This window comes from Selaginella moellendorffii, unplaced genomic scaffold (genome assembly GCF_000143415.4).
Source record: "Selaginella moellendorffii unplaced genomic scaffold, v1.0 SELMOscaffold_2, whole genome shotgun sequence".
Lineage (NCBI taxonomy): Eukaryota > Viridiplantae > Streptophyta > Lycopodiopsida > Selaginellales > Selaginellaceae > Selaginella > Selaginella moellendorffii.
The window spans coordinates 2,642,944-2,709,036 of record NW_003314263.1 but is presented as its reverse complement, the minus strand read 5'-3'; the positions used below and the strand labels follow the sequence as shown (position 1 = coordinate 2,709,036).

Sequence of the window (66,093 nt, the reverse complement as noted above, 5' to 3'; positions counted from 1 at the left end):
GGTTTAGGGCTTTAGATGTTGAGGCGCGCATTGTGGAGCGCCTGGCGATGGCGCTCCGGCGGGCCGGCGTTTCCTCGCGATGCGGCAACGCGATCGATCGATTCACATCGGAATCCGCTCACGAGGTAATAGCTGAGCTCCTGCATTGTTCTTGGATCGAGTTTCACCCTCGCAGGAGCTTCGAAATATTTCAAGTCCGGGGCTTCGGCGTCGCCAATGTGTGGATCGATCGGGAGACGGCCGCTGCTCGAGCTGCGCAGCGGACGCTAAGGCCGAGAAGGCACAAGGTCAAGCCTGCCGAGGGCGAGGAGAAGCCAGCAGCACGACCGGCGCCACGGAAGAGCATCGGGCTTTCGAGGGAGTCTCGGCGATTGTTAAGGAAAGGTGAGCGCATGAGAACTTGGAAGGATGGAACTCCCCGTCCGCCTGGGCCGGAGGGATCGCTGCGAATGCTGGATTCTGGCAAGCTTCTCGGGAGAGACAGGAAAACCATGGTACAAAAGTATGGCACGCCCAAGAGAATTCCACGAAAGATCAGGCTGGAAAAGCTGGAGGAACGTCGTCAAAGGAAGGAGTTGAAGATGAAGCTAGCTCTAAATCCCGAGCTCAAGGAAGAGCTGTTAAAGAAGAGTCTTCCGACCGACTCGGGTGCTGTCCGAAGGCTTCGCGAAAAGTCAGAGAGTTTTTCAAGGATGAACAAGATGGAGAAGAGAAGGGACGTCGAGGAGAAAGAGGCCGCCGTGTACTTCTCTCAGCCTTTAAAGTGCGATCAAAAGAAGGTGGCGACGGTTTATGGGGATATAGACGTGACTGCTGCAGCGAAGTATAAGGAGTGGAAGGCTCAGAAGAAGGAACAAATTGCTTCGAAGACTTTGCAAATCGAAGCTGGCGATGGCTCTAGACCGGCTGGTGGTGATGATGCTCTTGCGAGGTTGCGTAAGAAGGCTCTTAAAGTTAAACGCGAGGCAGAGAACCAAAAACTTTTGCCCGCCAGAAACAAGGAAGACCTTGTGGAAGATGATGGCAATGCCCAGGAAATTCGAGAGAAGGCCAAGAAGATGATCGAGGAAGGAAAGGAGCTGTTGAAGCTAGTGGATGAAGAGTACCACGAGTCGAGCATCGTGTTGGAGGAGGAAGAGGTTGAAGGAGCAAAGAGAAAATTGACTCGCGGGCTTATTTTGGAGAACGAGGCGAATAGAAAAAGAAGTGATCGACATACAGCGACAGCCGGCACAAGCGGAAGTAAATCAGAGTCGTCCGAGAACCCAAAGGCCGAGACCGAAACCGAGAAATACTTGCGCAAGAGCAGCCAATTAAGTGAGGAAAGCAAGGCCAATATTTTGGACATTGGCAAGCCTGCAGCTTCCGCAGAGATCAAAGGTAGAAAGGCTCTCACTTCGTTCACATTTTACTTCTGAGTAATGTTTTGCAGTCGATCTGATGAGCGACGAGGAAACTTTCAGTGATGAAGAGAAGAAGGAAAAGCTGACGTGGGGCTTGGATTCGACCAGGCCAATGGATGGCACCGACGAAGGTATGCTATAAGTATTTTATTGTCGAGGTCTTCTTACAAGTTGTTACCAGGTCGTAAACTGTCGAGAGTTTTGGGTACCAACATGTTGCTAGGCTTTCCGAGACTTACGAAGGCAAAGAAAACTCGGCCAGCACGTACTACAACTCGTCCAGACGAGGAAGATATAGTCCTAAGTCCACAGGTGGATGAAACTCATAGTAATATTATCACTCCAACGCTTTATCAACCCGAAGAAAGGGGCCTGTCCCTGGAAAGGCAAATCATAGGTCTGGACGTTTGTCTACATTATCATTCTTTTTTCACGTCTTGTCGTTGCAGAGAAAACTCTGGAGGAGTACCACATGATACTTCAGTCTGAGCGGGCTACTCCCCGGAAAAAGCCATGGATCAGGAGAGTACTGAAGATCGACAAGGACGACATTACTGCTAAACGTTACGAAACCCCTGAGGAAAGGAAGGCGTCAGGTAGCCTCTCTAGTCTTCTCTCTGATTACTTATAAGACGCTGCGTTTCAGGTAAAGTAGAACCGAAAGAGCTCGGTACCAATGCAAGATTTCGAATGATACAACCGTCTCGGGAGCTCATGCGCTACATAGATTCACAAGTATGATCCTGTCCTTTATAATGTGAAACTGACACTTGGAATAGCTGCTGGGCAAGAGGAGACTCGACGAATGGCGGAAAGCTGGCTACAATGTTAAACTTTATTCTCCACTCGACAATGTGCCATTCTACAAAGGCGAAAAGAAATACAGAATCCATCAGAGTGTAGGTTCGTTTAACTCTAGACCTTAAGTTTCTTGTGAAAAGCATGTTGGTCTGACGGATGCGGTGCAGATTTTTAGAAACAAGCAAGTATTCGTGGCTGGAGCTAAAGTTTTATCGTCAATACCACCAGCCGAGCTGCCAGAAATCGCATTTGCAGGTTATCTCTGTCTGCTGCTTTACAGCTCACAGCTTTTTCTTTTCTTCTTTTTTATTCCAGGCAGAACAAATTCTGGGAAATCCAAGTTAATAAATGCATTGACTAGACAATATGGAAGAGCTCGAACTTCGCCAAAGCCTGGGAAAACGGATGTAAGTGTCCATCGCTTTCCTGTTCGATCCTCAAAACTTTGGTCCTTTTCGTTTGTAGTCCATCAATTTTTACGTTCTTGGTGAGAAGTTATGTCTGGTCGACATGCCTGGCTACAGCTTCATGTATGGCAAACAGGACCAAATCCAAGATCTTCGTCAACTGGTAAGCCCTTGGCTTAAGTTGATACGCTCGTGACAGATATTCTTCGTTTCCAGAATATGGATTACATTACTGTCAGGGATCATCTGAAGAGAGTCTGCCTTCTGATAGACGCGGAATGGGGGATAAGACAGAAGGACCAAGAGTTTATTGATTTTCTTGAATCGTAAGAACTTCACATCAGCTTCTTCAGCTTGTGCCTGACCAACTTCTTTCCAGGGTCAATCGGAAATACCAAATAGTACTGACTAAAACTGACAAAGTTTTGCCTCTGGATCTCGGCCGAAGAGTCACACAGATTGAGGAGGCACGCATTTTTTCTTTTCTCTCGGTAATGGCAATGGACTGATGCTTGTTTTCCAGGTTATCAAGGACTGCAAGTACCACGTTTCACCAGTGGTACGTATCCATCTTAACGGGGGTTGGATCACTGACTTACTCGCATTGCAGATGATGGTGAGCGCCAAGTCTGGAGCTGGAATAGGAAAATTCCGCATGGCTCTCGCCAGTCTACTCTAGGAGGTTAGCTAAGAACTTACCTCGTTTTGCCACTTCAAACAAACACGACTCTTTACATCACTCACTCAGTCCTCGTCTCGCTTATCAGTCTTGAGCTGCGCCGGCCTCCGTGGCCTCTTGAAGTTGAGCAATCTCTTCTTCTGGTCCTTGATGCTCTTGATCTTCCCGGCACCCCTGGTACGTTCCTCAAACGTGACAGCGCTAATCGTCACAGCTCCCTTACGCTTCTTCATTGCTATAGGCGGAGGCCCACAGTCGCTCTTCTTCCGGAAAGTCGGGATGCACTCGAAGGGATTGACGTTGTCGGCGGCCTTGCGGAGCTCCATTCGCTCCCTGGATTTGCCGCTCTCGTCGCCGCTCTTCCACGCAAACTGCTTGATGTCGAGGCGGCTGAGCACCTGCTTAAACTCCTCGTGCTTGCGCTCGTGGACGGTAAGCCGGCCCTCTCGCCTCACAAAGCTTGCGGGCTTTGTGTGGAGGCTGGGCGCTGGAACCAGCCTTCGCGGGCCAGCGGGCTTGGCCTTCTTCTTGCTTCTCTGGGTCCGGTAGCGCTTGGTGGTTCTCACCGCGGCAAAGAAGCGCTGCTGGGAGTAACTCCAGCTCCACGGCGTGGGCGGGGACGAGGGCGATCGTTGCGCAGCCGGGGTCACGTACCTCGGGGAATGTGAAGAGTGGGCGAGAGCTTTGGCGGTGGAGATTGAGCTTGCGAGGCGCCTCAGCGTGCTGCTGCTCCACATTGTTGTGTCGTTAGGGTTTAGGGCTTAGTCTATTCGGATATTCGTAGAATAAAGCAAACTTACCAAAAACTATGGTGATATAATTTATAAACGTGTTTAAAGTTTAAACTTCCATTAATCTATGATAAGTGATAAAAACATCGTAATTAAAATGAAAATTTAAATTCATGGTCTTAAGATGATTTGTAAAATTGACTCAAATTATATTTAACCAAACACAACTTTCAACGGTCAACACCACTAATTTAGAATTTAACCGTTAAACCAGCACCGACGTATTGTCCTCTTGCTTTGAGAAAATGTTTTGTTCGATTTTCCTGTACAATGCTGATTGGATTATGATTCGCCACAGGACAACCTGTTGTTACGCACTTCTGACACAAGCATGGCTATGGTGAAAATTTGACAAAGATTGAATAAACGAAATTAAAAAGCGGCATCGCTTCGTGGAAGGAAGCAACAGTAGTTATCGGATCCATCAAAGGGCTGGATCCATTCGAGGCCCCTCTCCAGAGGTAAATTAGCAAAGGATTCATCCTTTTTTCCTTTTTGGTCGCATTCGTTGTTGGTAGGCAAGTGATGAGTGTGCTCATTTGCTAGATTTCCTTTGACACTCTGGTAGGTCATTGTCTTTGCGACCGCTTCCATTGCGCATTGCCCACCGGTTCTCTTGGGGGCAGGGGTCTGGTGGGTTCTTGCCACTCGCAAAATCGACGAAATCGGGCAATGTGGGCTCCTAGATTCTGGCATTGGGTTCCTGGAACTGGTTCCAGACTCCAAAACACAGATTTGAGCTGCCCGGATCTGTGAATGACTGTCGAGTTTCGAGAGAGATGACCGTACAGAGGCTGGATCCCGGCTCGCCCGATTCGAGTGGATATGGCCACGATGGGATCTCTGCGCCAGTAAGCAATGCCAAGCTCCTCCATCACAAGAGGCTGGTTTTAGTCTGGGCTTTGATGGTTCTTCTTCCTCTGGCGCTCGTGAGGCTGTCACTCTTCCATGTCTACCCGGAGCGCATGGGAGGGGATCGAAATCTCTCGGCGGAGCTCCAGCAAATGATCCAGTCCGTGAATCTCAGCGCACTTCCTTCGCATCGATCAGGTAACTCGACTATACTTTACTTCTAAGTTAGAGCGTTTTTCCATCTTTTCTAGCGTGGTATCTAAGTTCTTTGATTTTAGGAGGCTGTGATCTCCTCCAGGGCGAATGGATCCCTGACGAGGTCGGGCCAACGTACTCGAACGAGACATGTAATCACATCCAAGGACACCAGAATTGTTTGAAGAATGGTCGGCCAGACAACGGGTATATGTTTTGGAGATGGAAGCCAGATGACTGCGAGTTGCCTCGATTCAACACTACGCTCTTCATCGAGCTCATGAGAGGGAAGCTCATGGCATTTGTCGGTGATTCCATCGCTCGAAACCATATGCAAGCACTGCTTTGCACGCTCTCTCAGGCAAGTCTTCCAAGCTAGTTCTTGTCCTAGAAGGCTCCATTCGTTAGCTTTAGTTTTCAGCATGTCCTGTGAAGTTGTTCTTGGTTCTTTCGGTTATTTCCTCTTTCATGATTTAAGTGATCCAAAAACTTAGCCATTTTCGTTGTTTGGCATAAGTCCTCATTGTGTGTTCCTTTGTTGTTGAGTACTATGCTTCTTGGTTTGATGGAGAACTTGGGCATCTTCATCCCCAGCTTGCCTAGTCCCGTTTTCACTATATCATCTTTTCTTTGTATTGTAGTGGTCTACAAACTACCTAAGTTCCTTCTTGGACATCGTTTATATTTTATTCGTATCACTAGCTTTCTTTATGTTTTTATAACTTGTTCATGTTTTCCTGGAAACGCCAAGTTTTCATCATAAGTTTCATGCCGGATCGAAGTTTGCTAACTTTCCTTTTCCACCTCTCAGATCGAGAAGCCGATCAAGACATACACCGATGAGGGAGATAGGCACGTAAGATGGTGGTTCCCATCAAACAATTTCACCGTGTCCACATTCTGGTCGCCATACCTCGCCTTCCAGACCGACGACGAATCCCACGGCATCGAAAAGGGCCACAGCAAGCTCTTCCTGGACAAGCTCGACCCCGTCTGGCTCGCAAACATCACCCAATTCGACGTCCTCATCCTCTCCTCGGGGCAGTGGTTCTTCAAGAACAACCTCTTCTTCCAAAACAACACGCTCATCGGCTGCCACCACTGCCCCGGATTCAACATCACAAATCTGGGCTTCTACTTCGCGTATCGCGAGATCCTCAAACACGTCCTGGTCGAGCTCCCAAAACTCCAGGGATTCAAAGGCCTGGCCATCCTCCGGAGCTTCTCCCCCGACCACTTCGAGGATGGACGGTGGGATAACGGCGGGAGCTGCAAGAGGACTGTGCCGTTCCATCCCAACCGCACGATCCCAACGGACAGTTTGACGTTCGAGATGCACAGGATCCAACGGGAGGTGTATGACTGTCTGGAGCGGCCCGACCGGGTGGCCATGGTGGACGTAACACAGATATCGTACCTCCGACCGGATGGCCACCCCGGGCCGTACAGGAACTTCCAGCCTTTCTCCAAGGAGTTTGTGGGCCACGTCCAGAACGACTGCCTGCATTGGTGTATCCCTGGGCCGGTGGATACTTGGAACGATATGGTGCTAGAAACCATGCGACAACGGTTAATTTGAAGTAATGGAGAAAAGAGAGAGCTGTGTTTGTTGAGATGGTAAAGTACTGAGTAGCGAATATGCCTAGAATATTTAAGAATTTTAAGTATATTCTCTAATTCAAGAATCTTGTTTATTGCTAATACAAACCAAAGTTAAATCTCTAGTGTGCAAACTGGATAAGGATATATTGGTAGAGATTAACATCCTTTCTCAATGCCATCCCATTTTAAATGCCTCTACAACCCATTTAAAGTATTTGTTCATTTGAGGAACTTCATGTTGTCCAAGGTATTTTTCCTCATCTTTTGATACAATTTCTTAGTCTTGCTTTGCTGACTCAAAAGCTCATAACTTCATGATTGGCAGCATGTGGAGAGAGTTCTCTTTATCTTGAACTTTATCCTCTAAATTTTTCAACATACATGATAACAAGGAAGTGGTGGCAGCAAACTAGGAAAAGAGGTGGTAAGAGAACCTTGAGTAGTTGATTGTGCTCTTTCATACAAGCTCTAATAATATAGTAAATTCCACTACTAGAAGGTAGAGGAAAAGCCCCTTGATGAAGAAAAGCTGGCTAGAACCTATGAAAGTGAAGATCATGTCAGCCTCTCCAACACAAGCTCAAAGTGTTAAGCATTAGCTTTGACCATGTAGTCAATATGGGTCAAAGGTCAAAGTAAGGTGTGGTGGAGAGGAGCATCAAACATCAAACAGTCACACTTAAGCTCTTGAATTTAAACTTTTCAAAAAGTCACATAACCCAATTTACTTAAACTTAAAGATATTTACCCTAAATATTTTAATACCTTTAACTAATTGGAAAAAGCTTATTCAATTTTCTTTGATATTTCAATTTTAATTAATCATCTTTCAAATTGTTCTTCTTAGTTATTTACAAAGATGCATAGCACATTTACTACAATATGTGGACATGTCAAACCATCTAAGGCTATAGGTGGTAGTGTTTTAGACAAGGCTTCCTTGGTGGATTAATTTAAGATTCTAATTTTTTCTAATAATAGTGGTGTGAATGAGTATTTGGCTTAATTAGTCAATATAAAGAAGTTTTTTGTTGTTTGGCTTTTGATGGTAGAATTGGTTTATGTTGCACATAAAACCATAGTATATGTGATCATGAGATGAGATTTCCATACCCACCGTAAATTTTTAAAACCTTAAAGGATATATAAGGATTAAAAAACTTATCTCATTAAGTAATTACCTATTATCTAATTGACAATAGGCATTATGATGGTGCATAAGGGATAAGATGGATTACAGCCTACCATAGATAAATGTGAGATTGCTTTTCATTTATATTTTACTTTGCACTATAATATAGAGAATGCTTATATAGAACTTTGACACTTCTAATAGGGAAAATGATGCTTAAAGACTACAATGAAAAGTTTACTCGCTTAATTAGCCATGTTACAATAAAAGATCCAAATCAAAATAAATATTATTTTATTGATGAGGCAACATATACATCATTCCTAGCTTATAAAGAGTTTATCGATGATATACACATATCTTACAAGTGTTTCAAGAGTCTTTTGATCAAGAATAATTATAATGATAATCATGGACACAAGAATGATAACAAATATGACAAGTTTTCATAATGGTTATTTCAGTATGAAAAGTTTTCTGGGAAGAACTATAACAAGGTTATCATTATTGCACCAATATAAAGTTGATTATCCACGTCTTAAAAATAAGCACCAAAGCAAGAAGAATAATTAATCTTCTAACAATGATAAATAAAATATTAAAAAGTTGTAGGATTTGAAGATGAAGATGATAAAAAGGAGTGTTCTAATAAGAGGAAACAGCTCTTAATCATTGCTTATCAACTCAATTGTATATGCAACAAAGAGGAATATAAAAACACTTATGTGAGGGTGTGCTTTGTGATAGTCTATGATATTTTATATTGAATAGAATTTCCACATTTTATAAACTTCTAAATACTTAAAAATAAAAAATATGAACAAATATTTTTAATTCTTAGTCAAATCTGCCAAAAGTTCATGAGAGTTCATGAGAGATTGGATATGAATACCCTATTTCTAGGGTTCTTTGCATGGTCAAATCCATCCATTAAGATAAACCCTCACACTTGATATGAAAGTTTATTTTGCAAATTCTAAAAATTTAGAGCCAAATTTTTTTATCCTCTTTTTCTTGGGGAAATATCTAGCAACAATGTAGTAGTGCTGTTTTTGACAATTATTATGTAGTATTATCTATTTCTTTGATTAGGTTTATGGATTTTCTTCTTACTCCTAGGTGAACAAAGGCACTAGCAAGGACTTTAGAGTCCAATGGCACTGCTGCACAATTGATCTCCTTGGTTGGCCAACTATGAAAGAATCAGAGCTTTTTCTGTGGCAACAAATCCCACAAAATTTATGGTTCAATCATATTCATCCACTTCCTACCTAAAATTACCAAAATCAATCAAATGTTGACTTCAAATTTGTTACAATTTATTACCACATGTTATTTTGCTGCCTCTAAAAAAGTCTAATTCCAGCAATAGTCATGGAATTCTTGATGTTATCAGTAAGAATAATCATCAAATTTTTACTTCTTTATAATTATTCTCAATATAAAAGCTTTATACATTTCTTTGTGACGAATTTAAGGACATAGAGTTCAATTTTGGGGAGAAAGTATAATTGAACACCAAGAACCTTACTTGCAAGCATGAGAAATTTGAGCTTTTTCATATTGTTATCATTAATACATTAACCTCTCAATCTTTATATAGTATTTATGAATTACTTGGTAAGCTTTAAAGAATCTTAACAAGAGAATAATATCAACAAAGGGATTCTCTAGTGATCCCATTGTTGTTTACAATGTTTAATAGAAGTGAAAAGTTATATTTTAATTAATACTCCTCCTTTAGTCTTAGGAGCAAGATCTTGTTCATTAGGAGGTGAATGCTACATTTGTTACGTGATTTATGATATTTCATATGAACACATATGTATTTTACAAATTTGTAAAGATCAAAATAGTGAAAGTTCTCAATGTATTTCAACCTATACAAAATTCGTATGTTACAGCAGCAGCAACAGCAGTCTAACCAAGCCCTGAAGCTGCACAACAGCCGAAGCTTAGCCATGGCCCTCTTTTTGGGGTTCTTCGCGAAAGTGTCATCCGATCCGTCCATTGAACTAAGCTGTCGATCTCTACCGTCCAATTTGAAAAATGTGACTGGATCACTTGGGCTCTACTTTGCTTGAGATGTGATAGCCGCCGCTATATTCGAACGCTCCGGCGGATGATAGAGCCACAGAATCGTCATCGTAGAGGCTGATAGCGTGAAATTCCCCTCCACCGACGCTGCTACCTCTGAATCCGCCAGATGATCCCAGCAGCGATTCCAGCTCCTTGACAATGTCGTTCATGCTGGGCCTTTGCGCCGCTGCTTCCTCCACGCACGCCATCGCCAAGCTCAAGTATCTCTTCAAATCTCTCGCCGAGTAGCCCTCGAGCGAGGAATCCAGCAAAGGGATTACCTCCTCGAGGCCTCCTCGCGCCAAAGCGGTCCGGATCTCTCGAACCACGTATTTTCCATTCTCGATCGGAGGCCGTGCTGTTAGAAGCTCCAAAAGAACCACTCCAAAGCTATAGACGTCGCTCTTGTCTGTAAGTTGGTTCGTCATGTAGTACTCGGGATCCAAGTATCCCTGCGAAAGAAAAGCGATGGTGGTCAGCTAGATCTCTGGAGAAAACTTCAAGGGAGGATGGATCCATCGAAGGACAAGAAGAAAAAAGAGATTTTGAGGATGGACAGGAAGGAAAACGAGATTTTTGGTCGAGGAAGAACACGAAACTTTGAGGAAAAGGTGAGAGTTCTTTACCAGCGTTCCTTTGACTTGAGTGGAGACGTGAGTTTTCCCTTCGTCGGCCATGGAAACTTTAGACAATCCCAGATCCGCGACCTTGGCGACGAACATCTCGTCCAGAAGAATGTTGCTCGACTTGATGTCTCTGTGGATAATGGGAGGATTTGCGAGCTCGTGAAGATATGAGAGTCCGCGAGCCGAGCCAATGGCAATCTCGAGTCTCTTGTTCCAGCTGAAAACTTTGGATTGATCTGGAATAACCACCAAAATGCCAACTTAGATAAAATAAAAAAAACTCGCCAAGAACTTACCCATGAGATGATCATGAATGCTTCCACCCGCCATGTACTCGTAGACGAGCATTTGCTCGCCATGCTCGAAACAAAACCCGACTAGCTCGACCAAGTTCTTGTGGTGGAGACGAGAAAGCAGCTCAATCTCGGTCTTAAACTCGTGAGCTCCTTGCATCGATCCGGCCTGAGCTCGCTTGATCGCCACAACCTCACCGGTGAGAAGAAATCCTTTGTAGACTTTGCCGTATCCTCCGACTCCAATCTCGTGGCTGCTGCTAAAGTTGCTCGTAGCTTTCTTGAGATCCGCGAAAGAGAAGGACCTCACTCCCTTGATCACTGGCGCCTCCCCGTTGTCTTTTCCACCACCTCCCCAGGAAGCTGGAAGATCACCACACGAAAGTTAGTATAAGTCTATCGAGTTCGTCCGAGAACTATTGAGTTCTTCTCGAGTCCTTGCGAAAACTATCGGACTTTGTAACGTACCAAAAGGATTTGTAGCTTGTTTGGCTTTGTCTGCTCGGAACTTTTGCCTGATCGCATAGCCAGCGACTAGAAGCACGACCAAAACCGCACCAATAGAGATACCAGCGATGGCTCCAGCCGAGAGTCCTCCATTACCATTTCTTATAGTTACTGAAACAAAGCAAAAGCTTAGAACTCCGTTAGAAAAAAAGGAAGATCGCGGAGCACTTACCGTCGCCAAGATCGATTGGAAAGACGTGGTATGGATCAAACCCGATCAGGTCGATAGTGTGAAGAACGTAGCGCCGGAGAATATCAGTCTTCACTTGGTCCGACAACTCGCGAACGCCGACGGGAGGAAAGAATGCCACGGTCGCGTTGAATCGAAAGTTGTCCGTGAAGACGAAGTTATCGACCCACACTTGGTCGATGAAAATTCCGGTTCCTCGAGCGATCTCGGACCGAAGAGCCTCGTTACGGTCGCTTGTCATGGCCGAGAAAGTTGGCGCGTTGAATTGGAACCGCAAAATGTATGGAATGCCGCAGGTGCACGAAGCCTCGTTGAAGATCTCCTCTCTCGGACAAATCCTGTTTGTGGAGCTGCAGTTTTGCCGTGGTCTCCAGGCCTCGTTACCCAAGGCATTTGAAGAACAGTTGATGTAGCTCGGAAGGTTTGGCGTGTTGCAAGCCGGATTTCCACCGAGTCTGCGAAAAATTAAGATAATTGGCTTTATCCAAGAACTTTTGGAAATGAGGATGTGCGAGCTTACGTTACTGAGTAAGAAGATGAAGGTGGAGCTCGAGATACTTCAGGAATTCTGTTGTTGGCGAGATCGATGCTTGTTAAAGATGGTGATGTGTTTCCCAGATCCAGAGTCGAGTTTAGATTGTTGGAGGCGAGTGATCTGCAAAGGAAACTTAGGCTTTGGACTGGAGGTTCTTTTGTTTGAACTTACAAGGTTTCGAGGGTGGAAATCAATAACAAGGCGCTGGGATCTCCAGAGAGGTTTGATCCATCGAGCTCCCTGATGGAAAAAGGAAAAAAACGCGAAAATGTTAGCAACCAGAGAGGTTTTACGTCTTTGTTCTTACAGGGATTGCAAGTTCCGGAGTGTTGAAAACGAAGGCAAGGCTTGAGGAGGGAATCTGTTAAGTCCCATGCTCCTGTAATATCCATAGTACAGGAAACGAAGAAGAAAAAAGAAAAAAAGAAGTAAGAAAATAGCTGTTTTTACGAATTTGAAGCTTTACTCACACAAAGAGAAGTTGGCTCAGAGAAGAAATGTCCGGAAAGCTTGTAAAGCTGTTGTTTCGTATGTGTCTGCAGGAGAGAACTTCCATGAGGAAAGGAAGAAGAAAAAGAAGGAAAAAAGGTGAAGACTCACATTTCATGTAAAGTTCCGCTGAGTCTGGTAATGTTTGGAAATGGGCCACTAAAATTGTTGTTGTCAAGCCTCCTGCAATGTTTCACGTCGTTAACCACGTAAGAACTCGCAATAGAACAACTTACAAGATTTCAAGAGAAGGCAAATTTGCCAGTGCTGCTGGAATTTCTCCACTCATTGAGTTACTATCCACCAAGCTGAATTGTTCCAAAGCTTTTAGCAGTGGGAGATCAAAAGCAAAACTTAAAAGCTTACAAGTGGATGAGGTTTGGCAAAACAGAGATTTCTTCTGGGACTCTTCCTACGAACGAATTGTTGTTTAAATGGCTATGTATCACAAGGAAAAAGAAAAAGAAACGAGAAAAATGAATGTTAGTCTTGATCTAGCTTTACGAGAAACTTACAAGTGAATAGCGGATGTTAGATTGTTTAGGCCGACTCCTGCTATACCGCTCGAAACCGGAAGTTCACCAGAGAGATTGTTCTCTGAGAGATCAAACCAAGTGCAATTCGTGAGTAGACCAAGCTCTGGTGGAATGCTTCCATCTAGCCTGTTTGAATTCAATCCTCTGTGACATAAAAGAGAAACCAAGGGTTTTTTAGATCCAGTTCTTCGCAAACTTTTACAGAAGCAACTCACAGGAATCGAAGTCTTCTCAATCGACCAAGCTCGGCTGGTATTCTTCCAGAGAAAGAACACGATTGCAAACTCCTGCCTCATAGAAAATTTGGTACGTTAGTTTTCCTCGTGATAAAGCTTTTTTCGAGAGTGAACTTACAAGAACTCTAAGTTGCTCAATCTGCCAAGTTCACTCGGGATTAAACCGGTGATTAGAGGATTGAATGCAAGAATGCTGGAAACGAACAAACAAAAAAATAAAAAAACAAAAAGAGCGACAGAGAGAAGTCTCATGTGAGCACGATCATCATCAATGTTTTTAAAAAAAAAGAACTTACAGTGTTCTAAGGTTGACGAGATCCCCTATTGCGGGGAGTAGCCGTCCACCGAGCCGGAAATCCCCCAAATCCCTGGACGGAAGAAAAGTGTGTAAGAACTTTGTGATCTAGAGAGATTAGAGAACTCACAAGCTTGTAACGTTCTGGCCACCGTTCTCGCACCCTATTCCTTGCCATCCTCCGCAAGGATCATCACCGTTCCAGTTAAGGTTAGAGGATGTCCATCCAGCTCTCACAGCACGTAGAGCAGCGGCTATATAATTTTTGTAAGATCACCCCCAAAAAGAGAAAGAGGGAGAGAGAACAAGAACAAGAAGAAAAACCGAGAAAAAGAAATAGACCAAGGGATGTTGGAGCAAGTACTAGAGTGAAGAGTAGATTTACAAAGAAAAAAATGGCCAGATGGAAGAGTAGAGACAGTGAAGGAGAGAGAGAGAGAGAGAAATCTAGCTCTATGAGCAAGGATAAGAACTTACTATCAGCTGGGTTTGTGACTGCCAGGGCCACCGAGGCCAAGAACATCCACAGGAGAATTATCTGAATCGCCCATCTCGCCAATCCCATGTCCCTGATCAATCTTCCCGGCTACCTGGCGAAAAATCCCTCTTGGGCACCTCGAAGCGATGGAATCCACCCGGCCTTCAAGCTCCGCTCGCGCATTTAGTGTTCTAGCACGGACTTTCGCAAAGAACCAGTCACAGAACCCGGATTTGAATGAACGAAGATGACTGCGCAGCCCAGTCAAATCGCGGCTTTGCGAAGGACGATCCAATCTTTTGACCACTGCGCGCTAACAAAACTCTCGCGCTTTGACTCTTTCTCCCCTTCTAATCAAGTACATTCTATGCCGTCGATCCGTGCAGTCAAATCCAGGCCGTCCGTTCCCAAGAGTGAGAATTTTGTATTGAGCTAGGGCGGGATGGAAAGAGATAGCGCAATGCCGGCAGCTACGAGCGGCAGGGGCCCTGCTGGTGCTACGCGCTTGTCGCTTCCATCCACAGTGGCGCCGCTTCGATCTGGCACTATTGCGCGACTGGCTCGGTCGTCCAGGGATTTAATCGATCAACTTGGCGTCGTGAGTGACAGGGTAAGCATGTCCTCACGTAGGTTGACTTGGCAGAGGATAGTACCAGTAAGGAAAGCGTTGAATTGCTTGTGAGAAATGTCTTGTTCCAGGGAGTGATTGAGAGCTGGGAATGGAGTGGAGGAGGAGGCTGGGACTAGCATTGTGGATTTTTGGGCGATTTCTTCTCCACGTACTGGGAGCTACTAATACTCGAGATGGTCAGCTTCAGTGGATTTTTTTTTCTTCTTCTTTCTTTCTTTGGAGACTCATCTTCGTTTTTTTTTTCTCTTCTGTTCTTTCTTCTTCCAGTTGCTGCTTTGCAGCTCCTTTTCAAGAACTGGCAATCAACCCAGCTCAACTGGACGGATTATGATCCCTGTGGCTCTTCCTGGCGGGGAGTTGTGTGTAACAACAGCACAAACTCGGTTATACGATTGTAAGCTGTTTCCTCTCAGATCGGCTCATACTTACTGGGTTTCTGACAGGATTTCCAACCGAGGAGACATAACTGGCACACTGTCATCCGCTATTGGAGATCTCACCGATTTAGTGGCCCTGTAAGAAACAGTCTCTCGTTGTTCGTGATCTTATTAATCTGTCTAAGGACTGTAGGGACCTTTCCTTCAACCCACAATTGACAGGAGAGATTCCAAAAGAGCTCGGCCGGCTGACAAACTTGCAATACTTGTGAGTACCCGTCTTTTTCCATCTCCCGTTTTAAAACCAACCTATTCCTGGCAGGAGTTTGCAAGGATGCAACTTTTATGGATCAGTGCCAAAAGAGCTTGGGCTTCTCAAAAACTTGAAGTTCTTGTAAGCTTCAGCAAGAGAATTGCTGCTTTCGGTGCTGACAAAGGTTGTCTATCAGTGCGTTAAACATGAACAAATTGACAGGAAGTATTCCTCCGGAGCTTGGTGGCTTCCCGAATGTTACTTGGTTTGACATCGCACAAAATGGTCTTACTGGTCCGCTGCCAGTTTCTACGTCAGTTCCTCAAAATATTGGCCTCGACAACCTCACCAGCGTTGTTCACATGTAAGTAGCTTTGATTTGATGGTCCTTTCCTCATATCGTTTTGTTGCGACATAGCCATCTCTTCAACAACTCACTATCAGGAAATCTACCTAAGGAACTTGCGACGCTAAAGTCCCTTAGACACTTGTTAGTACTTACCTTCTTTTTCCAATTTCTTTCAGAACTTACCTTTTGGATGTAGGATGGTTGAAAACAACGCTCTCACTGGAGAAATTCCAGTGGAGTACGGAAACTTTGCGGCTTTAGAGATTTTGTAAGTTTTGCTATTTGGTGGTGCTTAAAGCTGACAATAATTTTTATTATCAGGAGGGTTGACAATAATCGTGTTCAAGGTACCATTCCCGCTACTATCAATCAGATACCAAAGCTTTTGGAACTGTAAGTTAATGTGTTGAATTTGATGCTCATTGATACGAATGACTGTTACAGGCACCTTGCCAACAACAGTCTAGTGGGTACTCTGCCAGATTTTTCTGCTCTGAAGGGCATACTGCTTTTGTAAGCAAAACCTTCTCCTTTTTGTACTCATGCAGTTGGAATTTTCAGAAATGTGGGTGAAAACGTTTATGGCCCTCAACCGTTTCCGCCGGGCATTTCAAATCTCACAAACTTGCAAACATTGTGAGTGCCAACTTCCTTTATTTTATAATAACTGGTTGTTGTTCGTAAAGGAAAATTGACAAGGGGTTTCTGAATGGGACGATTCCAGATGGCCTCTTTGCGCTTCCGGCACTAGAATCTGTGTAAGGAAATCTATTTTATTATCAAGTCTAAGATTTTTTCTTTTATGTCAGCTCTCTTTCTAATAATCAGCTATCAGGAACAGTCACTTTTCCGAGTACTGTAAAGCGACTAAAGTCTGTAAACTTGAACGGCAACATGATCACTCAAGCTATAGGCATTGTTGACAGCTTCAATCTCTCGTATGTGTTTAAATCTTTTCTTTCTTCATCCTAAGCATGTTTCATGCAGCCTGGTGGGAAATCCAGTTTGTAGCGACAATAGCTTTCATCTGTCCCAAGCTGTCTGCGCGCCAATAATCTCACCAACTTGGAACTCTACCAATCAAACCTGTTCAATCACTTGTACCGACGGCAAGCTCCGGAATCTGGAACTGTGTTCGTGTGCTTTCCCTGTCACTATCATCTTCCAGTTCAATGCTCCATCCTTCTCGGACATCAGCCAGGACAGAATGAATACTGTCAAAGCAAACGTCTCTTATCAAACTCTCGTAGCTCCGGAACGGGTGACGGTAGGAGGTGCTGCATGGATGTCAAGCTATCGACTTCAAGTTATAGTTTATGTGTTTCCTGAGAAAGGAAAGGACAAGATGGAGTACAGGGAGTCTGAGAAGATACTTACGCGAATTGCTCTCCATACAAATGCTAGTTTTCCAGCGGAATTCGGGCCTTATTCTGTCATCTCGGCTTTTGCACTTGGAGGTAATTTTCAAGTCTCGAGTGTTTTCTGTCCTGATGTCTTGTTCATTATCAGGTAATATTGCTGCAAAAAAATCAAGTCTTAGCAAAGGTGCAGTTGCTGGGATCTCAGTTGGAGCAGTTGCGGTAGTCCTGGCTGTAGTTGCGGCTGTCACTTATGCTATGTTCCAGAAGAAAAGAGCAGACAAAGCACTATCCAAACCATTCAGTAAGTTTTTGCCGCTCTTAGGGGATCCGAGTAACAAATATGACTTACAGCTTCTTGGGGATCAATGGGAAAAAGCGGAAGCGCACCAAAGCTCAAAGGTGCTCGATATTTCTCACTCCACGAACTTAATAAGGCGACGAATAATTTCAGCAGTGCAAATGAGATTGGCTCTGGAGGCTATGGAAAGGTGACTGTTTTTGAAACCTTGTACTTATTTTAACCTGCTTCTTCCAGGTGTACAAAGGTGTTTTAGTAACAGGAGAAGAAGTAGCAATCAAGAAAGCTGAGGAAGGATCCATGCAAGGCAGCGGCGAGTTTAAGACTGAGATCGAACTTCTATCGCGCGTGCACCACAGAAACCTCGTTGGGCTCATTGGATTTTCCTACGAGCAAGGATCACAGATGCTCGTTTATGAATACATGGCGAGCGGCAGCTTGAGAGATCATCTTGGTAGCGAGCATAACTGTTTTTTTTACTTTTTCGAATGTGTTTTGATGGTTTCTTATCTTGTTTGCAGCAAATTCAAGGCACCTCAGCTGGAACAAACGCGTTGAGATTGCTCTTGATTCAGCCAAAGGTCTGGCTTACCTCCACGAACTTGCCAGTCCTTCTATCATCCACAGAGACATCAAGTCAGGCAACATCTTACTCGACGAGAATCTGAAAGCCAAGGTTGCTGACTTCGGGCTGGGAAAGGAGGACAGGGCTCACGCCTCTATAACACAAGTCAAAGGAACACTGGTAAGCAAAAACTTCTTTTTTCTTGTCTTTGTTTTGTTTTGATTGCTCTCTTCCACACAGGGATACATCGATCCAGAGTATTACATGACGCAGCAGCTCACCGAGAAGAGCGACGTCTACAGCTTCGGTGTGGTGCTCTTGGAGCTTCTAACAGCGCGGCAGCCGATCTCTCGCGGGAAATACATCGTGAGAGAGGTGAAAACAGCTCTGGACAGGGGTGGCTTGACGGCTCTCGGAGCTTTACTGGATCCCAACCTGGAGAACGTTCCACAGAGCGATCTCATCAAGTTTGTGGACTTGGCACTCCAGTGCGTCGAAGAGGCGGGGGCCAACAGGCCAAGCATGGGCCAAGTCGTGAAGCAGCTCGAGCTCTTGCTCCTCATTGACGGCAACGACGCTAGCGGCAATGGGTTTGAGTTTAGCGGAACCAGAGATGGAAGTTTGTATGACGATACAGACGTTCTCTCGCGTGGCAACGATCCAGAGTTTGCTTATAGCGGGATCTTCCAGTCCAATGTGCTTCCCAAGTAGCGCAAAAATGTAAAATTCTTTGCTATATAAATAATAGTAATGAATGAAAAAGTGGCAAGCCAAAAATAAAACTGCATTTTCTCTAAAGAAAGTCAAAAAGAAAAATCTACGAATTCGCAAATTATTTGAGTTCCATTTGCAAATAAGATATTTTTTTGGTCGTTAGTTTCTTTTCAGACCAAATTTGAAAACAATGGGATGAGAGAGGCTCGAACTCTCGACCTCAGGATTTCTCAGCAGCTATGAGACCTACGCGCTGACCAACTGCGCCACCATCCCTTACATTTTATTTTAACATGATCATACTAAGCAAATTTATCTTAGGATTGATCAAGAAAAAAAGGCCACCTTTTTCTTTTCAAAGGGTTGATCATATCAACACTAAATCTTGGATTAGATGATTGATGTGGCAAAATAGACCAAATTATCATCAGTGGATCTTTGGCTTTTGTGTTTCATGGAAGCATAAGCTCCACCTTTCTACAGGGGCTTAATCCCTTTCTGTCGTAAGTCAGAAAATGCAATGTAAACTTTAAGATAGTTAATTAGATTTTTTAACTTTAAGATAGTTAACTAGAGTTTTTAACTACACGTTTACAAGCTGGCCACAGCAGGTCAAAGTCCCACGTATTAAAAACAATTAGTGGAATAACAGAATTGCTGTAAATAACGCTTGAGTCAATCGAGCGAGGATCCAGCGGCTGGTTCTTATGCCACGTGGATTTACAGAGCTAGTTCTTATTCCACGTCAGCCATTGAATTGAATTGGATGTGACACGAGCTCTCGAGCGTGAGAGAGAGAGAGAGAGCGCTTGGATTTCGTGGATGCGCGGCGCTACATTGCCGTCCAATCTCTGGCGGTAAGCAGCTCTCCGGGGATTTCACTCAGGGCTTTCTCGATCAATCGTGTAGAACAGGGCAGATTTTCTGGAAATTTCGAGCTCCTGGGGTTACAAATGCCGTGATAGGCACGGCCGCGGTGCCATGGAGTGGATTGCGCTGTGGTTTCTTGTTCTTGGTGTCATCATCCATCGAGCTTCTCCCTCCACGTTCGAATCTGACAGTAGGCATTCTTGGCTGACTGGAAAAGTTTGGTGCTGACCATTGTTCTTGGCTGATTGATTCTATCGCAGCGTCTGCGCTGAGGCTCGTGTCACGGGGCTTTCGCAACGCCAATTTGCGGTGGAGTGGTGATGATCCGTGTGGATCTCGGTGGATTGGAGTTTCGTGCAATTCATACAACGTGACCAAGTTGTAAGTTTGTCTTTCTTCCATGTCTTCTTCGATCTATAGGATATTCTTTTCTTTTATAGGATACTGAACAACATGAATATAGCCGGGCAGCTGCCACTGTCGATTGGAAACCTTGCAAATCTCCAAACACTGTGAGCTCTCTCTCTCTCTCTCTCCTTTTCGACTTTCACCAGCGACAAAGCTCACACTTGTTTTGTGTTCGCAGGGATTTGTCGTTTAATCCCGACCTGACTGGGCCTCTTCCCAAAACTTTGGGCCAGCTGACGAAACTGGAATTCCTGTAAAGTTCTTTAGTTAGCATTTCCGTTTTGCTGACGCTTATCTGCTTTAGAAACTTGCAATCGTGTGGCTTCACTGGAGATATTCCGTTCGAGATTGGAGGGCTGAAGAGCCTCAGATTTTTGTAAGCTTGTTTCATCTCGCTCTCGTTGATTTAACACCGTAAAAAACCTTCCCAGGGCCTTGAACATGAATAAGTTAAGCGGTGTGATTCCTCCAGAACTGGGAAGGCTTTCGTCAGTCTACTGGTTTGATCTGGCACAAAATCAAATCGCTGGCCCACTGCCTGTCTCATCTGGAAACTCTCAAAACATTGGGCTTGATAACTTGACAGCGGCAGTTCACTTGTAAGAGACCGTGCGTGTTAGTGTACCTTCTAACTTTGTGTTTATTTTTATTTATTTTTTTGTAGCCACTTGAACAGTAACAAGTTCACAGGTTCCATTCCGCCAGAAATATGTTTCTTACCTGAACTCAAGCACTTGTACGTATCTTTCTCATTTTCTTGGAGGTTTTTGGACCTGTTGTCCTTCAGGTTACTGGACAATAACGGCTTCTCTGGAGAAGTTCCCGATGAAATTGGAAACTTTTCCAAGCTGACCATTATGTAAGTCGTTGATAGCTAGAATACGATCTCGTGTAATAGTGTATTTTCAGGAGACTTGACAAAAATCAATTTACTGGATCACTGCCGAGCAGTTTGGGGTGGATATCAACCCTCTTTGAAATGTAAATAGCTAATATAGTTACTACTGTGCACTCAAGTTTTGTTTCATTTACAGAAACACCAATGATAACGCTTTTACTGGAACGTTACCTGATCTAAGCGGGTTGAAAGCTCTCCAACTAATGTAATATTTCTTCTTAACTTGGACTTGACCTGATGCATGTGTGTATGCATAACAGAAGCGTTGGAAACAACTCCTTTTCTCCTCAGCCAGTTCCATCATTTGCAGGCTTGACTGGACTCCAGACAATGTAGGTGAATTTTGTTAGTTTTTGTTTGAACTTAACATCTCTTAATCTGCAGAGAAATCAACGATGGCAACTTGATTGGTCCCATTCCAGACGGGTTCTTTCAGTTCGCTAGGTTGGAGTCTGTGTAAGTATATTACACTAAATATCCACGGAAACTAATCACATCTTCACAGCTCCTTGACTGACAACAGCATAAATGGGACGGTAGATTTCACGGGTGCTTCACCATCCCTTGTTAAGGTCCAGCTGGATAACAATAAGATCACAAACCTGAACATCGGGAGTGGCGTGTTTACTCTTTCGTAAGCGTCTGTTCCAGCATGTCATTCATCTTATTGTGGTGAAATGTTGCTGCAGCCTGGCAGGGAATCCAGTTTGTGATGGCGGTAGGCTGTCCGATGTAGTATGTGCAAGCAAACCATGGAAAGAAAATGTTACCTGCGCAAATTCCTGCTCTGGTCAACAGGCGCTAAATCCCAATACGTGCTCCTGCGGTTTGCCGCTCAACTTCAGATTCCAGTTCAATGCCCCGACTTTTTCAAGTATGACCACAGACAGGGCCAACATTCTCAGGAAGTCGCTCTATGATGGACTCAGTTTGTCTCCCGACCAAGTCTGGGTGGACACTGCAAACTTCACGAGCGACAAAAGGCTGCTGGTTGAAGTTTTTATACAGCTTCGTGTGAGCAGAGACAGCGCTTCATTTATATACAGCCAGATCAGTATGCACCAGCTTAACTTGGACTACTTTGGTCCATACTCGCTGATCGTCCGACCCCCCCCGATAGGTAATACTTTCTCTCTCCAACATACTAAGTCTTCTCGTGAACTTTATAGGCGAAGAGGGAGAAAAGCATGGGATCAGTACTGCTGTCGTCGTGGGAATTATTGTTGCTGTTCTGCTTGCCGCCATCATCGTGATATTCATCGGGATCTATGCATATAAGCAGAAGAGAAGAGCAGACAAGGCCATAGTTTCCAATCCTTTTGGTAAGTGCAGACTAAAGATTTCCTTGCTAATCATGCCTTGTGAACAGCATCTTGGGGAAGCCGTGGAAAAGACAGCGGCACTGCTCCACAACTTAAGGGAGCTCGATTCTTTTCCATTGCGGAGCTGAAGAAAGCTACGAATAATTTCATCAGCAGCAGTGAGATAGGATCTGGCGGGTATGGGAAAGTTTACAAAGGAACTTTGTCGACTGGAGAGGAGGTTGCGATAAAAAGAGCTCAAGAAGGGTCATTGCAAGGCGCAGGCGAGTTTAAGAACGAGATTGAGCTGTTATCTCGCGTACACCACAGGAACCTTGTCGGACTTATCGGCTTTTGCTACGAGAGTGGAGAGCAAATGCTGGTCTACGAGTACATGCCGAATGGAACAATAAGAGAGCACCTGCCAGGTACATAGCAAAGTGATTTCTAAAGACGCGTCAACTTTTTTCTTTTCACAGACCGGATGGAAATGCTCAGCTGGAGGAAGAGACTGGAAATTGCTGTGGGGTCTGCTAAAGGAATATCTTATCTGCACGAGCTTGCAAATCCACCAATTATTCACAGGGATATAAAATCAAGCAACATCCTTTTGGATGAAAAGTTCGTTGCCAAGGTCGCTGACTTTGGGCTGTCCAAGCTTGTTCCACAAACAGATGGCAAAGGCCATGTTTCGACACAAGTGAAAGGAACTCTGGTAAGATCGATCATACTGTTTTGCACCTACATTTGTTCTCACTTTCCTCCATACTTTTCCAGGGATACTTGGATCCAGAGTATTATATGACACAGCAGCTTACAGAGAAAAGCGACGTGTACAGCTTTGGAGTTGTTCTCTTGGAGCTTATCACAGCCAAGCAGCCAATCGAGCATGGTAGATACATCGTTCGCGAAGTAAAAGCAGCTCTCGACAGAGGAGGCCTCTCTTATCTTCTACCGTTGCTGGATCCATACCTCAGAGACTATCCTCGAGAGGATCTTGACAAGTTCTTGGAGATAGCCTTGAGCTGCGTCGACGAGTCTGCTAGCAACCGGCCAACCATGAACGAAGTTGTCAAGGAGCTCGAGATTTTACTGTCACACATCTCCAGCTCTGGATTCACAAGGGAGGCGCGAGCCAGCCCCTTGTACAGCGATACCAAGTCTCTCAGGTCTGACGATTCATCCTTCCAGTACAGTGGCAGATTTCCTCAAGTAGTGGAACCAAAGTGAAGTAAGTTTTGTTTACTTTTGGTTCCTTTGGGCTGATGAGTTTCTTGCGGATGTACCATCCAGTGTTTTATATCCTGAGTTGTAAAAAACCAGTTTTTTTTCCTAGGTAGGTTGAAGAGCATGGTAATAAGAAGAGGCCCTCTTGGTAAGGTTTCAATGGACACGAACAAATGGGTGAGTCTTCTTATTTTAGATTGCTCTCTCAGAAAGTGTCGGGATGCAAACAATGTAGGATGCTGATGCTTTGTCTTCCTTTGTCAATTTTTTTGGTGGGGTGCATTCTCTTTTGGAGTGTTTTCTTCTTCCTTTTTTATTCCTTTCTCTTCGATCATGAGGGAGCTGACAAGAGCTATGGTTCTGTGTGTGCAGGAATGGAACGACGGAAGAAAGGAGGATTGAGCAAGGTCAAGTTTTCTAGACTTAGATGGGTCACTCGGAGAAGCTCGAGGGCGATTCCGGACAAGGCTCGCAGCTATGGCAGCTTTCTCCTTCTCCTGGAGTCGCTGCTTCGTCTCCCAGGTCAGATTCCTCCACAAAGTCCGACGAGATAAGCAACATCCGAGTCAAGCTCATGTGTAGCTATGGTGGAAAGATCCTTCCTCGGCCCAATGACAGCCAGCTGAGATACATGGGTGGAGAGACCCGGATAGTCGTCGTGGACAGAGCCATCACTCTGCGCGAGCTCCTCCAAAAGTTGCGAAAGCTGACCGGGAAATCCATGCTGCTCAAGTACCAGCTCCCAGGTGAGGATCTAGACGCGCTGGTTTCGGTAAAGTCCGACGAAGACCTGGACAACATGATGGAAGAGTACGACAGGTTGATGCAAAGAGATCCAGCTGCTCGGCTGCGAGTGTTTCTCTTCCAGCAGCAAAGCAGTGGAGATAACTTTGGTGACCACCACTCGGCGACTGGAAGAAGCTCGGATCAGCAGTTCATCGATGCTCTCAACGGGATCGGAGTTCCACTCGTGCCAGCGATGAGAGCCGCCAGGGATAATCTAGGACCAGGGATGGACGTTGCCGCAGCTTTCCAGGGGGTGGACGCGAGCAAACTTCCGGAGTCTCTGGACGTAGACGACGAGGCCGCCATTCTTTTCGGCAACCACGAGTTCCACTTCACTCCCGTCGCTCGCTCCATGTCCCCGCAGAGACTACCGCCGGCTTGCATCCCACTCTCCTCGACCCCGTTCGTGCCGGATCAAGCCTCCGTGACTGCAGTGTTTCGCTCGCCTCCGGAAGGAAGTGCTATCAGCATTGCAAGGCAGCAGCATTTCTCCGAGCAGCAGCCACGGTCGGGATCCAGGAGCCCGACCCGGAACTCGGCTCTTCTCGACGACTCTCCTCGCAGTGCTCGGGCAGCCATGTCTCCTTCCAGATTCCGGGACTCGCCTCTAGTCCATGCTCGCCAAGCTGTGGGGAGCCCAGCGCCAGCGGCAGTAGTGAATCCAGTGATAGCGCCGGGGAAGGGCTTCGCTCCAGTGGCTCATCAGCATCACGTAAATCAGAGCTACTCGAGCTTATATCCTTTTAGCGACCGCTAGTCAATTGGTAAAGAAAGGTGGTGTTAGAAAAGCATAAGCATTATATTCTTCAAACGGTGCCTTGTAGACAAAGAAGAGCTTGGGATAACTTTATTTCTTTAATACGTTGGGGGCATTAATATAAGCAATAGTTCCAGCAAATACAACATAAGTTACAAAACCCTCGAGATCGAGCTTTTTTTATTTCGCTAGCTTACAAATGTGATCTCCAATATAAACCGAGACAACATCCGTGCAAACAGAAGAAGCAAATTTCCAAATCTTCTCCATGGCAGCACTCTCCTCACATTTCCTTGAAGCAATCCTTTTTCTCTCATTGTTTCTCCTGGCCCCGAGAGGGCAGGCTCAAGTCTACACAACGTACAACCAGTATGATCCAGCAGCCAAAAATTATCAGCTAGATGGCCTCTACTGCGCAACTTATAGCGCGCATCAGCCACTCTCTTGGAGATCTCAGTACAAATGGACTGCGATGGATGCTTCACTGGGAATGGGTCCCCAAATGTGTGGACAATGTCTAGAGGTAGTAAAGTTATAGTATCAGAACTTTGGATCTCCTCAATCTCATTTTTTTTTCGTTTGAAGGTGACGAATACTGCCACTGGAGCTCACGTCGTGGTGAGAGTTTTGGATCAGAGCAGCAATGGAGGCTTGGATTTAGAGACGGATGCTTTCAACACGATTGACACCGATGGCGGGGGATATGCGTCAGGGCATTTGTACACATCGTACACCTCCTTTAGTTGTTAATCCTTTTGGATTTTCATTCTTTAAAATTTCCCGGTTTTTTGTTATATGCAACTTTCCCGGGAGAATTCTAGTCTTGCAGAGATCCAAAGCCTAGCGTCGCTGCTCAAATCACAGGGAATCTCAAGGAACCTTTCCGAAGCCAAGAAGATCCATGCTCGAGTTTTGTGTGGCAAGTACTGCCGGAATAGATACCTCGGGAATCTGATAATCGAAATGTATGGAAAATGTGGTAGCACCAAGGATGCTAGTCAGGCGTTTGAGAGCATGCACGGGCCGAATCTTTTCTCCTGGAACATCCTTCTTACGGCGTATGCCCATAATGGGCATATTTCCGATGCTAAGCGTGTGTTTTTGAGCATGCCGGTCTGGGACATTGTGTCGTGGACCGCAATATTGACGGCATTCTGCCAAAACGATCAATTGGACGAGGCGAAGATTATATTCGAGAGAATGCCAGAGTGGAACTCAGTATCCTGGAATTCTTTATTAGCTGCATATGCACTTAGTGGGCATCTTGAGGAATCTAAACAACTCTTTGACAATATGCCAGAGAAAAACGTCTTGTCGTGGAATCTCATGCTTCAGGCAAACGTCCAAGCAGGGAATGTCGAGGAGGTTCTGCTTTTGTTCCACGAGATGCCGCAGCACGACATTGTGACGTGGACAAGCATTGTAAGAGTATATGCCGTGACTGGGCATCTTGAAAAGTCTAAGCAGGCGTTTGATGTCATGCCCGAGAGAGATTCCTTCTCCTGGAACATGCTGATGACGGCATATTCTCAGCACGGCTATGTCAGTGAAGCTAAAGAGCTCTTTGATCAAATGCCAGAAAACGATGTCACTTCCTGGAATGTGATGATCACAGCCTACTTTCAAAACGGGGATACGGAAAAGGCCATGAAAACGTTTGAAGAATCTCCAGATGGTGATGTCTTCTCGTGGACCTGCATTGTTGCTGCACACGCCCAAAACGGGGACCTCGAGACGGCACAAGAGCTGTTCGAAAAAATGCCCCAAAGAAACATTGTATCCTTCAATGCCATGATCACCGCTTACGGCGAAAGCGGGCTCCCTGAAAAAGCTAAGGAGATGTTCAGCAGAATGCCGCAGAGAAACACTGTTTCTTGGAACGCTTTGTTGCAAGCTTATGCCCAAAGAGGCCATCTTGAAGAATCCTACGAAATTTTCACCGTCATACCAGAGCCCAACTCCATCTCATGGAACACGATGATCACAATGTATGGCGAGCGCGGTCATCTCGAACAAGCTAAAATATTCTTCGACAAAATGCCTTTTCACGACGTTGTCTCATGGAACGCTATGATCCAGGCATATGCCCAGAACGGTCAATGCAAGGACGCCATTCAGCTCTTCTTGACCATGTGTCAACGGGTCATTGACCTTGAGTCAACAACGTTTCCTATCGTTCTGGAGGCATGCGGGACGCTGGGGAGCGCCGCCGCTGGTCAGCACGTCCACGCGAGGGCCGTTGACTCCGGCCAGCAGTCAAACGTGGTCGTGGTCAGCGCCCTGGTCAACATGTATGGGCGGTGTGGCCACCTCGGGCGAGCCAGGCACGTCTTTGACACAATCCCGCACAGAAACACCATCTCCTGGAATGGGATGATCGCGGTTTACGCGCAAAACGGCCGAAACATGGAGGCTCTGGAGCTTCTCAAGACCATGGACGTGGAGGGCGTTGACACGAGCGAGATAACTTTCATCAGTGTTCTAGCTGCGTGTAGCCATGCCGGGCTGGTTGAGAAGAGCAAGAGCTACTTGAGATCCATGGGCTTTGATCGTGGGCTGGCGGCGGTGGTGGATCACTACGAGTGCCTGGTGGATGTTTTGGGGCGTGCTGGGAGGATTGGGGAGGCCGAGGAGCTCATCGCAAGCATGCCTTACACCCCTGGTGCCGTGGCTTGGACGAGCTTCTTAAACACTTGGAGAACAGGCGTCGATCACCGGCAAAAGTTTGGTTCTTCTGCGGCTGAGAGGGCGGCTTCGCTTGATCCAGACAATGCCGCTCCTTATTTGCTTCTTACAGATGCAATTGTGGGCTGATCAGTCCTTCTGTTTTGAGTTGGCATCACAGTAGCAATATATATAGCTCCAATCAGAGAAGATTCTCCTACCGTGATCTTGCACTAAAGGCTCGGTGTCGGTGGAAACTAAATACAAAGAGAAAGAGAAAGAAGGTAGTGCTTGGTCATAGTGAGCAATAGGCTTTATAGCTATGACCATTGTGTTGAATGACTTTGTCCATAGCGCCTAGCTGAGAAGCACTATGGGGAACCATAACTCTAGAAGCCATTGTCTCGATTAATCTAATTTACATTTTTGCATCCACTAGTCTCATGCTTCCAGTTGGGCGTCACAAGACTATCAAAACAGCATATAGGTAGATGGTAGATGGCTAAGCACTTATAAATCTATCCTTACATCATAAAGTCAAATGTTTAAACAGCACGTTAGACGTCATTCGAAGAACTTAGAAATGGTAAACGCTTAAAATTTAAAAGAAACTCTGGCGCGGCTTTGACTAGGCAATGTGCTTTGCCAGAAGTGAAGTTGATTGAAAGGTAAGAAATCAAGCAAAAAAAAAAAATTGAACTGATCAATAGAGCATTAAAGTCATATGTTTTCACGTTGGGGGTGAAATTTTGACAAAGTCCGGAAAGCCAGCCCGCCAGATGGAAAGTCTCTAGTCCAAATCGGGGGATCCGTCGATCCATGAAACGCGGGATTTCAAAGAATATAGCTAGAAAGCTCGCCACCGAAACGATATAAATCACTCGTCCAAGACATTAATAAAACGTTCTCATCCAATCCCATCACCATTTCTTTTCATCACCAATCCATCCGATAGAAAGGGAGACCATCCCTTTGTCTAGCTCTTGGGAGCATTCCATCGAGTAATCGAGAAGAATGCCGTCGTTAACGATCCACAGGCCAGCATTTCTAGCTGTTTTCCTCTCGATCATCGCGATTTCCTTGCAATTGGCAGCACCCTCCTCGATCTATCACGAGTTGGAGGCGAACCAATCCTGCCGATGCACGGCATTCAATAGCAGCTGCTGGCCCAGCGCCCAATCCTGGCAGGATTTCAATCGATCCATCGATGGCCGCCTCATCGCGCTCTCGCCCCCAGCCTCCCCCTGCCACGATCCCAACTTCAACGCGCAGGCCTGCAGGACCGCGCAGCAGCGATGGGGCTTTCCATTCTGGCGCGCCGATCAGCCTGGCGCGATGCAAGCCAGCAACTGGGAAGCCCTCGGCCGATTCACCTGCTTGATCAATTCGCCCAGGAACTCCACTTGCTTCCAGGGCTCTGTGGCCACCTACGCGGTGAATGCCACGGAGTCCCGCCACATCCAGGCCGCGATCGCGCTCGCCCAGGCCAGGAATCTCCGGATCGTGATCAAGAACACCGGCCACGACTACCTGGGGCGATCCACCGCCCCGGGAGCTCTCATGATCTGGACGCACAACTTGCGAGAGATCGTCTACCACGAGAAATTCGCGCCGATGGGCTGCACCATCCGGGCCGAGGATCCTCCGGCGATGACCATCGGGGCGGGGATCCAGTGGGAGGATCTCTACGCGGCGGCGTTCAATCGAAACCATGTCGTGGTGGGCGGTGGATCTTCCTCGGTGGGCGGCGCTGGCGGGAATCCCATGGGCGCCGGGCATGGCCCTCTCTCGCCGCTCCACGGTCTAGCCGCGGACAATGTTCTTGAGCTCAAGCTCGTCACTGCCGATGGGCGATTGATCGTCGCGAATCGCTGCCAGAACCGCGATCTCTACTGGGCTCTGCGCGGCGGCGGGGGTGGAACGTTTGGAGTCGTGGTCTCTCTCACCCATCGCCTCTATCCACCTCTCACGAACATCGTGTATGCGAGCTATAGCTTCGTGGCATCGTCCAGGAGAGCGTTCCGGGATCTCCTGGTGAGATTCACGGAGCTCCATCCATCGCTGGAGAGGGCCGGGTGGTCGGGCGTGTTCGCCATGAGCAATCTCACGGCTCTCAGCATGACCTATCTCCTGCCCAACAGGAATGTCTCCTTTGCCAACGCCACGCTCGCGCCGCTGGAGAGATTCGCGCAGTCCAGTGGATCATCGATCCAGCTGAACGCGAGCTTGCAGAATTTCCCCTCGTTCCAGCAGTGGCACCTCGTGATCCAGTGCGGCGGCGCGCCGGATTGCCGCGAGCTCAACTCCTCCACCACGCAATCGCTCGCCACCGCTGGAATCCTCTCTTGCTCGCCTCGCGGCTCATCCCAAGAGCCACGATCCAGTCCTCGCCAAACGCCACCGCCGACGCTTTCATCGCGATCCAGGACAGATTCCCGCTGGTGTCCATCACCGGGATCTTCGTCGCGGGTGGATCCGTGAGCCGCCCGAGGAACAACGCTGTGAATCCAGCCTGGAGGAGAGCGCTGTGGCATGTGATCCTCGGGATCAGCTGGATGGAACTGGGCGATCTGGAAGAGGAGCGCATCGCGGCCAGGAATGTCAGTGCCGCGAATCAATTCCTAGTGGATCTTACTCCAGGATCGGGGGCGTATGGGAACGAGGGGGATTTTAACGAGCCGCGGTGGCAGAGGACCTTCTTTGGGGCGAGCTATCCGCGATTGCTAGCGATCAAGCGGAGGGCTGATCCAGCGGGGATGTTTAGATGCCGGCACTGTGTGGGGAGTGAGATTTGGAGCGAGGATCTCAATTGCCCTGCTGGGATTGCCCAAGAGGATCAACCGCTTGTTTCGAGTTTCTAGCTCACCAGGGAATTCAGCAGCTAAACAGGCTTTTGGGGTTGTTTCGAGTCACTTCGGAATAAGAATTACAGCAGCAGAAAATCTAAGCTTTTCACTTCTTTGATTGGAATAGCGTCATTGTTGAAATAGCCCGAACCTAAATCTTAAAAACATGTGAATAAAGTGCGTGTCTGCTAAGCTTCAAGCCACAACGTAGAATTCTCACCACTAAATCTTACCACAACGGCCACCTCTTGGACTGTGTGGTTCCTATTGCCAATCATACAATTAGTAAAAGACAAGATGTAGATGTCCAATTTAGCCCATATATAGCTTTTTTTTGCACATCACCATGCCCAGACAAAAATGCAAGAGAGTGCCCCCACTAGATCAGGAGACGGTGAATCTCAGTTGTAACATGGAACATCTGAAGGCTGACTGGAAGCAAATTGAGCAGAATGAGAAAGTATAACATCATGATCTTTAGTGAGACATGGGAGAATCCAACAATACCCTAGGTACATTGCATACTCCACACCCCATATGCATCCAGATCCACTCAGTAAAGGACTTGGGGGGACTTGCATATGTGTCCAGTAAGCCATACACCTCTTGGATGTCATCCATGACCCTGCCATGAACTTCACTGCACTCAGGCTTTAGTTGAACACCAGCAAACAATTGGTCATGACTGGCTGCTACTTCTCATTGTCCACAATGGCAAACAATACTCACCCCTTTGACCATCTAGCCCAGACAATCAAACAGTGGCACACACAAGTCACAATTGTAATGCTTGGGGGTCAAGCCAGGCTCTTGCTGAGCAAGGAAGTGACTTGACCAAAGCACCAAACAACCTTTAACACACACACACCAAAGACAAGAAACTCCTCCAAAGTGGTGTTAAACTTCTCAACTTTCGTATGGCAATGCAGTTGCTCATTGTGAATGGCATTGAACCCTAGCCAACTACAGGGATGCATGATGTGGAATGGCAATGACTACATTCTCATCTCACAAGTTGCAATTGACACTGTGGTTGACTGCCACCTCCAGGACTTTCTTAATTCCAAGATTTCATGCCATTGCCCACTCAACATCTCACTAGTCCAAGACAGCACTAGAAGTCCACTTCACGTCTCCACTGCCCTGGGCCATGTCCACTCATAAGACATCCCGAAGTTTTAAGAAAAATTCCAAGAGTCCTAGCTACAAAACATGCCTACACTAGACCAACATGTAGTGGTCCAGACCTTGTCACAGCAGCCATAGACATTTTTGCCCTACACAAAGTCAAACATGCTACCAAGTTCCTAAAGGCTCATTGGTGGGATGCAGAATGCTTTATAGCACTTACCACCAAATGACAAGAGTTACATGTGTAGTAGACCTAGCCAAGGTGAGACACACTTTTTGATAACTCTACCAAAGGAAGAAAAGAATATATATCAAGCATATCAATGATGAACAAATCAAGGACCTCCACACTAATCCTGCCTAGGCACATAGGATCTTCTGCAAACCTTGAGTAATCACGATGTTGAGTGATGTTTGGGTGGCATACCTCCACAAGCTTTACAACACTACTACACCACCAATCTTGACATAGCAACACGAGAGGATGACCACCTTCTCTACAAAGGACATTGCCAATGCTATTTGCAAACTACCAAGACATGATGCACAAAAACTCATTGTAGAGATAGTGTTGCCCGTAGATAAAAATTTCCTGGAGGGAATTTTCAGCTAGCACTAGCTTCCTAACAACATGGATGATAAAACATGTAGTACTACTAGAACAAAGACAACCTGTCCAACTACAAATGCATCATGATTAGCAGTGTCTTTTCTAAGCTATATGCCTAAATGTTGGAAAAGTAGCTAACATGGTAGATAGAAACAACACATGTGCATGCATGGGGTTAGACTAGCTTTTACCCATATAAAAGCTATACAAACCACCTAATTATGTTTTGAATCCTAGTCGATCACTCCTATGCAAAAAGAGGCATTGATTGTAAGCAATCAAAGAAAATGATTCGAGAGACGATTCATAGGTTTCAAATATAAAGGAAAAGGGCCCATGAACAAAAATGCACCCCTTTTTTCAATCTTTTCGGATACTTGGGGTTAAACGTCTTTGGGTTTGAATAGTACTGGGATTCTAGGAAATCTAAATTTAGGAGCTTACATTTCTCTACTATTTTGTGGATTTTAAAAAGGCTTTTGACATTGTATTAAGACATTTGCTTTTCCAACAACTAAAAGAACTCAATCCACTAGCTGTCAATGCCATAAAGCATTTTTACACTTTTATTCAAGCCAAGCTCACTAGACAAGCAGTAGTCCCCTATGACACCAGTGTCAAGCAAGGATGCCCACTCTCCTTAACTCTACATAGATGTATTGGAAAGCCTTCTGATTGAGTGTGAGCTTTCCACTTGTAGTGCATGTAATTATGGGATGAGATTACCATGGATCGTTAGAATCTTGAGGAATAAATAGAGGTTCTCTCATCAAGCAATTACCCATTTTCTTATATGTGGTATTGGAGTAAATGGCACCAAGTTCAATTCTCATTGATTAATGGCTACTTAAAATATAATATATTTTTTAATAAAGTATATTCCTACTTCTAAAGAAACTTTGCTCCAGTGCGTGAGAAACGACCAGGTTTGGACAGGTTCCTTAAGGATATGTCCCAGGTTTTCGAGATTGTAGTCTTCAGTGCTTCGGGTGAGCCATATGTGAAGAAGACCATGAGTAGCTTAGATCCCACCGGGGAAATATTTTCTGCTGTGTTCACCGGAAATGACACGGATTGGTTGAGCGGCCAACCGGTGAAAGATTTGCGAAAACTGAAAAGGGATAGAATCATGTGGATCAATGACAACGCGAGCTTGTACCCCTACAATCCCAAGAATGGCATCCAAGTCCCACCCTTTCACGGTGATCCTAATGATTCTATCCTTGGGGCCTTGACTCCCCTTTTACTAGAGGTGGCATTGGGCCAAATCAGTGTTGAGAATGCAAGCGAACTATTTGTTCGTGCAAGAAATAAATAGAAATCCCCAGTGCTTAGGGTTCTTTATTCTTTCGAACGAGTCGGTGCCATAATGGATATTTGATCGCCAAGGTGATGTGCTTAAGCCCTCGGTACCTTTTCTTCTTCGATCTATTCGCTCCTCCAAGCAAGGTATAGCTCCATTGGTTCCAGCCCCGCTTGCTCCTTTTTGCATTGAAGATCTCTTGTTTGAACGCCACGGCATTCTCATGAACCGGTCTACGGTCCCTCGGGATTTGTTGGAGGGGGATGCCCAGGGTTTGTACGAAGGCATCGAGCGCTGCAAAGGTCTGGTTTTGCTTCTTTTTCTTGTCTCTCTTTTCTTATGCTTGTCTTGCAGAATTCAAGGGTGCTCCTCTTCCTGTGAAATCTGTTCGTCTTCTCGAGCTGCTGCTGCCTTTGGTGAGGCCAAGGTCGGCAGCAGAAGACGCAGTGGTCGTGATCACAAAGGCGCTTGGATGTCCTTGTTGCGAGTCCTGAGGACATTTGCAAGCTCCGTGCTCGTGGTGAGATCACGGATGCCTGCTTACTTGCTGTCGTTCTGATTGACAACGACAACCCAGAGTTCTTTACACAGGTTCGCGTTACCGTATGGTATGCTATTCTAGTGCTGACTGAAGTGCACCATGCAGGTTCTTGCCATGCTCGAGTGTTTCTCCTTCGTCTTGAGCCCTCCGTTGGTGTTGCGGCCACCTGTTCTCAGGTTTGTTTCATGCCTTGTTCTTGAAAGCTTGTATTCAGGCAGCTTCTTTTGTTGCTAGGTTCGTTAGGAAGACGGCAGTCTCATGGCTTACTCCAGCGACGCCTTCGTCTATGGCTGAAGTCTTCTTATCGTCTACTACGCCATTGATCAGCCTGGAGGAACACTCGTCAAAGAGAAACCTCTCCAAAAAATTCATACTCTACCTCATTATCGACATTGCGTGTTCGGAGAGAACTAAATTCGCTGGAATGTTGTCCCTGAAAAAAGCTGTAACCCTGACTCGTTTTTTCTCACGAAACAAACCTCAGCGAAGGATCTCTGAGATGAATGCTGAGAAGATTGGCCGTGATTTCCACCGCAATCGGGACACGTGCTCTTGCCTGCCATGCCGTAATCTGTGCAAATTCCAAGAATCTCGTCAAAGAAATGGACGAGAACAAGAGCGTACCCTGCCGATCGCGGCCGATATTCTCGATGAGAAATCCGAGAAGAGCGCAGATCTCACGCAATCTCATTCCTTCCAGCTGCCCCAGGCGCACATTCTTCTTCTCTTTCTTCTTCTTCTTCTTCATCGCCCGATAAACCCTAAACCCGGGGTTAGTAGATTCTAAGAACGTAGAAAAGAGTTTCACTTTGTCGCGACAGAGATTTGCTACTCATCAAAGCGTTAATAGCAGTGGCGAAAGAGCTAGTCTCACGCAAACCACGAAGATCAAATGGAATCTAGCGCAGGAACTGGAGAAGTTCGTGATAATCTGGAACAAGAACTACACAGTCCAAGTCAAGCTGAGAAAACGTAGCAGCCTGGCGTCAATTCCAATAGTTTGATTTTTTATTATTTCTTGTTTATATGATTTTATTATTTTCGTCCTTCCTTCCATACAGTTTATTTAAAAAGCTCCATCTAAGTGTTACAATAATAAGAAGACATTGCTAGTAGTGATGGCCAATGGGTTTGGCTTTGTTTGCATGCAAGAGCACAGCTCCTTTTAGTGGACAGTATTCCAATAGTGGCCTAATGATATGAATCTTGGAAGTGATGCCTCCACATGGAATTGTGGCCCTCAATAAGATCATCAAAAAGTTTGTTCCAGGACATTGCAGTGCTCCACCTCTGAACTGAAACTGAAAATGCCATCATATGTGACATACGTTAATCTCCATTATGGAGCTTCTGTAGGTTCGTATAAAAAATCACAAGGAAACACAGAAGAAAAGTAAGGAAAACTTCAGAAGCTCTATTAGCTACAGGAGCAATGGAAGTATGCGTGAGAAGCCCAGGAATCTATTCATGCTCACGAAACACCAGGTTGTGGAGGGCCTCATTGCAATCGAGCCTGAATTGCTTCATGGCTAGGTCCAGCAACACAGTAGACTCCCTGGACGATCAAAAGGCAGAAATGAAACACTGCAGAGGAGGAGCTCCTCAATCACAGCCGGAGTGGTGTGCGAGGCCACATTGGAGCGAATTGGACATTAATCCAAAGCTGCATTAGCAAGGATAAGTTGACTGGAAAGGTTAGTGCAACCCGTGACTAGAAGTCAACGGAGTCTGGAACCCTAGTGAAGTCACATGATAAATGATATCTCCTTTACTATATGTACTTTTGTGTAAAGAGGAAATACTAATGGCAAGGATCTTCCATGGGATGTGCAATACCAGGTGTCTATAGGGGATTGCTATGTGTTTTAGGGATATGTGTGGGTACTCTTGAGGTAGCTCACAGCATTTTAGTAGAGCAAGAAGGAAACACAATAGGTATTATTAGAGAGATAAAAGTGATAGAAGTACAAATAGCCATATTGGAATAAAAATATAAAGAAAAAAAGAGATTTAAAGGAGTATGAAAAGGCTTTAAAATCACATTTAGCATGATTTTTAATTATTTACTTAATCTTAGTACAAAAGCTAACAATCTATCAGTTTGTACTAATAATCTATCAGCATAAGAGCAAAACAATAGAGCAAAAAGGACCAAGAAGTAATAGGGAGAGAAAGAGAATGTGGATAAATGCAGGGGTATACTTGTTGAAAGCTCTTGCCTTCTCTTTGTTCAATATCTTCTCTTGATCTTGACTAATTGTTGGATTGGAAGTTGAAATTGAAACCAAGAGTGAAGAAGACCAAGATGAAGTCGGAGCTTGAAGATGATATAGAACATGGAGCATGGAGTGCAGAACATGGCATGTGGCATATGGAGTGTAGAGCATCAAAGCTCACAAACCCCTTGCATTTTGCATCCATCAGTTTTATGCTTCAAGTTGGGCACCACAATGCCATTAAAATAGCATAAAAATAGATACATAGACATCATGCCTTTGTGCTTTAAGTACATATCCACTATATGTTTATAATTAATGGAGGCAAAGTCCAGATGTTATATTCATGCATGAGGATTCAAACTCACACATGATGATTTATAAAAGTGCTCACCCTTAGTGGCTAGACGAAAACTTTAATTGCAAACTTGGATAGTGGTGGCAAATAAATACCAAAAGAGATGGCAAATACATAAACTCTTAGTGTCAAAAAAGCAGGCACACACTCGGCCCTATGCCTTGAGCGCTGTGAAATGCGAGCAAGGGCCGTAGGAGGAGGAGCATGATCGTGTTCTTGCTCTCTCCGACCAGGCCGAGAGCTTCCTCAAGCTGGGACGATATGAGCAGTGTGTGGATGCCGCAAGCACCGCTCTCGCCATGGATCCCCGCCACCTCAAGAGCCTTTACAGGAAAGCTTTGGCGCTGCTCAATCTCCAGTGCTACGAGTGGTCGTGCCAGCTCTTGAGCGACGTTCTTGGAGTGGACGAGGCAATCAATCATCTGCACGAGAGATGCCAGAAGCTTGCGATCAAGAGCCAGGACATCAGCAGCATCATGGCAGATATCCACGGCTTTTTTCGGGCCTGGAGCGAAGGAGAGAAAGCCCCACTTTTCCCAGAGGTTGCTGACAACGTTTGCCAAGTGGAAGTGAAGAAATGCGAGGACCAGAGCAAGCAACGAGGCCCGGGGCTCTTTGCAACGACCAACATCAAGAAAGGCGAGCTTGTCCTTACCAGCAACTCGGGGGCTTTCGAGCGAGGCAACATCTCGATATGCAACAGGAATGCCGCAATCGGATTCCTCGATATGGCCATGAAGTCGCCACGAGCATACAAGCAGATCCACAGCCTTGCTAGCAGGGCCGCAGGGAACGAGCGTGAAGTTCCAGCAATGGAGATCTTCCAGGCAGACTGGGCCACGCCGGAGAACTGGTCAAGCGTCAGCACCGACAGCAGCAGGGAAGCTCTCGAAGGCATTACGGTGGAGAGGATCTTCAAGACTGTGAGCGTAGCTTCCTTCAATCCCGCAGCCCCAGGTCCTGGCGAGAACACGCGGCGCCTGCTCTACGTACGTTTGCCAGAGGTTGTTTGGCACCACGGTTTGCTACTTTGCCACCCGAGACATCCAGGGCGGGGAGGAGCTTGGGCACTGCTACATCATCGCCGGCCATCCTTACAGGCGGACGAGGTTGGACTTCGAGTGCGCTTGCAAGAAGTGCGAGCTGGAGCGGCAGCTGGACGAGGATCTCGCGGAGGTGACGGGCTGCTACAGGGACTTGGCCGAGTCCAACTTCGAGTTCCGGTTGAAGGGAGAGACCGACATCACCGGGATGGTGGCGAAGCTGGAAAAAGCGTTGGCGACCAAGCTCCAGGAGGAGGAGGATCGGCAGTGCATGAGAGCGGTGCATTGGTCGCTTTATTTGTTTTACTACCAAAAGCTCAGGCGCGGAAACGTGGTGGCGCTGCCCGAGGGGATGGTTCTGGCGGGAGAGGTGATCATGGAGGCAATGCACAGGTTATCGGCGGGCAACCTTTGCAGCAAGTGGAGCCTTGAGATGATGGCGAAGTACGCACGGGACAAGGAAGCGGCGAGGAGGGTGATGGAGATGGAGTTGGAGGTGCAGTTTGGGAAGCAGGAGAATGCTTGCGTCGCCAAGGCCATCTACAAGAGAGGTATGGAACTCATTGCTCAGGGTCTAATGTGCTGATCAGTTCTTTGGTTTCTTCGTCTTCTTCTCTTTGTTTTTCTCCTTCTCCTTCTTCTCTCTCGTTCTTCTCTTCTCTTTCTTTTTGTTCGTCTACTTCTTTGTGCTTGTGCTTAGGTAATCCTTTGTTTGATCGTCTCAACTTGGTCTCGGTTTCGAAAATAATGTAAGTTTTAAAGGATATAAAGTTATGACAATAGTAAAGTATATAAAGCATTTGGCTCTGAAAGCTTAGAATGACTCTTCATTCTAGGAGAAAGATGTAGCTAGAGACATTTTTAGAGCCAATTAGTGAGAAGAGCTATGTTTGATGTGGACATGAACTCCATACTTAGAGTATTCTGGAGGTGGGGGTAGAGAAGATTGTCCAGGTTTTTTCAGATACTCCAAATGTTAATATATCTATTGGGACCAGGATAGAAGAAGAGTTTCCTACCATATTTTGGAATAGATGCATAGTTTATTATATGGATCTTTTGCTAGAAGACTTTTTTGGGAAGATAGATTTCATAGCTAGCATAGTTGAAAAAGCTCATAAGGTTGAGAAATTCATCAATAAACATGAGCATTACTCAAGAACTTTAGCAACAAGGTCATCTTCAAGCTAGTAGCTATCAACTTTGGAATAGATTTCTTGCTTATGAAGGGGCTAGGATTGATGGTAAATATCTCAAATTAAAGTAACTGGAAATCACAGTCTACAGAAAAAATTGAAGTTATAAACTTAATTTATGATAGGAGCTTCTGGAGGCTTAAGAGGTGACCATCTTTGTTATTTTGATGCTAGAATGACAAATCTGGAAGAAGTTTACCAGGGAATGGAGCAAGTTGTTGCTATATTCATACAATTTTAACTTGCACTTAAAGTGGTTTGGCAAAGGGAGAACCAATCACAGGATTGGGGAATTGCATTTATATCCAAATTCTACCCTAAGAAATTTTAAAATAGTAGAGGTCAATTTATATGAGCATGAGTGATCCAGATGCTAGACCTTATTTGAAAGGATGGATATTATTTGAGGCTGCTACCTAGATTCTGTAGATTATAGCATGAGAGAGAGAGGAAGAATATTCCACTCTCAAAATTATCCCTGATCCTTGTACAAAAAGCCGTGGATGAGTGAGGGCAAATATTAGAAGTTTGTGGACTCTTAGAGTTTATCTTGAGCATAAGTTGGCGACTACCCTATATCTTGAGCATAAGTTGTAAGATCCTCACAACTAGTTGGTACCATATAATTTATTGTCACGCTTGACAATTGCAGTAAATATAAAAATATAAAATTCATGAAATTATAATTTAAAAAATATTATTAAAATATCCAAGTATATTGTTAGATATTCCTTATTTGTTTGTGACATTAAATTACGCTAATGCCTCTAATGTAGTTTTATATTAATATAATGTCCAAATTTGATCAAGTTTTTCACACTGGAAATTAAATATTAAATTAGTTTAATGCCAACCTAAGACATTACTGTATGACTAAAAAATTTGGCTAAATCTCTTTATTAATCAAAGATGCAACAAGATAATATTTAATATAATATGTATATAGCTATGTTTAATATTAAACTCATAATATTCCCTTTTATGCTGTAATTTCTTCCTTTTTCAAGATGGTAGTGTTGGGCAGTTGATTAATAATTTTGAGTATACCTTTATTACTTTTGAAACTTGTTAGGAGGGAATTAGTTTTGAGCAAGATTCAAGATTTTAACTTTATGCCCTAAAGGCAGGATTTAGGGTTTACATTTGGCTATGGCAGATCAGCTGTGCTGCACGGCCATGAAGGTCCTGTTCTGGCCTTACGATTCAACTCCGACGGTAATTACTGCATCAGCTGCGGTCGCGATTGCGTCTTCTGCTTTTGGAATCCACAGAAGGGATTGTCTACAATGCACACACCCCAGAGGCTCGCGATGTGGCCGATCGTCAAGCCTTCTACTCAGACGTGAATCAAAAGATTTTTTTGAGATTTTTCATTAGCAATAGAATTTGAAAAAAGAAAAAAAGATAAAAAAGATAAAACTAGGGCTTCCACCTTTAGGGTAAAACGTGTATGAGTGGATCCACTGGGCTGTTACTGTCTTACAGCCGTTTCCATTCTCCGTGTTGGAGCTGGACGGCTTGCGGAGAGCTCTCTCACACATGCTACCATTGGCGCTGCCCCTTGGCTCTGCAACTTTCGCACAGCTCGCCGATGATGATGAGATCGCTGCTGCCGGCTTCGCTCCAAACAGCCCGGCGGAGAGCATCGTGTCTCTCACGACAGCGTTCTTGGGATCCAGCGCCGAGATGGACGAGTCCGGGAAGCTCCTCGAGTCTGCCTGGGACCAAGCCTTCTGCAACCTGTGGATGAAGCTGCACAAGCTTGCTGGGACAACGACTGTCGAGTTCAATCGCAGCATCGTGATGGACTCTTTGGATGGTAGCACTCGCGCCGATCCGATGCTGTGGACTGGAAACCGCCTGTGTGCCAAGTTCGAGGAGAGGCGGCAGTTCTTGCAGGATGCGCAAGAGAAGTTAGAGGAGAAGCTCGTCAACTTGGAGCCGCGGTTCTACGGCCCAGTGCCGTGGATCATCGGGGTGGCTCTGGCAGGCCAGGAGATGGCAGCGTGGGCGATGATACGGGGATCAAAGACGCCATCGCAAGTTCTTGTGGGGCCTTTGAAACTGACGTCGATGCGGGACAAGTTTACTTGCTTGCGCTTCTCCATCAATCTCCTCCGGCTTGCGCTCACGCTCAAGGACGTCGTCTCCTCCAACTTTGTGGATCGTCCAAGGCCGTTCCGGACGCTCCCGCCAGCGTTCTATGGAGCTGCGGACCAGATCGAGAGAACGCTCTGGCTCGACAATGGTATGGCGATCAAGGGGATCTGTCCCCGGACGCTGCATGTCAGTGAAGGATTCACGACAATGGAGTTTGTGAGGAAAGCTTACGGGCTCCAAGCAGAGGGTATAGTTCCTGGCGAGCCGATGCTCATGAGGGACAGGTACAGAGTGACCATGAAGGCCGTGGAGTGCGAGCCGCCTGTTTGTACCGAAGCGGAACTTCTCAGTGCTGTTCTATGGATTCTTCGCGGCCTGGAGAAGTTGCATGAAGCGGGGCTGGTCCATCGGGATGTGAGGTGGGAGAATGTTGCCAGGAGCGGTGGTGGCTACGTCTTGATCGACTTGGAGACTGTGTGGGAAGCTGGTGGCGAGCCCGAGTGTTCGCTTCTGGTTTGGGGTGAAGAGACGCTTGTAGGCGATAAGTACACGGAGCAATCTGATCTGTATCTTGTTGGTAAGATGATGTATGTTGTGGAAAAACTCTCCCCAGCAGCTCAAGAGTTCCAGTCCAGGCTACTGGGCTCTGAGTTTGCATCAGCCAGAACTGCTATTGAGAACCTCATTGCTCTTCAGAACTGAAGAGCTTGGAGGACGAATGTTCGTGTTTGTTTTTGGATGCCCCTGCTGGAAACACCGGCATGAAGTGAGAGATTTTACAATCTCTAGTTTAGCAAAGGAAGTTTTTTACTCAAAAATACTATTAAATCTTAGAGGAAAGTTATGGTTTAAGTCATTAGTGATTGAATCTGTATATTTTTATCACTATGGACCACTATGGCAACTAGGCCATAAAACAATATTTTATCAAAAAAATATATTTTGAAATTTTGCAAATAAATAAGAAAATTTAAGCTATGAATAACAATATAGCAAGTTGGACATATTTATGAACTAAACATATTTTAAAAGCTAGGACCCATAAATTTAAATAAAAAATTATAAAAATTATATTACATTTATTTAAAAAATAAAGATATTGTGGATTTATTACAAATTTGGTTGTTTAAGTATCAGATATTAGAATTTTTTAAAGTAACTAATTTTTACAACAAATTTTTAATTGATGTATTTCAATGTTCAACTAAAAGATATAAAAAAGAGATAATCATGCATATTTCTAAATAAAAAAATTAAATTAAATATTCATTTCTCTCTTTTAAATATAAGTATAATATGGAAATAATTAAGTAAAATTAGTTTAAAAGTTTATTAGTATATATATATTCTTATATTTATGTATTTTTATGGCTAAAGCTAAACTTCAATATCTACTTGGTGTTAATTGATGTGATGATAATTGAACAAAAACAGGAGTTGGTTTCAAAGATATAAACTTTGGCTAAGGAAAAATTGCTCTTTCTTTAATAAATTAAATAAATAAAATAAAATAAAACTTCTTTCAAACTCATACTCAAATTTGAATTTGGTTTCAATAATAAAACTAATTTCTTATATCATACAATGTGTTACTTTTTCTTGTGTCCCTATTTAGTGAAATTGTATTTTATTTTTATTTTTTTCTGTCATATGTGTATCATGAATTTTTATAAATGAAGGAGGAATATTTTTATATAGGTTACTAAACATAATTTTTATTGAAAATCTTGAATTTAATATTTAATTCTGAACCCTAATAAAAAAAATAAAAAAATAATAAAGATTAGACTTACTTGAGTGAATTAAAGTCTTAAAATTGGCAAAATAATAATATTTACTAAGCTGATATCGGTGTTTGTTTTCTATGGAATTACATCAAGGAATTTGCTAAAGAATAAACTAACAAATGTTTACTTTAACGGGCAGAGAAAATATGAAAGAACTAATTTATTAAATTAAATTAAAAACTCATGATGACTGATTTTTTCTTTATTGTTTATCTTAATTATAAATATGTATTATTTTATGTAAATTAAAATAAAAAATAATCCTAAAATATATAAATAATATAGTTTAACTTCTTATATATAATATTTTTCGTTGATATTTGATTATTAAAAAATTATAATCAATAAAATATTTAGTTAAAATATATAAATTTTAGCAAAATTTATAATAATAATAATATGATACTAGTTTTAGTGATATTATTTGCAATCATTTATAAATTATAAAGTAACTTTAAATGTATCAATTAATGTTTATACTTTTTTGTGATTCAATGGTAGTTTGATTAGGAATTTTATTTTGTCTATAGTCGCTTCATCTGAGGAGATAAAATGTATTTTCTTGTTCTCCTTTGTGATGTTCATTCGGAATAATGTTACTTTAAAGTTTGTTAAACTATTCACTTTATTTGGATTTAAAGTTTCATGTTTTTTCTCATCATTGTCACATATACATAATTGTGTATTTATTTAGTTTATAAATATAATTAATATTTTATTATCAAAATTTAAAAAAAAACTTTATATTTTATTATTTTTAATAAATATTTTCTAGAATAAACTTCAAATATACATAACTACATTGAAGTTGAAATTTTGTAATTTAACATGTTAAATGTAATTCACATTGCAAACTAAAATTTAAGTACTAAGTCAAATAATCACTTTATAAAACCATAATGCCAAAGATATTAATCTTCCTATAATATGAGTGACATTTAATTTTTATTGCATCTATTATAATATAAACCCATGCTAAGTAAAATAAATATAATCTACTAGTTTGATATTCTCAAAATAATAGAATTATACTTTCAATTTTGATATACTTTATTAATTCTTGGTTCAAATTTATTCTTGTTGATATAATGTAATCTGTTTTTCCTTAAACTTTTCTGAATGTAGATTAATAGTAGAAAAAATCTTTTTAGTTTATTGAGTAGTTTTGCTTCCATACTCAAGATTCGAGAGGAACACTCGCCCATTGTGATCTTTGGCAGCTCACTTGAGCAAAGACAAATCGCGAAAAAATACTTCTGTGCCACGGAATTATTCATATAGCAACATAAAACTCGATTGGAGGCTTTAGCCTATTTTCAGCGTCGATGATTCCTCCTTGGGTTCCGGTGAGGCGGAATGTAGGGCCCTGGAGCTGGAGCTGGCAAAAAAAAATTTGAAGGTAAAGTAGTTACTCTCCACGTACTTACCATCGATGAAGCCCAGTGGCGAACGGTCTTTGAAGCAATACAGTCGGTACTCGTACCCGAGTTTATCGAGCTGCCTCTTTACTCCGCGAGAGAGGAGAAGGCAAGCAGGACCAAGACCAAGATCGCGCATCATCTGGAAAACCGCATGGAAGGCGATGAGTTCAAGCAACAAATGTATTTGACCAACCTCTTTTTTCTTCCCGACGACGACAAACGCGTCCACAGGCTTGGAAACCTTTGCAGCTAAGTAGGCCGCCCGAGTCTGTTGTGTAAGTGCGTCATAGTTGTGCAGCAACTCATCGGAGGCAACGTAGAGGAAGAGATCGACGTGGGAGGGGGTCGAGCCTCTCGTAATGGGATATCGATCATCCCGTTTGAGAACCATCGCTGGCCGCTGCTCTCCGAGAATGTCGATGAGATCGCATTGAGCTCCTTCGGCGATGTGTACCAGGATGGTCTTCCCAGTGATGATAAACGGGCAAGGAAGTTCTAAGGTGGAAAGGAATATGGAAGGTTGAATAATCGGAAAGATTAGATTTACCTCTCTCGATCGAGACATGCTGGATCACAGTAAAGAGCGGGTCGATCATCCAATTCGGAACTAAACACGTAATAGGAAGTAAGAGGTCCTCATTCCGGCAAGAAAGAAAAGCTAGTATTACCGACAGAATGGAGGAGGAAGATCGTGGATGCCATTGAGCTGCAGAAAGCCGCTGGAAAGAATGTGATCGATCGATCAAAGACGCAATATTTCGGCATCATCAAGGAAGAATTCGAGAATACGTACCAAGCACTGCCATAGAAGCCCTGTCCGTGATGCTGGAGAGGAAATATGCCATCGCCAGGGTCTCCAAGGGGATTCCGACGCTCTCCCGCCAGGAAATCTTAATCTTGGTGTAGAGCAAGATCGCTGTGGAACAGAGAACGCCGAGAACGGGCAGGCCACACGGCATCGCCGCCAAGTCGCCGACCTGGAAGAGCGCCACGATCGTAGAGCTGATGATGAGGAGCGCGATCCCTAATGCCGCCAAACCGCCGAGCTTGGAGAAGAGCGCCATCGCCGCCATGCGCTATTCCTTCCCACAAAGTGTTAAGGGCAAACGCAATGGCGGGCTGTTCAAAATATAGAAACGAATCTTCGCAGTATATGCCACGTAGGGTTTAATCATTCCTTTTCCCCTTGCCTGGACGTTAAATTTATTTCCTAGGGCTCGTATTCTCAATGGCGGGAAGAGAGGCCCTAGCTAGCTAGGGCGCGCGGGAGCACGAACCGATCCATCCAGGTCTGCTAGGAATCCCCTGCTTGTGCGCCTGCCTCATTCATGTTCTTCCCAGTTCTAGCATCGGAGTAGTGCATTCTCGCGGTTTTGAGCTGTGTTCCTGTGATGCAGTCTCTCTCGATCGGGATAGGGCGCTCGCTTTTCTACCTTAGGCTGGGAATGGGGCGGACTCGCAGCGTTACCGAGTTTTTCCAGCCTCCCAAGAGGGTGAAGGTGGGATCGGAGGACCGAGCACAGGTTTTTCATACTGCTGCCGCTACCGTGGATGGAGAGGATGGGTCTGGATTCTCGTTTCGTCGTCTCAGCGATGAGGAACTCGCTCGAAAGTTTGACGATCAGAGTCCAGCTCCGAAGCACCAATCTTCCTACTCGTTCAAGACAGCTCTTTCAGTGGAAGAAAATGCCGAAGGAGAACAAGGTCCGAGCAAAGACGAGAAGATCCGAGTGGAAACTTCAGTGGAGGAGCGCACGGAAGTTTCAACGCTAAGCAAAGAGCAAAAGATGCGAGTGGACATGAACAAGTCCATGGCTCTGGCCAGGAGAAAGCTGCGATTGTGCGAGGAGGTCGTCCAAGCTTGTAAGTGTTTTCTTAGTTCTTTTTCTCGCGTGTGTGACTTTCGTGGTTTTTCGTTCTTCCTCCAGCGCAAGGAGAATTCCCCGACTTGGAGAAGCTTTTGGTGGAACCGAGCTGGGTGGAGGTCTTGCAGGACGAGTTCAAGAAGCCATACATGGAGAATCTCCAGACTTTTGTGAAGCAACAAGCGGCCGGAAAAGTTCCCGTTTATCCACCAGCGGCCAAAGTGTTCAATGCCTTCAACTCGTGCCCTTTCGATCGAGTGAAGGTTGTTCTTCTTGGTCAGGTATGCATTTGATTTCCTCTCCAACATTGTCCAAAAATATTTGTTTTTCTCCAGGATCCTTACCATGGTCCAGGCCAGGCCATGGGTTTATCATTCTCGGTTCCAGAAGGCATCAGAATTCCTTCCAGCCTGCTCAACATGTACAAAGAAATCCACAGCGACGTTGGTTGCCGGGTTCCGCTACACGGAAACCTTGAAAAGTGGGCATACCAGGGAGTTTTGCTGCTGAACACTGTTCTCACGGGTACGCAAGGAGATCTCTTGCTCGAATTCTTTTCTTTTCCGTTTCGCTTATTTCGTTTGGACTAGTTCGCGAGCAGCAGGCAAATTCTCATGCCAAGAAAGGCTGGGAGCCGTTCACTGACGCAGCCATCCGTGCCATTTCGAAAAGAAAGACCGGAGTTGTATTTCTGCTGTGGGGAAACTGCGCACAAGAGAAAATCCGGTGAGTGGAAAATTCTCGCCAGCATGTTTTGCATTCGATGTTGCTGAACATCCTTTCTTTCTTTGTTTGCAGTTTAATCAACCCAAACGAGCATCACGTCTTAAAGGCTGCTCATCCATCTGGCCTCTCCGCCCACAAAGGGTTCTTCGGCTGCAGGTTAAGAAACAAAAGTGGTATGAGGTTTTAAAGCTTTTTCTGTGTAGGCATTTCTCTAAAACGAACGAGCTGCTGGAATCGGCTAATATCCTTCCCATAAACTGGCAAGTCTAAACTGGAATCTCCTTAATAAACTTTAATTATTATTATTATTCGAACATGTTTTTGCTTATTTCTTGGTGGAATGGAAGTTGCACAGAGGGAGATTATGAATGTTCTAGAGTTTCTATTAGTTCACCTAGTTATCAACACTTAACATTAGCAAGTGACCACTTAGAGAGTGTGAGAGAAAAGCTATTAACAGGCACAAACTAGAAGAACTTGTCTCCTGCTTGTTAAATTCACCTAAAAGTCATAAAGGATTATTAGGTGCTTTTGCAAAATAAATAACAAAATTCAATCATTTTGCATTTAATTATTAAACAATTTGGATATTTGTCACAATACTTTGTAATTGACCATAACTTTATATCAGTCTCAGTATATATGCAAGCAATACCATTTCTTTTAATGATAAATTTGCAAAAACAAAAATATTCTTTATTATCAGATATCCATAATTTATGTTTTTCCCAACTTTGCAATTTAAATGAAAGAAAATCATATTCTTACCATTTTGAGAATATAAATGATCTTTTTGATCCAGAAAATAAAGCCATTGGATATATATTACAATTGTCTTTTGAATGATGAGTTAAGAAGTGAAAATAATTTATATTATAAGATCCTTTAAACTACCATTGATAAACTTAATAATAAAGTTCATATTTTCTAGAACTAATTTTATATAAATCACAATATGCTTCTAACATTGAATCAATATATATTCTTCTTAAATAGTAAAATCCTGATTTTAAAGTTTCATCTACTAAATTATTTGTATTACCACCTGAATTTTGTTCAATAACACAATTAGGAGGATTACTATTTATATGCTTAATAGTAACAAGAGCACAGCTAATCTCTTTTAGTAAGTTTTTATATTTAATAAGTTTTCATGATTATCTAGAGACTAACTATTGGGATTGGGGTGAAAGTCCAAAGTGTGCATTCTTCTATGTGAGGGGGAGGGGGAAGTTACATTATCTCTCAAGTGAGTTAGCCATGGCTAACCTATCTACTATCACTACTATATATTTGAAACCACTACTCCTAGCTTGTGTGTCTATCTTTATTCTACTTCTGGCTTGGATTTAAGCCTATGCTCCATACTATGTTAATTGGTGGAGTACTTATATCCCCTTGTTAAGCCACCGGTATATTATAATAGCATTAAACTCTATTTAGTTTTTATTGGGATGCTAGATACTCTAAGACTATTTCAATGTCACTCTGTACTTCTACTCTAATGCTCTTTAAATTGTACACTCAAGAGTAATTTTATGCTATAGTTCTTTCACTCCTTGACTGTAATTTGAGAGTTTAACTTTGTTCCTTCATTTAATGGCCCAAAGCTCTAAAATTTAGGTTTCGCTTCGCTATCTTTAGCTCATGTATGGTTTAGATTTCACTAGTTATCCTATAGTAAATCACCATAGGGTAAAAAGTAAAAGCCATATTTATTACACTTTTTTATTAATACAATGTTAAAGCTTGAGGAAGAAAGGAGTTATGATTGCAAGCTATTAAAGAAGTTCATTATGATGCTAAAGACAATGACTTGAAAAATTATCTATATAAGTTTAAATGGCCTACACTCCCTTTTCTAATTTATTAAGGTTTTGGGATACTTAAAGTGACCTTAAAGAAAATTTAAATTCTTACATTTGGTATTAAAGGGGTCTCCAAGTTTGAAGTTAGTTAAAAGAATCACACTATTGAGATTGATATTTAATGGTCTAATTTGGTTTAGCTATGCTTAATCCAAGGTCTAAAGTATCAAGAGAATGACATTCTTAGCTTTTATTCACAAAGGTGTGAACTTGTAAGGAAGTGTGGTAGATTATAAACAACTGAAAAGAATGATTTAAAAGATGATTTATAAGAGTTTAAATATAAAGAGAAAAAGTTTTTGAATAAAAATGCACCCCTTTTCTAATTAAAGACCTTGGGATATTTGGGGTTATGCATTCTTAAGTTTGAATAAATAACCTTATGGGAACTTCACATTCAAGAGCAAATGCTTCAAGGATATAATTAAAGAGATGTTGATTGTCTAGTTCTTCAAAAGTTTATTTTTTTGGACATTAAATAAAAATGAATACTATTTTGTTGATATGAACTCTTTTTTCTATATTTGCATCCCAATTTAGTTATTCTTAAAGACTAATACTAACATAGAAGGCAACATTAATTGGAGGGGATTTCTTTTTTGTGAAAGATTGTGTTATCATAACTCTTGACAATAATATGGAGGAATATATAAAAGTGAGAGAAATATTTAGCATGAAATCAAAGGGAAGTTTTATAATTACACAAAATATAGGACTTTTTATTGAACTTTTGAAGTCTATAACAAAATAGAGATAAAGATTGTGTCTCCAATTTTTATATGTGAAGAGAAGTATAACTTTCTAAAGCATATAATTCATATATAAAAAAATTTATAACTCTTTATTATGGTAGATCAAAAGGAAAACCTTGAAACCTTGAATTACAACATTGATTCTAAAACTTATTTTGGCATGAAATATCTTTATGGAGTAATTTTGAACTCAAATCTCAAGTACTAAAAATTGTAATTATTCAATACTTTTTCAACATTAAAACCTTCTACCAGCTTTATTATATTCAGCATAGTTTCAAAAATAAATTTTGTAGAAAAAACCTTGTAAGTTTGGTTTAAATTTGAATTTAATACATTTTATACTTCTTTTCAATGGCTTTCTCAAAAGCCCTAGAAAAATCTTTTGAATGAAGAAATAGTATGTAAAGTATATTACCTTGACTAACATACACTAATAATATCTAGTCATCAAAATGATTCCACTTGTATCTCTTGATTCATAGTTAGGTTTATTTTAATGAATTGCAAGAAAATAAAAATGTAATACTTATTAAAGTAGTTCAGCTTTAGAAAAGATATGTTCTTATAAATTTGTCTTTTCTAAATGACTCAATCTAGTAAAACATTTTGACTAAAATATTTATATATTTCAATATTTTAAAGTTCATCAAAACCTTCTTTTTTTCAACTTAAACTTCTTTTATAAAACTTTTAGTTGACTGTATTGACTTGAGTTGAGTTCAGCGCAACTTGTGAGCTCAATTTTGGACTATCCCCACACCTCTATAACTTTCAAAGTCTTTAATTCATCAATTATTTCTAAGCCATATAATTTTTTAGGATTCAAATATAAAGAAAAAGGGCTAATGAATAAGAATGCATCCCTTTTTTCAATCATTAAAGGTTTTGGGATACTTGAGGTTGAGCATCCTTAGATTTACTAAGTTAAATGACCTTTTGGGACAATATTACATTTGGTGTTTGACTTTTGTTACTCTAATTGGGATAAATCTAAAAGGTAGGGTGTCTAGAGAGTAAAGCTTTCAACATAAACTTATAAGAAAGTGTGGTAAATTGTAATAAACCAAAGAAAATAAAAGAGAGAATGTGTAATTGGTATTACTTAGATACTTTGTATGGCATAAAGAAACCTCATTACTATGACTGAAAAGGGACTTAATGAAGATTGAAAAAGGGATTTTGGGAAATAATATTCCCCTCTATGTTAGGGTATTATAAGAATGTTAAAAAGTGGTTATAAGATAACCATTCATAGAATTGATGGTTTAGTCTTAGAAAAATAAATCTATAAAGACCAATGAGACAATAAGAATAAATATAACCTTGATGTAAGAGATTGATATATCAATAATACTTTCAGATGCCTGAAATAAATACTAAGACCAAGTGTGAAATTAGTATGGGTTTGAGGGTTTGTAAACATGAATAAAACAATAAAAATGGACATAGCCTTAATATAAAAATTTGATATATCAGTAGTACCTTTGGATGCCTGAAGTAGGACTTAGGCATAAAGACCAAGTATGAAGTTAATATAGGTTTGAAGCCACTTTTGAGGTCTCAATAAGTACCCCAAGTTAGGATGAAAACTCATAAAGGTTGTGAGTAAAACTCTTCCAAGTGGTCAAATGAATGAATACAACATGCAAACAATGTACATATATGGGGTTTGTCAGGTTGAAATATCCATTTTCCTCTATCAAGTATAGTAGGTGTAGATAAAACCATTTAACTTTCTCATAAAGTTCCTTCTATAATTTTTTGATATACTAAATATCAAAAGTTAATGGAGAAGTTTACAAGGAAATATTCAAAGAGCACAAACCATATTATGGATTGAGCAACCTCAAATAAATGTTTGTCACTCACACCAGATTCTTTTAATATTGGGTTCTATACCATTGAATTCTTTTGCAAAATCAAATTGGACTTTGTATGGCCTCCCATAATTCTAGATTGTTATTGTATATGTGTAGAAAATTATTTCAACAATTTTCCTAGTTTCTTTGGTACCACTATCAATTATAGCATGGGTATAGATTTTCCATGGCTTAAGCTTATAATGGCCTACAAGACACAAAAATATATATATAAATATTGGAAAGATTCACTATTAGATATTAGATAGATGTGTTTATAGTCGTCATTAACCTATGAGAGCATGGGTTTTAAGTAGGAAGAGAAGGAAGTTGCCATTCAAAGAGCGATTGTTCCTACCATGGTTTTGTTCCCCATAAATGTTGGGAGGTCATGGGCATGGAAGTCTAGTGTGGGAAAGAAGAGTTATAGCCACATGTAAGCAGGGCAATTGTATATGATATGTGACAGGGTTTTTATTTCTATCTTACATAGAGGGCAGAGATGGGCATCTCTAGATGTGACTGGTGTCTATCTTCAGCCTAGTTTGATGTGAAGTGAGTGTATGCTTGTTTAATAATTTGAAAGGATGTCCTTGGTGGTATAGAGATGTTGGTGCCAATGATTCTCGTAGGGTTGATATTGTTGAGGTAGTCTTGGAAGCAGGACTTCTTGTTTGAGCCTGCCAACCAGTCTTTAAATGCAAGGTTAATCCATGCCAAGGGGATTGTAGTGACTGGTTGGTCTAGTAGTTCATTGAAGTTCAGGCTGAGGTATTCCATCCACTTTGGGCAATCCTTCCACCATCCCTAACTCTTTTTGGAGTCAAGCTGGATCGAGTCTTCAATAACTACCTGAGAATAGTGGTTAAATGTCTCTTTGTGTGGAGAGTATGAACTGCATGATGCACTTCCATTCTTAGGATTTCAACTGGAAGTAGTCCAATCTCCTCAAAGTCATTGGCAATGAAGGTTCAATTAAGCCTTTCTAGGTGGGACCAGCTCTAGCTAGGGGCCCATGTGGTGCAGCTATATACTAGTGTGGTGTTAACCCTAGCCTGTGTAAGGAATTGACTCCCCGAGATGTCGTAGGCTAAAGGATCCCCAAAAGCTTGACCAAAATGACAAAGAGTTCATCGGATGGGACCAAGTCGAGGATCGAGTCCAAGACCGACTCTAGGACCGAGTTCGAGATAGAGTCCGGAATCGAGTCCGAGACTGACTCGGGGACCGAGTTTGAGTCTGAGTTCGAGACCGAGTTCGAGACGGAGTCCGAGATCCGAAATCGGGTCCGAGACCGAGTCCGAGGTCGAGTCCGAGGTCAGGTCCAAGATCGGGTTCGAGATCGAGTCCGAGATCAAGTCCGAGACCGAATCCGAAGTCGGATCCGAAATCGGGTCCAAGATCGAGCCAGAGACTAAGTCCAAATACTAATACGGGTCAAAGGGTGAAAGCCCAAAGCGTGCGTCTCCCAGGGGGGGGGGGGGGGGGGGGGCTGCAGGGGGTTCCAAAAGTATAGTAGGGATAGTGAGGTCCAGGAACCAGTCTTGAAGGAACTCTCCAGTGGTGCTTCCAAACTGACTTGAGGTTGAGATTGGGGCCGAGGGGCCTTGGGTGGGAGTGAGCATGGGCCTGAGTGGTGCCGGAGGGGCCACCCAGGGAAGTGCTCAAGAGCAGCTCCCACTCCCGAAAGGGAAACCGACTGCGGTGCTCCCGGCTCAGGTGGAGTGGTGCCCCACTTGAGTACCTTGTGGCTCACTGGTCCTCGCCCTTCCCAGGGGCTTGGGCCTTCCCTTTGGGATGGAAGTGGGGGGGTAGAGGTACCCATACCGGGCCGTTAGGCCACGGTGTTTCGCCCCGACGTCCCGAAGCAAATGCTGCACCCAAGACTTGGGATTTAGAGGGTCCCATGATCAAGTCTTGTGGTACCAAGGGGTGTTAGGAATCTGGAGGCTTGGTGTGCTTGGCTGTTTGTGCCTGCGGGGAGTGTAGCCGAACCTTAAGTCCAGTCTAACCCGAGGAGGGGGATTGGGAGAGATTTGGGAATCCGTAGATGGATGGCTAACACTCTGTTGCTCGTGCAGTAAGTAGTTGAAACCAAGTAGGACCAGGTAGGAGCTGGTACCATAGGCGGGAACCTTGGTGAGGGAACTTAGCACAAGCCAAGGCAGAGTTGGTCAGATAGACGAGGTAAGCTGGCAAATTGGAAAGGAAAAATTTGTGGCTTACAATTTGGTATCGGAGCAGTCTCGGGTCCGACTCTGTTGGTTGGCAAGAGGAATCACACTAGATGTTGATTGACATCTGGCTGGTCTAGTTTGCTCCCGCTGGGCTCGACCCAAGGGGTAGGGTGTCAAGAGAGCGGGCCTCGAGAGAGAGCTGCGGCTCTCAGCTTCCGTTCACGAGGGCATGAACTTGCAGGAAAGCATGGTGGATTGTAAGCAACCAAAGGGAACGACTCGAGAGACGATCTATAGGGGTTCAAATATAGAGGGAAAGGGCCCATGAACAAGAGTGCACCCCCTTTTCCAATTGGTTAAGGGTCTTGGGATATTTAGGGTTAAGCGTCCTTGGGTTTGAATAGTATTGGGCTGGGTGACCTCCCGGGAAGTCCAAACTTAGGAGCTTACATTTGGTATCGGAGCCTCTTCCTCAGTTCTAGCGAAGGATAGAGGCGGATTGCTGGGAGATGGCAAGGGCAGGACGTAAGCGAACCCAGGCAGAGACGGAACCTCATCCAGATCTGGAGCCTCCGGTCGAACAGGAGGCTATGGATGAGGAATCCTTGCATGAGGAGGACTCCAGTGAGGCAACTTCCAAACAGGAGTCTGGTGGTGAGGTTCGGTCGTCCAAGGCTCGATTGGATATTCTAGAAGGACAATTGGCACAGACCAATGCCCTGCTAGAGACTCTCATACGCAAGCTAAAGCGTGACGAGAAGCAGAAGAAAAAGCGAAAGACTGCGGATGCTGGCAGCGCAGAAGGTGCGGACCCTTCGGCAGGGACTGAGGCAAAACCAGACAAGGTTGAATAGACCGAAGTGGAATCAGTCCCTCAGGTAGTTCCCAAGTACAAACCAAAGCCCCCACCGGTCTTCAAGGGAGTGAACGACTATAAGATGGTGGTGTAAGCGACTAAATTTTCCATTCTACTTTAGTCACTTAACCACACCTCCGACCACTTGGAGGAGTCTCATTCACAACCTCCATCAATCCAATTCAGGACTTGGGACTTGCTAGCCCCAAGAATGGCATCCATGCCACTCCACACTTGCACCTGGTCCCAGTGCTCCACGTGTCCGGTCCTGAGACCGACACCCAAAGGTACCACTGACATCTCGGCCCGTTACGCTAAGGCCATGCCCATTCACCTTTGCTGCACTAGTGGTTCAACACCACTTGCATCACCACCTCGTCTCTCCAAGACTGGGCCATGTGTCCACGAGGGGTCATCCTAGATCCACTCCTTAGCATCCTTAGGATGCCCACAGACCTGGGGAATTGCCTTCCCCAAAGTCCCTTTGTCAGTTCCTACCAAGTCCCTTTCTGCCCCTGGCCGTGTTTGCCAACACTGCCACTGGATCGAGGCCCACAGGCCCGACCACTAAGTCCCACGGTCCTCTGGGACTTCCTCACCACATGACTGTGTCCTTGGTCACTACCCCAGAGGACTGCTCCTCTTCCTTTCCATAGTCTGGGCCTTTGGGACAACATTTCGGAACACCGTGGCCTTACGCGAGCCACCTGGGTACTCTCCCCACCTATCGCCTTTAGGTGCTCTAGCCATGGGCTTAGAGCGAGGTTCCATTGAGCCACGCTTGGTATCCAAGTAGGTAGTGCCACCCACACTTGGACTGGGAGCATCGGCCAGTCGATCTCCCGGGGGAACTAGAGTCGGCTCTTGAACACTTCACGAAGCTACCCCGCTTGTCGGTCCGTATTCACTCTAGTCTTGGACTTCCCAGTGGTCAGTTCATCACCCAACACTGGGTCTGGCCTTCCTGGGCCAAACTGGCCTTTCCTGGCCAAACTGGCTCCACTGCAGTCCTCCCCCTACTATACTTTTGGGGCTCACCAAACCCCCCAGGGTCTGGGAGACGAATGCTTTGGGCTTTCACCCTCTCAGGCTCCGGACTCGGACTCGGACTCGGACTCGGACTCGGACTCGGATTTGGACTCGGACTCGGGCTCGGGCTCGGTCTCGGCCTCGGGCTCGGTCTCGGTCTCGGTCCCGATCTCGGTCTCGGTCTCGGTCTCGGTCCCGGTCTCGGTCCCGGTCTCGGTCTCGACTTCGGACTCCATCTCGGACTCCATCTCGGGTCCATCTCGGACTCCATCTCGGACTCCATTTCGGGTCCATCTCGGGTCCACCTCGGACTCCATCTCGGACTCCATCTCGGACTCCATCTCGGGTCCATCTCGGACTCCACTTCGGACTCCAACTCGGGTCCATCTCGGGTCCACCTCGGACTCCAACTCGGACTCCATCTCGGACTCCATCTCGGACTCCACTTCGGACTCCAACTTGGGTCCATCTCGGGTCCACCTCGGACTCCAACTCGGACTCCATCTCGGACTCCATCTCGGACTCCATCTCGGACTCCACTTCGGACTCCAACTCGGGTCCATCTCGGGTCCACCTCGGACTCCACTTCGGACTCCAACTCGAGTCCATCTCGGACTCCACTTCGGACTCCAAGTCGAGTCCATCTCGGACACTCCCACGTGTCATGTGTTGGTCCTTTTGGGTCCCTTTTTGGAGCCTCGCCTTTTGCTCGCTTCGTGCTCGTTCCTCGAGCACTTCGTTGGGAGTTCCACTCCCGCTCTTGACTTTTCAAGTCGGAGCTTTTGGTCCAAACGTGTTACGCTCGTTTGGCTCTCGCTTCGGCCACTACCATGTGGCGCCCTTCCAGCTCCACTTTGGGGCCTAGGGATTTTGTGTCTCACAGGTGGAGGATTGGTTTTACAATATGGAGGACTACTTCCAAGCGTTGCGATTACCGAGCTCGGAGAAGGTCCCATGTGCAAAACCATACTTGGCAGATAATGCCAAGTCTTGGCGGAGAACGACAGAGGCCAACGAAGGACCGGTGGCCACTTGGGAAATGATGAAGGCGAGGATCCGCGCAACTTACGTTCCTCCGAATGTTACTCTGCATCTAAGGGACGAGCTGAGTAGGCTGAAGCAAACCAGAACCATTCAGGAGTATGTGAATGGGTTTATGGCAAAGAGGATACTTGTCACGGACACGGGGGATATGGATGCGTTCCATGCCTTCATATCAGGTTTGCAAACCTGGGCTCGCGGCGAAGTAATGCGGTGGAACCCGACCAACTATAAGGAAGCGTTGGATGCGGCCATCAAGGTGCATTTCAACGATAACCTGCGAAAGGGGAACACAACGGGGTCGGGATCCACGTTTAGCAAAGGGGCCAAACCAAGGGGAACGTTTAGCAGAGGGAAATTCAAGAAGAGTTTCTCTAAGAATGAGTCCTCGGGGTTCCGGAAAGGCAGATCCGGTGGCCAGCAAGTGAGTACGTGGGGGAGTCAAGCGAAAAGAGACAAACCCACGGATAAGAAGGTCAAGTCGTATAGCAGCGTGGGAAACAACGTATGCTACAACTGCGGTGAAGCGGGACACTTCTCGAGGGAATGTCCCTACCCGAAGAAGGCCAGAGCCAATATGGCCATCAAGTCGGGTGAAGTCCAAACGGAGGTATGTGATCCAGTCCCTAACTCAAAGTTACTCATTACACGAGCAACTTTGGTAGAGAGTCGTTCGCGACATCTACTAGCCCTCCGAGGGAAGCTCGGAGGTAGCTTTGTTAAAATCCTTATTGACACGGGTGCTTCGGATAATTTTGTGGCTGCAGACATAGTCCGGCAAGCCGGACTAACGGTGCAGCGGCTAGGCGAACCAAGGACTATAGAGTTTGTTCAAGGTAGCCAAAGCACCGATGAGGTACTTCGACAAGCGAGAGTCGAAGTGGGGACTTGGAAGATGGACATGGATTTCACCGTGTTGGACATGGCGGGATTTGACGTGATCTTCGGAATGGACTGGTTTAATCGATTCGTGGTAGCCCTACATGGACAAGGTAGAAACCTTGTGGTACTGGCGAATGCCCAAGGAAGAAGATCTAGGGTGGAGGCCCAAGATCTAAAGGTAGGGCAAAGCAAGGCCAAAGATTCCTGCTTAAACCTGGTGTCCACGAGAGGACAACTCACTAAAGGAACTAAGGCGGCCTTTTTGTGCTTACTCTCGGTGAAGAGTGACAAAAAGACAGGAATGGAAGAAGTACCTTTAGTGATCCAGCGGGTGTTGGACCAATTCCAGGATACCATGCCGGAGGAGCTACCGGCGAGGCTACCCCCAGCACGACCGATAGAACATAAGATTGAGCTGGTCGAGGGTGCTGAGGCAGTGGTTCGTCCCCCTTATCGTTTGAACGAAAAAGAACTCAAGGAGCTCAAGTGCCAACTAGAGGAATTGGTGGACAAAGGGTATGTTAGGTTGAGCAAGTCGCCGTATGGAGTGCCGGTGTTATTTGTGAAAAAGAAAGATGGATCTATGCGCATGTGCATAGACTACCGGTTGCTCAACAAGTATACAAAGAAGAACAAGTACCCTTTGCCAAGGATTGAGGACCTGTTCGATAGGTTGGGAAAGGCAAAATACTTCTCGAGGATTGACCTAAGGTCAGGATACTACCAGATCAGGGTAGCCGAGGAAGATGTCGAGAAGACAACTTGTCGAACGAGGTATGGGAGCTTTGAGTTTCTGGTGATGCCCTTCAGGCTATGTAATGCACCGGCAATGTTTTCAGCGCTAATGAACCACATCTTTGTACCCTATTTGGATCACTTTGTGGTCGTCTATATCGACGACATCCTGATCTATAGCGAGACGCTAGAGGAGCATGCCGAACACTTGGCGAAGGTGTTTGAGAAACTAAGGGAACACAAACTGTATACTAAAGAGAGCAAATATGACTTTGCTCAACAAGAGGTAAAGTTTCTCGGGCATGTGGTGGGCCAGGACAGGCTCAAGGTGGACCCGGAGAAGGTCCAAGCGATCCAGGAATGGGAGCAACCATCCAATGTACACGAGTTGAGAGCATTCCTGGGGCTATGCAACTACTATCGAAAGTTTATCAGACACTATTCGAGAGTAGCCCTGCCCTTAACGGACCAAACAGGAAAAGGGAAGATGGTGTGGACAGCGGAATGCGAGGCGGCATTCGTCCACCTCAAAGGGAAGTTGAGGAAGGCTCCCGTATTGGCATTACCAGACTTTGGTAAGGACTTTGAGGTAGAAACGGATGCTTCAGACTTTGCGTTGGGCGCAGTTTTGAAGCAAGACAACCATCCGGTAGCGTTCTTCTTGAAGAAGCTGGACAAGGCTCAACGGAAGTGGCCTGCCCACGAGAAGGAATTGTTTGCGGTAGTCAAGGCACTCAAGGAGTGGCGACACTACCTTGGGAGACACTTCAAAGTTTACACGGACAATGTGGCAACGAAACACTTCTTGTCACAGCCCGACCTAAGAGGGAAACAAGGTCGGTGGGCCAATGCCTTGGCTGAGTTTGATTGCGAGATTCTGTACAAGCCTGGGAAGAGCAACATCGTGGCGGATGCGCTAAGTCGAAAAGCGAGCTTGAGGTTGGCAATATCCAGCGCAACAGCAACCTTCTGGGACAATGTGCGGACAGCATATGAGAACGATGGTCTAGCACAAGAAGTGTTGCTGAGGAATCTAGAGGCGTGGGAAGCTCACTAGAGAGGTGAGCTGCCAACAGAAGAGAAAATGGGCTATGCGGAACGCAATGGACTCATCTATTACAAGCGAACGAGGGTGTATATTCCAGAAGGGGAACTAAGGAAGGTGGCCTTAGAAGAGTGTCATGACGGACCTCTTGCGGGACATGGCAGAGTGCCCAAGACGATGGGCTTACTCAAAAGGAAGTACCATTGGCCAGATATGGCTAAGGACGCCCAAGACTATGTAAAGACATGTCCAACATGTCAGCAGGTAAAAGCCGTGACTAAGGCTAGTGGGGGCTTGTTGCAAAGCATCCCAATTCCAGATCGCCCGTGGAAATGTCTTACGATGGACTTCATCACGGGACTCCCCCCAAGCGAGGGGTTTGATGCAATATTCATGGTGGTGGACCGATTTTCGAAGATGGCACATTTCATACCCACCACAACGGAGGTGGATGTGGAAGGTGTGGCAAAGCTGTTCTTCGAACAAGTGGTTCGAGTGCGGGGAAGACCGGAAGAGATCATCTCAGATCGAGATAAGATCTTCACCAGTAGGTTCTGGAGGACTCTCCTAGAACAGTATCCCACCAAGTTGAAATTCAGCACAGACTATCACCCACAGACAGGTATGGGGTATTAAGTCAAGTTGTTGGCACTAACACTTCTTGACAGACGGACAAACGGAAAGGGTGAATAGGCAGCTGGAGGATTATTTGCGATGCTATGTCTCGGGAGACCAGACCGATTGGGTAAGTCATTTGGGACTTGCGGAAATGTGTTATAACAACTCACCACATTCGAGTATCGAGGTGAGTCCATGGGAAGTCATCAATGGGCGAGCTATTGAAGGTCCTGTGGAACTCGGCGTGGCCGAGTATCATGGAGAGTTGCCCGCAGTGGAGGCATTCACGGCGGAAAGACTCAGCATTTAGAATCTAGTGAGGGATTCCTTGGAACGGGCTCAACAAAGGCAAACCAAATACGCGAACCAGAAGCGTCGGGATGTAGAGTTCCAAGCTGGGGAGAAGGTGTGGCTGAACACCAAGAACCTCAGACTACCAAGTGGGATCAGCCGAAAGTTGACCCAAAGGTAAAGATGCATGTATTCCTGTAAATGGATTGATCTTGAGTTCCTTAAGCAGGTTCGCAGGGCCTTACGAGATTGAGGCACGAATCGGTAAAGTGGCTTACCGACTCCGACTTCCTCGAGAGATGGGGAAGATGCACCCAGTGTTCCATGTGAACTTACTCAAGCCGTACTTTGAGGATCCGCTTCGCAAGGACCAAGTGAGACCTTCACCTGAGGTTATCCAAGGGGAAGAGGAATACGAAGTCGAGGCCATCCTCAATGCGCGCAAGAGCAAGCGACAAGGACGTGAGGTGAGAGAGTTCCATGTGAAGTGGAAAGGATTTCCACACTGCGAAGCAACATGGGAACCGGAGGAGAACCTAGCAAATGCGCGAGATCTAGTGGAGGAATTTCTGCAAGGCAGAACTCTATGTACTTATGCAAAATTCAATTAAAAATATCAATTTGCAAAGTTGAGCAAGTGGCATATGTTAGGACCCGAAGGCGTGCCGAAGGTAAGCTAATTAGCATGGGTTGGATAGGTCGACCAGGCGTAGGGCACTACGCCCGACTCCCCGCGGGGATGTCGAATCCGTAGACGTATTCTATGGAGGTTGGGTTCGAGTCCCAACCCCCTAGTAAAGCAAGGCTGGGTTCAAGTCCCGACCCCATACTAGGGCGTGGTGAGGTTAGGGGTATAGGGACACCTATATTCCGTTGTCATGGGCTCTTGGCCGGGGAGGCTAACTTAGGCACACCGCTAAGTGGGGGGATGCCCCCGGAGACATGGTCAACAAGTCGTAGGATAAAACGAGACGTTTGATGTGGGCATCGAACTTCTTCTATGGGTGGTGGAGTTGTAAGGAACCGACTCCCCGAGATGTCGTAGGCTAAAGGATCCCCAAAAGCTTGACCGAAATGATAAAGAGTTCATCGGATGGGACCAAGTCGAGGATCGAGTCCAAGACCGACTCTAGGACCGACTTCGAGATAGAGTCTGGAATCGAGTCCGAAACCGACTCGGGGACCGAGTTTGGGTCTGAGTTCGAGACCGAGTTCGAGACCGAGTTCGAGATGGAGTCCGAGATCCGAAATCGGGTCCGAGACCGAGTCCGAGGTCGAGTCCGAGATCGAGTCCGAGACCGAATCCGAAGTCGGATCCGAAATCGGGTCCGAGATCAAGCCAGAGACTAAGTCCAAATACTAATACGGGTCAAAGGGTGAAAGCCCAAAGCGTGCGTCTCCTAGGGGGGAGTGGCTGCAGGGGGTTCCAAAAGTATAGTAGGGATAGTGAGGTCTAAGAACCAGTCTTGAAGGAACTGTAAGCGACTAATTTTTCCATTCTAATTTAGTCACTTAACCACACCTCTGACCATTTGGAGGAGTCTCCTTCACAACCTCCATAAGTCCAATTCAGGACTTGGGACTTGCTAGCCCCAAGAATGGCATCCATGCCACTCAACCCTTGCACCTGGTCCAAGTGCTCCATGTGTCCGATCCCATGACTGACACTCAAAGGTACCACCGACATAGCAGCCTATTACGCTAAGGCCATGCCCAATCACCTTTGCTACACTGGTAGTCCAATACCACTTGCAACACAGTCTTGTCTCTCCAAGACTGGGCCAACCATCCATGAGTGGTCATCCCAGATCCACTCCTTAGCATCCTTAGGATGCCCACCGACAAAGGGAACAGCCTTCCCTAATATCCCTCTGTCAGTCCCCACTAAGTCCCTTTTTGCCTTTGGCCGTGTTTGCCAACACTGCCACTAGATCGAGGCCCATAGGCCCGACCACTAAGTCCCACGGTCCTCTGGGACTTCATCACCACACGACTGTGTCCTTGGTCACACCCCAAAGGACTGCTCCTCTTCCTTTCCATAGTCTGGGCCTTTGGGACGACATTTCGGAACACCGTGGCCTTACGCGAGCCACCTAGGTACTTTCCCCGCCTTCCGCCCTTGGGTGCTCTAGCCATGGGCTTAGAGCGAGGTTCCATTGAGCCACGCTTGGTATCCAAGTAGGTAGTGCCACCCACACTTGGACTGGGAGCATCAGCCAATCGATCTCCCGGGGGAACTAGAGCCGGCTCTTGAACACTTCACCAAGCTACCCCACTTGTCGGTCCGTATTCACTCTAGTCTTGGACTTCCCAGTGGTCAGTTCATCACCCAACACTGGGTCTGGCCTTCCTGGGCCAAACTGGCCTTTCCTGGCCAAACTGGCTCCACTGCAGTCCTCCCCATTACTATACTTTTGGAGCTCACCAAACCCCCCAGGGTCTGGGAGACGAACGCTTTGGGCTTTCACCCTCTCAGACTCAAACTCAAACTCAAACTCGGACTCGGACTCAGACTCAGACTCGGACTCGGACTCGGGCTCGGTCTCGGCCTCCGCCTCGGTCTCGGTCTCGGTCCCGGTCTCGGTCTCGGTCTCAGTCTTGGTCTTTTTTCTCGGTCTCGGTCTTGGTCCCAGTCTCGGTCTCGACCTCGGACTTCATCTTGGGTCCTTCTCGGACTCCATCTCGGATTCCATCTCGGGTCCATCTCGGACTCCATCTCGAACCCCGTCTCGGTCCATCTCGGACTCCATCTCGAACTCCACTTCGGACTCCATCTTGGACTCCATCTCAGGTCTGTCTCGGTCCATCTCGGACTCCACTTTGGACTCCATCTCGGACTCCATCTCGGACTCCACCTCGGACTCCATCTCGGACTTCGTCTTGGTCCATCTCGGACTCCATCTCGGACTCCACTTTGGACTCCATCTCGGACTCCATCTCGGACTCCACTTTGGACTCCATCTCGGACTCCATCTTGGACTCCACCTTGGACTCCACCTTGGACACTTCCACGTGTAATGTGTTGGTCCTTTTTGGGTCCCTTTTTGGAGCCTCGCTTATTGCTCGCTTCGTGCTTGTTCCTCGAGCACTTTGTTAGGAGTTCCACTCCCGCTCTCGACCTTTCAAGTCGGAGCTTTTAGTCCAAACGTGTTACACTCGTTTGGCTTTCACTTCGGCCGCTACCACATGGCACCCTTTCCAGCTCCACTTTGGGGCCTAGGGATTTTGTATCTCACAATTCCACCACCCATAGACGAAGTTCGATGTCCTCATCGAACGGTAAACCTTTTTATAAAGTAACACCCGTAGATATTACCATTCCCATCCTTGGCACCCTGCCAATATTTGTCTATGGTTTGACCCCAAAGGCTCACCATGCCTCGTCCATCCTCTAAGGAGGATAGTCTCTCCAACTTAGAGACTAATTGGACCACTTGTGGTGGTTCTTTCTGTTTATTGGTTTAGTTCTCGCTAAACTTGTTAGAGACACCGTCTCTATCTCAATCCCACTACTCCATCTTGAGTAGTCTCAATTTTCATCAATATAACGTTTGCACTTTGGAACGTTTACTTTTGACTTCTTGAAGTCAACTTTCCTAGGTGTCTCCAACACCTTGCATTGCACATATTGTGCAACTCCACTTTCCATCCTAGGAAGTTCTTTACTTAAGGGCACTATCATCCTCTCTTCTATTTCGTGCCACCTTGGGCACTAAGTTCCATTTATCATACTTTGTGCTAGGGCTGTCCATGGCCCTATCATTTGGCTACCTTACCGCTCCCTCCCTTAGAGCTTCCACTTTCGCCAAATCGGAGCAATTCGGAATCCATCCTTGGAAACACACTTTCTTTCCCGCAATTTGTTAGCGTCCAACACATTATTGTTTCTCGCTTAACTTTGTCACTTGGATTCCTTCCAAGGGATTCCACGGCCCTATCTTGGCCACTCATCTTTTGCTCCTATCCGTTGATTGTTGCACCAAGCAACACCGAATCTCTGCCTCCCTCCTTGAGGTATTCTTTTGATTCCATAGCAAAGGCTCTGCTTTGCCAAGACTAGGGTGTTCACCCCTAGTAAGTCTCTTTAGCATCTTCTGCTGTGGGCTCTATCCACGGCCCAACTTTGTGACCCTCCCATAGGTCTCTTTAGACACTATTTTCCTTGGACACACTATGCCATTGTAATGACATAGCTCATTTCCCTAATGTGCTTTTCCCACTTGGTCACCTTGACCAAGCCACACCATCATCAATAGTTCAAATCAACACTTTGAACTAGGAACTTTATTCCTTAGCCCAAATAAGGACCTTGTCCTTATTTAGCTACAAGATTACCTAGTGATCTCACCTCGGCACCTTAACAGGTTTGCCAATAGGTATTAGGTCTTCCAGACCTTTAACTTGTTAACTACGACCCCGGGGGCATCCCCCACACTTGGCGGTGCGCCCAAGCCAGCCCTTCTGGCCAAGGGTCCATAGCAACTAAGACTAGGTGTCCCCATCTCATTCACCACGTCCTTGGTGCCACTGGCACCAAAGTGTGAAAGTTAGATATGCTGAGCCACACTAAGCAATCTAACCGTGCATCACAACTCCGAGGCATCCCTCGCTTGGCGGTGTGCCCAAACCAGTCTCCACACTGAGAGTCCATGACCACCGAAAAATGAGTGTCCTCATATTCCAAACCATCACCACGCCCTAGTGAGTTGGGACTCAAACCCAAGCACTAGAGGGTCGGGACTCGAACCCAACCTCTGTATATGCATCTACGGACGGCATCACCCAGGATGCCTGACGTGACTCCCCACGCCGGTGCACCAACTTATACTCAAAGTGCGCTATAGATCACACCTTAGGAACCTAATTCCTCCACACCGCCAAGTCCTCTCACTTGACAAGTCTGTGATCATGCATGGACTCCTCCATGCTTGGCCCCATGGCCCACCCTTTTTGAAGTTATCACATTCAACTAGGGTATTTGTTCCCCTGACTTGCCAATCTAGCTTTGGCAAGTCCTCCGACCACTGTAATATGGTTCCTGCACAAGCGTGAAAGCCCTTGATCATCAACTTTCGTTCAAAGCCCTCTCTTTGAACACTCGGGAACTACTTCCCTAACCTTGATAGCCTTGCCTCATGGCAAGCTTCAAGACCACGCTTCTGCTGTGCCACTCTGATTTCGCGCGTTCTTTGAACCATTTACGCTTGGCCTTTCTAGGTACTAAGCTACCTAGAATCATCTTTGGGAACCTTGAAGGAACTCTGTCCCTTAGCTTGCTAAGGCCTCCCTTTTTGCAAGCTTTCCAACTACCATATAGTCTAACATGGACAATTCCATATTTTAGACTGTTCATGGCATCACGGTTGCTAGCGGCAACACCCTCAAGGCCCCACTTAATTCTCCACTCCCAGCTAGCATAACCAACCTTGGTTATGCCCTTCGATTCCTATGGTTTGGTTCTACCCCATACTTCTTGCTTTTGGCTTCACACCTTTCCTTCGGTCATTCTCTTCCAGACCAGGAGGATAGTTTTGCACTTTCTATCATGCCTTAGCAAGTATTCTTAGGGATGAACCTACCTGATAGCCTAGGGAGTGGTTCCTCAATCCAGGTATGCTCACCCTATAATGTCACACACCGAGATTACGTTGTTGCTTATGGGCCTTTACATGCCCATCGCTAGCCTTGCCAAAATTCCATCTTTGGATTTGTCCAATTTGAGTAGACAGTCTTCTTCTGTCTCCACCACCTTGGACATTTGGATAGCACCTTCTATCCATCATTCGCTAGGGACTTAGTCCCTTGGGCCTTATCTATTGCCCTCGCGACATCAAACACCACCTCCTGGTGTTCTAGAGTGTTCAAGTGTCCCAATGACGGCTTGCTTGACAATGAGTATTTCCTTTCATAACATTGACTTACTATATCGCAACATAAGCAACTTATCCCCCGTAAGGGTATATCCAATTTCCTTATGCCATTAAGAAGGCTTGGGTAGCTACCTTCTACCTGTTTAACCAATTATTTTGCACCTCTTGCTTAGTTGCCTCATAGTTGTCAAGTCCTACAACTCATTACTGGTGCTTCATCATTATTTGGGTCACCACACTCCAACTGCATGCTCTACAGCTTAGGCTATGCCATTCTTATTTCCATTGGAATTCCTTTGGCAAGGGGTTCTCATGAACCCACCAACATAGCCTCAAGGT

At 45.1% G+C, this 66,093-nt stretch overlaps 11 protein-coding genes and 1 non-coding gene across 19 annotated transcripts in view; 9 read left to right on the top strand and 3 right to left on the bottom strand.

The window, feature by feature from the left end:
- The window catches only part of LOC9661183 (WD repeat domain-containing protein 83), a 5,532-nt gene extending 1,397 nt beyond the window's left edge, over positions 1–4,135 (top strand). Inside the window, exons 7-21 of one of the 6 annotated variants that reach the window (XM_024661666.1) lie at positions 1–125; positions 176–1,380; positions 1,433–1,534; positions 1,585–1,800; positions 1,853–1,999; positions 2,050–2,138; positions 2,183–2,302; positions 2,372–2,459; positions 2,520–2,611; positions 2,670–2,774; positions 2,828–2,937; positions 2,991–3,078; positions 3,135–3,170; positions 3,222–3,293; positions 3,379–4,135. The exon at positions 1–125 is cut by the window's left edge and continues 201 nt beyond it. In XM_024661666.1, coding sequence (XP_024517434.1) covers positions 16–125; positions 176–1,380; positions 1,433–1,534; positions 1,585–1,800; positions 1,853–1,999; positions 2,050–2,138; positions 2,183–2,302; positions 2,372–2,459; positions 2,520–2,611; positions 2,670–2,774; positions 2,828–2,937; positions 2,991–3,078; positions 3,135–3,170; positions 3,222–3,290 — 2,577 coding nt within the window. In that variant the 5' untranslated portion in view covers positions 1–15 and the 3' untranslated portion in view covers positions 3,291–3,293; positions 3,379–4,135. Of the gene's footprint in view, positions 126–175; positions 1,381–1,432; positions 1,535–1,584; positions 1,801–1,852; positions 2,000–2,049; positions 2,139–2,182; positions 2,307–2,371; positions 2,460–2,519; positions 2,612–2,669; positions 2,775–2,827; positions 2,938–2,990; positions 3,079–3,134 lie in introns of those variants that run through there. The other 5 variants (XR_002990560.1, XM_024661653.1, XM_024661661.1 and 2 more) reach the window with 5 other exon arrangements.
- A 209-nt stretch (positions 4,136–4,344) lies between these two features.
- LOC9661182 (protein trichome birefringence-like 23) lies at positions 4,345–6,810 on the top strand. 2 transcript variants are annotated; one of them, XM_024663759.1, is made up of 4 exons: positions 4,345–4,542; positions 4,650–5,131; positions 5,212–5,489; positions 5,940–6,810. In XM_024663759.1, the coding sequence occupies exons 2-4, from the start codon at positions 4,861–4,863 to the stop codon at positions 6,705–6,707; spliced, it is 1,317 nt and encodes a 438-aa protein (XP_024519527.1). In that variant the 5' UTR covers positions 4,345–4,542; positions 4,650–4,860; the 3' UTR covers positions 6,708–6,810. The 2 variants fall into 2 exon arrangements, with proteins under 2 accessions (XP_024519527.1, XP_024519522.1); XM_024663754.1 differs by having other exon boundaries at positions 4,628–5,131.
- A 2,905-nt stretch (positions 6,811–9,715) lies between these two features.
- Positions 9,716–14,504, bottom strand: LOC9643195 (probable leucine-rich repeat receptor-like protein kinase At5g49770). Its single transcript, XM_024664366.1, has 18 exons — positions 14,126–14,504; positions 13,779–13,902; positions 13,650–13,721; positions 13,472–13,546; positions 13,333–13,404; positions 13,097–13,261; positions 12,948–13,019; positions 12,818–12,889; positions 12,693–12,764; positions 12,563–12,628; positions 12,400–12,471; positions 12,264–12,332; positions 12,078–12,212; positions 11,540–12,012; positions 11,329–11,478; positions 10,864–11,223; positions 10,568–10,803; positions 9,716–10,393 (listed from the first exon to the last, which is right to left on the bottom strand). The coding sequence occupies exons 1-18, from the start codon at positions 14,211–14,213 to the stop codon at positions 9,923–9,925; spliced, it is 2,844 nt and encodes a 947-aa protein (XP_024520134.1). The 5' UTR covers positions 14,214–14,504; the 3' UTR covers positions 9,716–9,922.
- A 67-nt stretch (positions 14,505–14,571) lies between these two features.
- Positions 14,572–23,538, top strand: LOC9643194. The gene is given in 38 exon segments (XM_024660793.1): positions 14,572–14,736; positions 14,826–14,933; positions 15,025–15,151; positions 15,201–15,272; positions 15,328–15,402; positions 15,457–15,528; positions 15,584–15,751; positions 15,806–15,877; positions 15,933–16,004; positions 16,058–16,129; positions 16,181–16,249; positions 16,298–16,372; positions 16,423–16,494; positions 16,546–16,674; positions 16,724–17,193; positions 17,246–17,398; positions 17,449–17,585; positions 17,633–17,849; positions 17,917–18,140; positions 18,201–18,667; positions 19,433–19,531; positions 19,589–19,734; positions 19,805–19,925; positions 19,985–20,056; positions 20,131–20,205; positions 20,257–20,328; positions 20,384–20,551; positions 20,617–20,688; positions 20,740–20,811; positions 20,862–20,933; positions 20,987–21,055; positions 21,111–21,182; positions 21,235–21,306; positions 21,356–21,484; positions 21,540–21,970; positions 22,020–22,172; positions 22,220–22,866; positions 22,929–23,538. Coding segments are annotated over 37 exon segments (5,826 nt in total). The 5' UTR covers positions 14,572–14,736; positions 14,826–14,845; the 3' UTR covers positions 23,382–23,538.
- Positions 18,866–18,950, bottom strand: TRNAM-CAU. Its single transcript is given in 2 exon segments — positions 18,866–18,901; positions 18,913–18,950. It is a non-coding gene; the product is annotated as a tRNA-Met (tRNA).
- On the top strand, positions 23,210–25,062 carry LOC112342475. Its single transcript, XM_024664374.1, has 2 exons — positions 23,210–23,382; positions 23,751–25,062. The coding sequence occupies exon 2, from the start codon at positions 23,806–23,808 to the stop codon at positions 24,919–24,921; it is 1,116 nt and encodes a 371-aa protein (XP_024520142.1). The 5' UTR covers positions 23,210–23,382; positions 23,751–23,805; the 3' UTR covers positions 24,922–25,062.
- A 127-nt stretch (positions 25,063–25,189) lies between these two features.
- On the top strand, positions 25,190–25,715 carry LOC9643191 (pathogenesis-related protein PR-4). The gene is made up of 2 exons (XM_024660786.1): positions 25,190–25,444; positions 25,507–25,715. The coding sequence occupies exons 1-2, from the start codon at positions 25,190–25,192 to the stop codon at positions 25,669–25,671; spliced, it is 420 nt and encodes a 139-aa protein (XP_024516554.1). The 3' UTR covers positions 25,672–25,715.
- Position 25,716: 1 nt separating this feature from the next.
- Positions 25,717–27,735, top strand: LOC112341148 (pentatricopeptide repeat-containing protein At4g02750-like). The gene has a single exon (XM_024660779.1). It carries the CDS (start codon positions 25,717–25,719, stop codon positions 27,733–27,735), a length of 2,019 nt encoding a protein of 672 aa, XP_024516547.1.
- Positions 27,736–28,465: 730 nt separating this feature from the next.
- On the top strand, positions 28,466–30,066 carry LOC9661181 (uncharacterized FAD-linked oxidoreductase ARB_02478). Its single transcript, XM_024660771.1, has one exon. It carries the CDS (start codon positions 28,600–28,602, stop codon positions 30,064–30,066), a length of 1,467 nt encoding a protein of 488 aa, XP_024516539.1. The 5' UTR covers positions 28,466–28,599.
- An 8,003-nt stretch (positions 30,067–38,069) lies between these two features.
- On the top strand, positions 38,070–41,631 carry LOC9661180. The gene is made up of 4 exons (XM_024660762.1): positions 38,070–38,184; positions 38,334–38,368; positions 40,061–40,171; positions 40,315–41,631. The coding sequence occupies exons 1-4, from the start codon at positions 38,070–38,072 to the stop codon at positions 41,629–41,631; spliced, it is 1,578 nt and encodes a 525-aa protein (XP_024516530.1).
- Positions 41,632–43,851: 2,220 nt separating this feature from the next.
- LOC9643188 lies at positions 43,852–44,815 on the bottom strand. Its single transcript, XM_024663094.1, has 5 exons — positions 44,806–44,815; positions 44,685–44,744; positions 44,331–44,632; positions 44,144–44,276; positions 43,852–44,094 (listed from the first exon to the last, which is right to left on the bottom strand). Exons 2-5 carry the CDS (start codon positions 44,731–44,733, stop codon positions 44,033–44,035), a joined length of 546 nt encoding a protein of 181 aa, XP_024518862.1. The 5' UTR covers positions 44,734–44,744; positions 44,806–44,815; the 3' UTR covers positions 43,852–44,032.
- Positions 44,816–45,342: 527 nt separating this feature from the next.
- Positions 45,343–47,044, top strand: LOC9661179 (uracil-DNA glycosylase). Of its 2 annotated transcripts, XM_024664497.1 has the most exons (7): positions 45,343–45,426; positions 45,535–46,000; positions 46,066–46,283; positions 46,338–46,527; positions 46,593–46,728; positions 46,801–46,884; positions 46,932–47,044. In XM_024664497.1, exons 2-7 carry the CDS (start codon positions 45,583–45,585, stop codon positions 46,996–46,998), a joined length of 1,113 nt encoding a protein of 370 aa, XP_024520265.1. In that variant the 5' UTR covers positions 45,343–45,426; positions 45,535–45,582; the 3' UTR covers positions 46,999–47,044. The 2 variants fall into 2 exon arrangements, with proteins under 2 accessions (XP_024520265.1, XP_024520263.1); XM_024664495.1 differs by lacking the exon at positions 45,343–45,426 and having other exon boundaries at positions 45,518–46,000.
- Positions 47,045–66,093: the final 19,049 nt, after the last annotated feature.

Bases quoted from the DNA above. Each gene is read 5' to 3' on its own strand.
- LOC9661182 (XM_024663759.1), top strand. From the start codon at position 4,861: ATGACCGTACAGAGGCTGGATCCCGGCTCGCCCGATTCGAGTGGATAT. The intron at 5,132-5,211 runs GTAACTCGACTA...CTTTGATTTTAG, and splicing joins ACTTCCTTCGCATCGATCAG to GAGGCTGTGATCTCCTCCAG. The intron at 5,490-5,939 runs GCAAGTCTTCCA...TCCACCTCTCAG, and splicing joins TGCTTTGCACGCTCTCTCAG to ATCGAGAAGCCGATCAAGAC.
- LOC9643195 (XM_024664366.1), bottom strand. From the start codon at position 14,213: ATGGGATTGGCGAGATGGGCGATTCAGATAATTCTCCTGTGGATGTTC. The intron at 13,903-14,125 runs GTAAGTTCTTAT...AAAATTATATAG, and splicing joins AGTCACAAACCCAGCTGATA to CCGCTGCTCTACGTGCTGTG. The intron at 13,020-13,096 runs GTAAGTTTCTCG...TGTGATACATAG, and splicing joins CTAACATCCGCTATTCACTT to CCATTTAAACAACAATTCGT.
- LOC112342475 (XM_024664374.1), top strand. From the start codon at position 23,806: ATGGGTCACTCGGAGAAGCTCGAGGGCGATTCCGGACAAGGCTCGCAG.
- LOC9643191 (XM_024660786.1), top strand. From the start codon at position 25,190: ATGGCAGCACTCTCCTCACATTTCCTTGAAGCAATCCTTTTTCTCTCA. The intron at 25,445-25,506 runs GTAGTAAAGTTA...TTTCGTTTGAAG, and splicing joins TGTGTGGACAATGTCTAGAG to GTGACGAATACTGCCACTGG.
- LOC112341148 (XM_024660779.1), top strand. From the start codon at position 25,717: ATGCAACTTTCCCGGGAGAATTCTAGTCTTGCAGAGATCCAAAGCCTA.
- LOC9661181 (XM_024660771.1), top strand. From the start codon at position 28,600: ATGCCGTCGTTAACGATCCACAGGCCAGCATTTCTAGCTGTTTTCCTC.
- LOC9661180 (XM_024660762.1), top strand. From the start codon at position 38,070: ATGGCGAAGTACGCACGGGACAAGGAAGCGGCGAGGAGGGTGATGGAG. The intron at 38,185-38,333 runs GTATGGAACTCA...GCTTGTGCTTAG, and splicing joins CAAGGCCATCTACAAGAGAG to GTAATCCTTTGTTTGATCGT. The intron at 38,369-40,060 runs GTTTCGAAAATA...TTACTGCATCAG, and splicing joins ATCGTCTCAACTTGGTCTCG to CTGCGGTCGCGATTGCGTCT.
- LOC9643188 (XM_024663094.1), bottom strand. From the start codon at position 44,733: ATGATCGACCCGCTCTTTACTGTGATCCAGCATGTCTCGATCGAGAGA. The intron at 44,633-44,684 runs GTAAATCTAATC...TTTCCACCTTAG, and splicing joins GCATGTCTCGATCGAGAGAG to AACTTCCTTGCCCGTTTATC. The intron at 44,095-44,143 runs GTAAGTACGTGG...TTTTTTTGCCAG, and splicing joins GCCACTGGGCTTCATCGATG to CTCCAGCTCCAGGGCCCTAC.
- LOC9661179 (XM_024664495.1), top strand. From the start codon at position 45,529: ATGCAGTCTCTCTCGATCGGGATAGGGCGCTCGCTTTTCTACCTTAGG. The intron at 46,284-46,337 runs GTATGCATTTGA...GTTTTTCTCCAG, and splicing joins AGGTTGTTCTTCTTGGTCAG to GATCCTTACCATGGTCCAGG. The intron at 46,729-46,800 runs GTGAGTGGAAAA...CTTTGTTTGCAG, and splicing joins TGCGCACAAGAGAAAATCCG to TTTAATCAACCCAAACGAGC.